At 38.4% G+C, this 70,099-nt stretch overlaps 7 protein-coding genes and 1 non-coding gene across 11 annotated transcripts; 4 read left to right on the top strand and 4 right to left on the bottom strand.

The window, feature by feature from the left end:
* Positions 1-4,958: 4,958 nt before the first annotated feature.
* On the bottom strand, positions 4,959-6,012 carry LOC106351819 (EPIDERMAL PATTERNING FACTOR-like protein 9). Its single transcript, XM_013791554.3, has 3 exons — positions 5,621-6,012; positions 5,426-5,484; positions 4,959-5,308 (listed from the first exon to the last, which is right to left on the bottom strand). The coding sequence occupies exons 1-3, from the start codon at positions 5,709-5,711 to the stop codon at positions 5,153-5,155; spliced, it is 306 nt and encodes a 101-aa protein (XP_013647008.1). The 5' UTR covers positions 5,712-6,012; the 3' UTR covers positions 4,959-5,152.
* A 10,946-nt stretch (positions 6,013-16,958) lies between these two features.
* LOC125576886 lies at positions 16,959-22,123 on the bottom strand. Its single transcript, XM_048737400.1, has 3 exons — positions 21,957-22,123; positions 21,031-21,911; positions 16,959-20,959 (listed from the first exon to the last, which is right to left on the bottom strand). Exons 1-3 carry the CDS (start codon positions 22,121-22,123, stop codon positions 20,838-20,840), a joined length of 1,170 nt encoding a protein of 389 aa, XP_048593357.1. The 3' UTR covers positions 16,959-20,837.
* A 1,455-nt stretch (positions 22,124-23,578) lies between these two features.
* On the bottom strand, positions 23,579-25,383 carry LOC106347804 (cytochrome b561 and DOMON domain-containing protein At4g12980). The gene is made up of 3 exons (XM_013787404.3): positions 24,521-25,383; positions 24,196-24,450; positions 23,579-24,084 (listed from the first exon to the last, which is right to left on the bottom strand). Exons 1-3 carry the CDS (start codon positions 25,163-25,165, stop codon positions 23,812-23,814), a joined length of 1,173 nt encoding a protein of 390 aa, XP_013642858.1. The 5' UTR covers positions 25,166-25,383; the 3' UTR covers positions 23,579-23,811.
* A 5,138-nt stretch (positions 25,384-30,521) lies between these two features.
* Positions 30,522-30,628, top strand: LOC125577546. Its single transcript, XR_007315956.1, has one exon. It is a non-coding gene; the product is annotated as a small nucleolar RNA R71 (small nucleolar RNA).
* Positions 30,629-42,957: 12,329 nt separating this feature from the next.
* On the top strand, positions 42,958-44,750 carry LOC106347803 (chloroplast envelope quinone oxidoreductase homolog). Its single transcript, XM_013787403.3, has 4 exons — positions 42,958-43,284; positions 43,500-43,641; positions 43,729-43,820; positions 43,897-44,750. Exons 1-4 carry the CDS (start codon positions 43,219-43,221, stop codon positions 44,584-44,586), a joined length of 990 nt encoding a protein of 329 aa, XP_013642857.2. The 5' UTR covers positions 42,958-43,218; the 3' UTR covers positions 44,587-44,750.
* A 10,258-nt stretch (positions 44,751-55,008) lies between these two features.
* On the top strand, positions 55,009-57,520 carry LOC106347802. Its single transcript, XM_048737684.1, has 9 exons — positions 55,009-55,190; positions 55,275-55,332; positions 55,398-55,550; positions 55,660-55,829; positions 55,906-56,086; positions 56,187-56,365; positions 56,444-56,569; positions 56,638-56,750; positions 57,074-57,520. The coding sequence occupies exons 1-9, from the start codon at positions 55,166-55,168 to the stop codon at positions 57,440-57,442; spliced, it is 1,374 nt and encodes a 457-aa protein (XP_048593641.1). The 5' UTR covers positions 55,009-55,165; the 3' UTR covers positions 57,443-57,520.
* A 6,530-nt stretch (positions 57,521-64,050) lies between these two features.
* LOC106423625 (ethylene-responsive transcription factor-like protein At4g13040) lies at positions 64,051-66,302 on the top strand. Of its 4 annotated transcripts, none has more exons than XM_022689808.2 (8): positions 64,067-64,252; positions 64,570-64,683; positions 64,895-64,970; positions 65,043-65,152; positions 65,235-65,382; positions 65,472-65,652; positions 65,745-65,866; positions 65,951-66,302. In XM_022689808.2, the coding sequence occupies exons 3-8, from the start codon at positions 64,928-64,930 to the stop codon at positions 65,983-65,985; spliced, it is 639 nt and encodes a 212-aa protein (XP_022545529.2). In that variant the 5' UTR covers positions 64,067-64,252; positions 64,570-64,683; positions 64,895-64,927; the 3' UTR covers positions 65,986-66,302. The 4 variants fall into 4 exon arrangements, with proteins under 4 accessions (XP_013719852.2, XP_013719853.2, XP_022545529.2 ...); XM_022689807.2 differs by having other exon boundaries at positions 64,068-64,252; positions 64,898-64,970; XM_013864398.3 differs by lacking the exon at positions 64,570-64,683 and having other exon boundaries at positions 64,051-64,252.
* On the bottom strand, positions 66,263-68,415 carry LOC106423624 (uncharacterized CRM domain-containing protein At3g25440, chloroplastic-like). Its single transcript, XM_048737681.1, has 5 exons — positions 68,035-68,415; positions 67,837-67,939; positions 67,335-67,695; positions 66,860-67,264; positions 66,263-66,781 (listed from the first exon to the last, which is right to left on the bottom strand). The coding sequence occupies exons 2-5, from the start codon at positions 67,896-67,898 to the stop codon at positions 66,635-66,637; spliced, it is 975 nt and encodes a 324-aa protein (XP_048593638.1). The 5' UTR covers positions 67,899-67,939; positions 68,035-68,415; the 3' UTR covers positions 66,263-66,634.
* Between the last annotated feature and the right edge of the window lie 1,684 nt (positions 68,416-70,099).

The raw sequence follows: 70,099 nt of genomic DNA, 5'->3' as shown, positions 1-70,099 counted from the left end.
TCCCACGAGGGTGTCATACTACGCCTTCAGCTCATAATCCCTCTGAATAGTGGGAGGACTAATGGCTGATCTGTTGGTATAGAACTGATCTGAACGGTTGTAGTCCGCCAACGTCTTAGGTTGCACAGCTTCATCAGGCTCAGGGATTGCAGCCCCCTGAGTGTCTATCCTCTGACCTGCTGCATTACGCAGATGACCCTCCTGGTCATGTAGGTCCCCAATTTTATTCAGGAAAATTGGGATTATAATCGTACAGATGCCTAATGAGTTGCTTGCATGATAATGTAAAGTTCAACTACTTGATCAACAAACCATCAGCATTCGTAATGTTTGGACTCATCTATTAACTAGATCTATTGATGTCAACTATCGTATTTTGATCAATAAAAAGAGTCGATCGATAATCGTATAGGGATATCGATTGATGCACCTTTTGTCCTACCGATCGATTATTCAAGTGTGATATTGATCGACGCGCTCTAGTCAAGCTTTATGTGCGGGTTGAATAATAGCTTACTAAGCTCATTAGATCAGCTCTCGCCTTGCTCGTAGCAAGAAACATAGTTCTATTAGAAAGTTTCCAGGATGAGATTAAAGCTCTCGCTTTTATCAATCGAATCCAAGGACATGTTCTAGGTAGCTAATCTAGATACATGTATTAAATCACAATCCTAAAGATGATTATCACAACTCAGCAATCTATAGTTGGGGCTAATCCCTCCTAACTTATTTAAACCCTAAAATCTAACAAATGAACTAATCAGACATAGCTAAGCAATTCATGACAGCAATTAGGTATAAAAACTGCATTAGAATAATAAAATAGATATCAATGGAGTTCCAATCACAAATATAACTTTGGATCTTCTCTCCAGTCTATCGAAATCTTAGAAAACCTTTGATGTAAAACTAGTAAAATAATAAAGCACACTTTGTCTCTAACATGGTGGAAAAGCTTATATAGTTAGGTTAATACTCGTCAGGGGTAATCTTATAAATTGGTGAAAACTTGGGCTTTAAGTCGCCTGTGACCAAACGGGCTTTCTGCGTGCTTCGCTATCAATCGACATCATGATAATAAATCGATCGATTACTTCTCTTCAATATCGACCGATTGTCGAGCTCGATGGTCATCTCGGATGCTTGCTCCAAATATCTCCAAATATCTCCAAAATGCTCTAAAATCATGACTTATCTCTAAATCACTCCTGATCTTATAAATATAGTAAATAGACTCTATAATATAATAATTATTAGTAAAAACACCTATAAACCATGGGTAAAAGTAGGTCAAATCCATGGTCTATCAATACCCAAACTTGAATCAAATGCAAAACTAACCTAAACCCTTTGTGACCAAACGAAAAAACAGAACTCATTTTTTCGAATATGGCCCCGATAAGTCGTGTGGACGACTTCCAGGTAAGTCGTCTCGTGTTGTTGATCTTAAAAATAATTTACAAATTGTTTACAAAATATTTTGACAAGTGAAAATTAAAATCATGTAATTATAAACAGTTCTATGTGATGTAAATTAAGATATAATAAAATCGAATAGTTTTCACATAATTGAGTGAAAGTAGTTAATCATGATATTCTTTGGTTTATGGTTTTGGCAACATATGTTGTAGTATTGTATGTATTTTTAGGGTTAGATTTTGGAATGCTTAAATGTTTTTTTGAAAAATTAATATTTTACCCATATGTGTTTATGAAATGTTTAGTTAGTTAATTTAGTTTAGAGGTTATGTTTAGGGTCTAGACGACTAACATGTAAGTCGTCTAGCAAGTCTTCTATTTTTGTTTCCCGCTAAAAATATTGGAGTCTTCGGGACGAGTTAGAAATAAGTTGTCCAGGAAGCCTTCTATTAAAAGACTTACTCGAAAGTCTTCTGATCCAGACTTACTCAATTAGCTAGGAACTTTTCAGATCTTTGGAAGACTTACTCAGACGAGTTAGAAATATGTTTTAAAACTTACTCAATTAGCTAGGAACTTTACTAAGCATGAATGTTGGTAACCTCATAAATATCACCAATTAAGTTATAAATTTCATTCAGTATCGCTAATATTGACTAATATACATGAATTAACAAAACAAAATATTAAAATGTCTTTATAGTTTTAGAGAAAATGAAAGTTTATTAAACATTGACGCAGACGACTTCCACGGAGGTCGTCTGGTAGACTTCTAGGAAGTCGTCCATTTAGGTTAGTTTTGCAATTGATTTTTAACCTAGACGACTTACATGGAAGTCGTCCATCTTTGTTTGTTAAAAAAAAATTCGAGAAAAACAGGTTAGTTTTGCATTTGACTGGATTGTGTCAGAAATTTGATTTTTCTTGGACGACTTATGTGTAAGTCGTCCAGTAGAAAATTAAAAAGTCAATATTTTGTTATACCTAGACGACTTCCATGTAAGTCGTCTCAGGTTAGTTTTGAAATTGAAAAATAAAACAAAAAATTTAATTTTTTTCTAGACGACTTACACAGAATTTGTCCGTCCGACGACTTACATAGAAGTCGTCGAAGATAATAAAGGTTTGACCGGAATCTCAGAATAAAATCATGGACGACTTTCGTGTAAGTCGTATGATGGATGACTTCCGTGTAAGTCGTCTAGACAAAAATATTTTTTTTGGTTTATTTTTCAATTGCAAAACTAACCTGAGACAACTTACATGGAAGTCGTCTAGGTATAACAAAATATTGATTTTTTAATTTTTTTTTAGACGACTTATGTAAGACGTCCAGGAAAAGTCAAATTTCTGACACAATCTAGTCAAATGCAAAACTAACTCGTTTACCTTAGACGACTTACGTAGAAGTCGTCTCAATTTTTTTTTTAACAAACAAAGATAGATGACTTCCATGTAAGTCGTCTAGAAAAACACATTTAAAAGTCAATTGCAAAATTAACCTCTGCATTGATCAGAAGACTTCCATGTAAGTCGTCTACAGCTAGACGACTTACCCAGAACTCGTCTGGACGAACAGATCTGAAAAACAAAATTCATAGTTTCAAGAAGTGAGATAACTTGTTTAGCACACAAAAGTCTTCTCCAAGCACTCATAATCTCAAACAAAAGTGACCCACCAAGAATCGTAAGTTTCAATGGCTCTACGAACCATAAAATTTTTAGAATCAAAATCTTAGTTTTTTTTTGATGAATATGGAGAGAAAGTGAAAGAGATATTGTTTTTAGTTCATAAGAATTGAGAAAGGAGTGTAAATCGATTTAAGGTGCATTAAGAGCTTCAAATTAGTTGTCCATGGTGGTTGGTGTATTGATGGCAGTGGCAATCTTGTAAATACTTGAAGATGATGAGGTTGAGAGTGTAAAAATGCAATTTTCGAAAAAAAAACTAATGGTATTTTCGTGAATAATATGAACTTGTGCGGTAATAGAGCAAAAAAAAATCCAAAAAAACATGTGTTAGTTTTAGGTTTGACTTTGAGTTTTGAGTGAATTTTGCAAATAGCCCAAAAGATTTTCAATTTTTTTACAGTTTTATTAAAAATAATATTTTTTAATCATAATATTATTAGCTTCTTTTTATATGTCTACAAATTTTAGAAATGCTGTTTAGTTGTAATTTTTTGATAATTATACAACTTTATATCAATTTTTATTAATTTTGTAAAAGTTGTTTTAATCTATTTTATCCAAAATAGTAAAAAATCTAACTAAGATTATAATATTTAAAAAAAAAATATATATATATATATATATATTCTTAAATATAATTTAATAAATCGTCTAGGAAGTCGTCTGAATCATGTATCCAAAATATTTGCAAAAGTGTTTTGGAAAATAAATCTACAAGTGTATCCAACACTGGGGACAGTGTAATTTACTTTTTGTCATCGATCAAAAAAATAAATTTACGTAAGTCGTCTAGGAAGTCGTCTGAATCAAAAATATTTAACCTAATTAGATTTTTTGTCTCCCTATATAAATAAAAATTTACACATTCTCTCTCTTCCTCTCAAATGGCTGCAACAAAAATGTAATGTTCATCATTCTAAAACTCTTCAACTTTTCTCCAATTTCTTTGACTTGAAAACACCAAATTTTATATGAATTTTTCAGTTTTGTCTCATGTATTTCTTAATAATCTATCTCTTTTGCAGGTTTTTAATCAGATAGTACTCATCTTCTACTAATTTAAAGATAGATCTATTAATTTTAGATATGTATTTTTGTGTGTTCTATAAAGGTAAATTTATCTAATCTTTCACTCATTTTTTCTGTTTTAAACCATTTGAACGTTTTTGGATACTTTTACATAGTTGTCAAAAAAAAAAAAGAATTCAATTACATAGTTTTTCCATAATGCAACTTTATACAACATAAATAGTTCAAAGTTGTTGAACTACTTTTACAAAAAAAAAAGTTGATGAACTACATAAATAGTTGTTCCGTTTTGAACAGCTCTCATCGGAAGAGAGAAGGAGAATTATAATATGAAGGAGAGAGAGAGAAAAGGAGGAGAATCGAGTGGAGTGGACTGGACTGGACTGGAGAGAGAGAGAAAGAGCTAGAATTACAAACGTACCAACTCTAGTTCCTTCATGTGATCCTTTCTTGACGTATGTCTCAAAATTGGACCACATGACCATGTGATTTCTCCCTATGGTTTTTTAAACACTTATATAAAACAACCCACCATATTTTATCATCATCGTCAGAATCATCATCAACACGAACCCCAACATAAACTTCAAACGATCCTATTATCCCATGCACACAGTAGCAACAACACTGGCGAAAATTAAGTAAAATGTCTTACTAATATTTAAGCAAGAAATATTAATAAGTTATACTTGATTTGTTCCGTTTATGATGTTTTTGGTTAATGCACACATATTCAGAACCTAGATAACCTATAATTTTATCTTACATTAAAAATATTAACTAAAAAAGTTTGACTAAAAAAGTAGTACACTGCATAATACACTATTAAAATTAATTTGCATAGAAACTTCAAAACAAATTAACCAATACAGGAAAAAAAAACTGTACGCCATCTTCTAATATGAGAACGATGAAGTATAATTTTGACCAAAACATCTCATTCAAAAAACAAAATGCAATTAAGCCGATACAAAAGATGCAATAGAAGTGCAAAAAGAAGAGATTATCATTATTATCTATGACAAACGCATCTGTAATGATAAGCACTGTTGATAGGATCATTGCCTTCAACGGGGACTTGTTCAGCTCTGCATTTGTATCTGCATCCTCTGCATTCGTTGTAAGTGCAAGTTGGTGCCGTCGACCCAATCATATGCCTCCTTGAGTACTGTATGAAAATATTGTAACATACGTTTTACAATATTAATACAACTAAATCATATATTATCGATTGCTTCCTTGTAGTAATTACTAATAGACAACAATTCTCTCATTATGAATATACCGGGAGATGGACTTGTCGGGGAAGTGAAAGCGTATCGTCGATAGAACGAGCTTTTGAAGCTGATTCAAAAGTACACAAACAAGAGAATTTCAAAAAGAAAAAAAAAACTATTGTTAGTCGTCTTGATGTGGATTCAATAGATTATAACTAAGAAGATTTATAGAATATGCAGGAGATGAGTTGAAACTATAAGACCTTCGACTATAAAATTTCCAAGAAGCAAACCGAAGAGAAGAAAGAAGAAGGATATGCATCGTAGCTTCATGTTCCTCATTTCATGCTTCATCTTGTTCCCTCTTCTTCTTGCTTTATCGTATGGACCAAATGTTTTGGAGAGAGATAAGTTTAGCTATTTGGCTGTAAGTTTTGTCTTCTACTTATCATATAATGGTGAGTTTGCGAACACGTAGAGATAAGAATCGGAAAATACAGAGAATGAAGTATTAACTTTTACCCCACAAAATTTTTAATAAAATAAAAAACATATTTAATAAAATAAAAAACATATTTAACAACTACACTGTTTTTGGATGAAATATAAAATGAATCATCATTAGAAAGAATATGGCCATTTACAAATTAATGAGTAAGCAATGAACTCAGATATTTCAGCATTAGCCTTAAATAATATGCTTAGTGTTTTGTTTTTTAGCACATCATAATTGGCTTCTTATGTATGTTTTCTATGCTCTTGTCTCCTTACCTTATCTCTTTTTCAATACATATATTTATTAGAAATTAGCTCGCCAACAGCTCATCAGGCGTATACCTTAGAAGTAAAATCAGTCCAATATCATGTAGACATTAAATTTTCTAATCCGGTAAACAGAATTTACTCAATTTGGATCTACGTGGATTACTTAGAGGATTCAAATAAAGTTATGATGAATTTAAGATATGAACAACCTTTTCCTATATTCTTCATCACAAGTTATCTTGTTCTATTGAACCAACTTGCTCTATTGAACCGAATTGTTCTATTGATCTTTCAAATTGGCAGAGCTGTTCAATTGCACATCTAGACCATAAATTGTGCTACAAAGCCCAACAGAGAAACTATATTGGCTAAAAACCACTTGAAAAATATTATTGGGTGTCTCATGAAACCAGTAAGCCTAAGACCAGAAGTAGTTTCTCTCGATTTGGGTAGATTGTATGGCGGGTTCTAGAGTGGAGTAATTCAGGAGTTTCGGACTTTAGACCAGAAATAGTTACCAGGTACTTTATCCAAAAAAAAAGTATGGCAACAAGGTAAGTTTTCTAATCATTCATGATTTTTTTTCCACTCTGACCTAGGTGCAAAGTGGAAGCACCGTAGTCTATTGGTTAAGGTTTAAAAGTTTCTACACCCAGGTCTAAGGTTCGAATCCTAGGCTATACAATGTTTTGCAGATTGGAGGTCGAAGTTTCAATTCTAGGAGAAAGCGATTTATTAAACAATTATGCAGACTATGGAAGAAAGGCTTACAAGAGATCTTCAACATGGTTCAAGTAAATCCGGTCAGGCGTAGGTTTTCGTAGAACGGCTCAGGTGATGCAGTTAGACATAGATCTTGATAAGGCCAGGTAGTATTGTCTGTTGTCGAATCGTCTATATAATATTTCTCATATTTGTAATATCATAATAAATCATCGTTAAAAAAAAAAAACTAGCTCCAACATTATTTAGATGAATTCAGCGACGGCCCAACTTAAATTGAAAAATTTGTCTTCCTAAACTAGTGCTTACTTTATCTATGCTATGGACCGGGCTTGAATGAATTCATATATAATCTATTAACTAGACCTTGACCCGCGCGACCGCGCGAGTATTTAGTTTATTTTTTTATTTAATGATATATTTGTAAACGTAGTCATATTTATAAATGTAAATGTTATATTTGTATTTAATTTTATATTTTAGAATTTTAGAGTAAAATGTATCACCGATATTGGGTATTATATAAAAAAATATATAACATTTATATAATTAGATCCATATCTATGATATATAGCGAACAAAGTTTTTAAATAAAAGTACGAAAATAGACAATTGTGAATTAGCATACTATTTATAAATGATACATTAGCTATAATATTTGTAAGAAAATAAAATGATTGTTAAACTTCTATCAAATTTGGAATATATACAAATTAAGATTTAAATTTGTAAGAAAATAAAATGAAAATATAAATTTGATGTATCTGATAAGAAATTATAAATGGGTTTAAGTTTGTGTACATTTAAATCATGACTTTGGAGATGTTTGATTTTATTTTGTAAATAAATTATTTTGTCTAAGTGATAGTATATATTTTAAATTTTTACATGTGTTAAATAATATTTAATAACATATATAAGCATAATAATTTATTAAATTATGTGATATGTGAGGGAGAATGAGACAAAATGTAACTTATATTGTTACATAAATATTTTGTGTATATTATTGATATTCATTAATGTTTATAATATTAATATGAAATAGATAAGTTAAAAGATTTATATTGAATTGATTATGAATTTAATTTAGGAAATGTTTTATTAATTTTGAAAAAGACATGGAAAGCATAGAATTAGGAGTAACTATTACTTCATTAATTTTTAAAAAGACAAAGATTACATAAAAATAGCTTTATTTAATTATTTCAATGTCATTAGGTTGTAAATATTGTGCAAGTTTAAGGGTTAGTCTTAATTTGTACTTCTCTTTTAATGGATTAGATTTGGGGTCATATTTTTTTATCAACTTACAAATAATCTAAGTTGGATCATTACATTTAATTAGGTTTCCTATTATTTCTACTTATACATAACTTAATTATTATTAAATATATACACTAACCTAAAATTAAGGAACTAAGTAACTAATCTATTATTATTTTTAAATAATTAATTCATTTTAGCTTATCACTACTTTTAAGTAAATCATCAACTATAATTTATTTATTAATATTAAAAGAATTATATATGCCTACTAATTCATATATACAAATGTATTTTACTTCAAATGCAAGAAACAAATTCATTTAAACCCTCACCATATACATACTAATATAATTTTTGTAGATAAAGTACTAAACTAGATATATATATGATAAAATAAATAGTAATAGCCATTAATATTTAATCATGTACTGGAACATGTTATTATTGATATTTTTTAGTATAGTTTCACGGGTTACTCCAACACATATAAAATATTTATAAAATAGAAAACTAATTGAATAAAGCATGCATAAAACATAATTTAAGTTAGGCTTGAGCGTTCAGGTACCCGTTGCAATACATGTTGGGTATTTGGAAATTTGGTTCTAATTTATATCACATCATAGGTTTCATTATGGTAATTTGTAAGTACAAATCGGGTTCAAATATATATAACACATCGATTTTTCTTCTAAATTGTAGCACATCTAAAATCCATAAGTAACCATATATTTTTCCGATTCAGGTTATCTGGGTTCGGTTTGGATATATTTGAAGTTAAATCCAAAATTGAAAGCCAAAATATAAGAAATAAACTTATTTATATAGGATTCGATATTTAAGATACTTATTGAAGATTAAATACTTATTTTTAGATATAATTTCAAAATAAATATAGAATTGAATATTTGAAGTACATATTTCTGTTTCAAATATATGTATTTGCAATTATTTGGACCTTCAGATCATTTTTTTTTTTGGTTCTTGATTTTTCGGGTTGTCTGTTCGGGTTCGGCTAATAACACTTCGGGTTCGGATATGTGGTGTACCACACTACAAGATCTATTTTACTATTTTATAATTTCTTATATTTTGGACTGGGTACGCATCATGTTTTTTTTTTGAGTTTGGTACGGGCTTTGAGTTACAGGTTTTATGCCTAAACCTATTTCAAATGAAGAGAAAATGTGATTATATAAAAGAAATATCAAAAATTATTTTGCGCTGTAGCGCGGGTGAAAATCTAGTCTATACTATTAAAGAGAATTAGTTTTAAAAAATCTACCTATGAAAGGTTACTGCACCCTTTCACTTAACAAATTAATAGATCTGGATCCGCGCAACTGCGCGGGTGTTTGTTTCCATTTATGTTTATATAAATATTTTGTTTTCAATTCTAAATTGGTATATATTATAATATATATGAGGTGTGTCTATTAATTTTTAGAACATAATAATTTTACCGTATACTTTTTTATTGAATTGTTTGTTTCAAACTTTCACAAGTTATTACAAAAATTAAACTTTTAGCTTCATAAATTTATATTATCGAGTATACTAAGTTTGTTTCAAACTTCCACATTCTCGCAGAAGGCTGGAGAGTCCTTCAAAGATTCGTGGATTAGATTTAGGTTCTTCCAGCGAGACTGTCCACACCACGGATTTAACGAAGTGCAGCTGCTAAGCACTTTCTTCCGAGATCTCGCCTTACAGTATCAAATGGCCCTTGATACGGCGAGTGAAGGAAACTTCACTACTCGGAATCCGTTGGAAGCTGTGAGACTTATTGAAAACCTTGCTAACAGCAGCAGCACCAAAAACACTGACTCTAAACGGAAGAAGTCTGTAGCCTGTATCGGGAAGGAACAGATGGACGAAATAAAGAGCTAAGTTAGACGTGGTGCACGAGCTTCTTAGGAAGCAAGTCTGTTCAGCTGAAGGAGAAGTAGCAGATACAGAAAGAGAAGAAAATATGAACTACATCGGAGGTACCGGATTCCAGAAATTTGGAAACCATGGCGGAAACAGAAACTTCTTTGGAAATGACCAAAGAAGTAACCAAAGTTCACAATTTCAAAAACCCTTCAATAACAGCAAAAGCTACTCGAACTCTTATTACCAAAATCCACCACCCCAGACTCAGGAAAGCAAGATCGAAGAAATGCTTGATCGAGTACTATTGGGACAACAACAAATCACCGTGGATTTCAACGGTAAAATAGACTCCGGCTACAACAATCTGAACACCAAAATCGAGACCTTAGGGACTCAGGTGAGAAAACTTGAAACCCAAGTAATTCAGACGGGCGAGACTATAAAGAGGCAAGAAGCTTTCGCTAGAGAGGCAGGAGCCGACAAAGGGAAACACCACGTAAATGCCATCATCGATGATGATCTCTGGCAAGTGGTGAGAAATGAAAAGCTTGAGGAAGGAGACTTCAAAATCGAAAGCTCCATGAGTCTCGGCGGGTCCCAATGGTGTCGACCGATGTCGATGAACTCGCATCGATCGACAGACCATGAGGAAGATCGATGGATGGATTACTCAAGTCATCGATTGACGTCGTCTGCCAAATCGATTGAATGCAATGCGATTCGAATTCTAACTCATGAAGAATTTGCAGCTAAGCATCCTCACCCACCCTCCCCTTTCTATGATAAAATCGATCGATCGGTTGAGCCAACCATCGATCGACAGAGTGAGTCCGACGTCGATCGTCACAACACACCTCCCATCGATCGACAGGCACCTCTGACATACCGAGTGCGGTTACCCTCAATCGATAATGATTACATCAACGCACTCAGACCACCACCTAAACCATTAGCTAACCCACCCGAACCAAAACTCAACCCTTTAAATAGTTCACCAGAATCAGTTCAAGAAGAACAAGAAGCTGAAGGCAGAAGGTTAAGGAAAAGAAAGGAGAAAATTCCTAAAAACCTTAACCGGGAAGCTAAAAATAAGGAGATGGATGGTTTCACTAAAACAATCCTCAGAATCCCAATCGAAAAACCTTTTGATGAAGCTTACTTCACACACCGGCTGTGGATGTTCTTCAGAGAAACAAAAGTAACTGAGGAGGACATTAGGAGAATGTTTCATCAAGTCAGAGAGAAGATGAAACACAGGATCACATTGACGAAGAAGAGTGATCCTGGGAAGTTTGCAATACCATGCGTAGTCAAGGGTGTTGAATTTCCCCATTCAATGTGTGACACAGGAGCATCAGTTAGTATCCTCCCTAGGATCATGGCAGACCAGCTTGGTTTGACCATCGAACCCTCAACGGAATCCTTCACCTTCGTGGATCTTTCCGAGAAACGATCAGGAGGTATCATAAGAGATCTGGAGGTACAGATTGGTAATGTCCTTGTCCCTGTAGATTTTCATGTCCTAGACATCGAGCTTAACTGAAACTCTTCACTTCTGCTTGGAAGATCTTTCCTAGCTACAGTAGGAGCTGTATGTGACATGAACAAAAACAAATTGTGTCTAACGCTCATAGAACCAAACATCCACTACGACCCCATCCGACCTAAGAGAAAGGTCATTAATTCTGTGGATTATGGGAAAGAACTTGGCTTCATTGGCGCATGCCATTGTGGAGCAGAGTATGAATCGGAGTACGAAACAGAGTACTCAGAATCGATCGATACCCCAACCTTTCCATCGATCGATTCCAATGAGTCAACGGTAACCGATGACCGCAACAACACGTCACTCGACGTAATGCACCTAGTTGACCATTTCGCTTCACCTAGTCACTGTTACCAACATTTTGCCTTCCAACCTCCAAGCAAGAGAGGACGTGATGATTATTCCATAGGCAGTTGGGCAGACAGTGGTTTCCATGAAAGTTTTGCAGTTGACACTGTAATTACTTCACCTAATGAGGAACATACAGAGGAATACGATGAGGATTATTGCGAAGAACGTGTAATAGAAATGTCTTTGCAGGATGAAAGACTTGAAACACATAAGTTCACCAACACGTTTCCAACATCGTTCGACGCTGTACACTCCACATCGGTCAATACCCACCCTCGTCCAGCAAAACAACCGCTCACATCGATCGACGCCCACATAGGAACATCGATCGATATTCGCGCTGCAGCGAAAATTTAGGAGCAGGAGAATATTCCCTCTCCAACTAGGCTTAAATATACCTATATAAATCGTTTTGCACCCCCGAAACCACCTACACACATCAGAGCGAACACACAAGCAAAAAAGATGAACACTCTTCCTTCTACATCAACAGAAAAATCCATGAAGAGCAATCATCTCAAGAACACAAGTTCTGCAGAAATTACTCTGCCATCGATCGATGCAACTGTATCTACATCGATCGATACTACTCTAAACCCTAATATCTCTATTTCTAAATTGAATGATTATGCAAACATTGATTACGGTTTTCTAACACCTGATGAATTTGGTATTTTCAGGGACCCAGATGGCAACGCACGTGCAATGGATGGAAGGATTTAACAAGTGTCCAGAGAGGACATAGCAGACATCCTTCAAGTAGCCAATGGACCTGATAACCTATTCTCACAGCAACGTGGCACTCCAGACATCATTCAAACAGATCCTAAGTGCCACGCAGGAGTCGCCACAACAGAGATCAATCCAGATCTATCACGCCAACCAAAAGGGCAAGCATCGATCGACGGTACAACGGAGACATCGATCAACAGGGTAACACCAACGTCGATCGATAGGGATAACTCGACGTCGAGCGACAGACGGTATGAATGTGGGAAACGCGCTTTTGACATGTACGGAGCCAGAAAGTTCACTTGGGAACAAAGGGACGAGTATGGAGTCTACAGAGATGAGTGTGGACACGCACGAGGCGTAGCTGGTGAGATGATACCTGTCACAAAGGACAACATCAGGAAATTACTGGAAAGAGCATCTCTTTTTGAAGAGAGCCACATCTGTCTTCCAGAACATGCCACTTCTTTCACACTCACAACACTGGCACCAGAACTCTACACCAAGGATGAAATCGATGAGATGGTGTTTGGTATTTGTGGTGCTCAAGAGAAACTGGGAGAGGAGCTCAAATCATTGGTAGAAGATACACATCAGCCTTTGGATAGAGGCTACAATGAGCTTTTCAGATGTATGGCAGAGATGAGGACATAAATTGAGAGTTTACGTCAGCAACTTGAGAAGGAAGCTACGACCTCAACATCGATCGACGCAACACATGAAACATCGATCGACGTCAGTCTTCCTACAGCTCAGATCCCTGCAGAACCGCAATGTTCAACACAACACAGGGATGAATGGGAAGTCTCATACATCGACACGAGGATAAAAGACGTTTACTGCCCTCTCAACAACAACGTGGACTGGCTAAGCACTAAAATCGAGCTACTACAGCAAGATCTGGACACTGCAAGAAGGACCAACATCCAACCACATCGATCGACATGTGCACCTTCACATCGCTCGACGCCAAAGTCTCAGCCATGAATGAGAGGCTGAGGACTTACGAGGACATGCATGACCGCTTTATATCACCAGTCATGATAGATTTAAACAAATTATCTAGTCAATTACTTCATGCCCAAAAGGATATTGAGAACATTACTAATCAAAGTTTTTTGCAGGCAAAATCAGTATCGATCGACAGGCTACGAGGGCCTTGGATCGATGGCAAGAAACCTGTGGAGTTACTTCCTTACACAGCAGCAGAAGTTGACAAGATCACTTCCAAGATCTACACTGCTCTAGACACCATGGAGGAACGACTTGACAAACGCTGCGATGACATCTACTTTCCATTCGACAACAAAATCAGTGGACTAGACAACCACGCAGAATGGCTACAGAAAGAAGTCAAAGCCATTCAGAGGCAACTCGCATCTCAACATCAGATATCAGCATCGATCGACAGGACACTAGCGAAATCGATCGATGGCAACTCACCGAGATCGACCAACGAACACATAATCGCATCGATCGACGCCGAGTTTACACCAATCGGCGAGCAGCTGATACACAAGACAGTAGAGTCAATGCAAAAGGAACTGTCAGATCTTTCAGCATACGCCAATGACAACATAGGCTGGCACCAGGTCAGCATTGACAACGTTCAAGAAAGGCTACAGAACATCTCCAATGTACTTGAGAAGATGGATGACAAATGGACAAGAAATGATGAGGCCACAAGAAGTTTCATTGCATCTTGGTCCAGAATGTGCAGAGATGACATGGATGCTTGCTTTCCAACAAGCAGCTGTTTCTCCACACAATAGCCAATCACCACCACAGTCAAGCTTAATGACTATAACCAAGCGCTGAGTGGGAGGCAACCCACTATTAGGTATTTTACTTAGGTTTTATTAGCTAGCATTTATTTACTTTCGTTTTATTTCTTTCAGATTTAGGAGACCCAAGTAGGAGGACCTGAATATCGACCAACGACGAGACGTCGACATCGCTCGACGTAGACAACCACACAACGATCGATGTAACACTTACACATCGATCGATATCTAATCCGGTCAGATGTATCTTCCTTACTTGTTACATTTTACATCGTAAACTATTCATCATAACTCCAGCTGAGTTACACTGGGGGGAGATTAACTGATATAATTTATTTTATTCTTATGTAAAAAGGAACTTTAATAAATTATGCTTAGCTATTGAAAATAGGGACTATAATCTTATATTGATTTAAACATGAATATCTAACCAATATTTAGCACCATTTTAGATTTACTAATTGCAGATAGCACTAAAGATGCTAAAGCGGATCAACCTATCAACTACACACTTGCCTTGAACCGTATGAAGTAACCAAAGCTGATTTCCAACACTAAACCTGACATAACCGCTTGTCTTGGGGCTTGGTATACATGGGATCGAATTCTTCAGACAGGTCTAGAAGGTAACGCCTGGTTTAGATTATTTATCACATTCTCTCTCTCTAAATTTCGACCCTAAATTAGTTAGTGATTATAAAATTAAAAAAAAATTATATATATATATATATATATAATAATAATAAAAAAAATAATATAAGATCTATTGTTTAATTAGGATGAGTCTGAACAGGACTTGGTGGCTAAAACCATTAAGGCTTGATTCATAAATACTCAAATAAAAGAGTTCGAAACGGGACTTGGAAGCGGCAATCTTCAAGGCTCGCTTTCGCAAAGAACTCTTGGATATAGGTCAAAAAGAAGTGAACAGAACTTGGTGGCAACCACCATTAAGTTTTGATTCATGGAAGCCTGTCCAATCTTGGTCACTGATCCTGCAATGGAAGCAGACTTTGACTCACGAGAGAAAATTAGAGAGAGAGAAACTAGGAACTAACTTTTACTTGCAGCTCCAGATACCTGTCTGAAATCTTTGCATCATGTGATCGATACTCCCAAGGTAAAGTATTCACTTTATATTTATGCTAAGAAATAAAATCAGTAGAGGGGATGTCAGACGTGAATTGATGAGTTGTGTTATGTTAGAAATGGTTGCTAAGCTAGGATATTGCATAGTGTGCTTTTGTGATCAGGACTTTTTAAATGTGGTTGCAAAATTGTTGAGGAAAGATTTCTCTGTCTTAAAATCTTAAATCCCCAAATATTTTCAAACCTCTTTTAGAGAGACTGCCTGTATGTTTTGCTTGAGGACAAGCAAAAGGGTAAGTCTGGGGGAGTTGATATACCTTGGATTTGACCCATTTTTATCCATGGTATATAGGTGTTTTACTATATATATATATATATATATATATATATATATATATATATATATATATATATATATATATCTATGTTTTCTACTCTTCTAGGTATGTTTTCAGGTTCAGGTGCATTTCGGAGTAAAGCTATGACTTTGGAGCATTTTGGAGCTTAAAGGACATTTCACCCGAGCTGACCACTTAGAGGTCGACGAGAGGAAGAACAATCGATCGATGCGCATCAGTGTTGACGATCGATATCAGAAAATGCCTCGACAGATGAAGATTAATATCGATCGATGTACACAAGTACCATCGATCGATGTCGAGACACCAGACGCGACATTTTGGATTCAGCAGACTTAATTACCAAGGCCAAGCCAAAGTGTTTTGACGGCAGAAGAACCGAGCTTTTTCTAGACCTAGTTTTGTTACAAGTTTCATTTGGGAGAGAAGATCACTTGTGATTGGAACTCCTTGTTTCTATTTCTTTTCATCTATACTATGAGTTTCTAGTCTTTTATTGTGATGAATTGCTTTGCTATGTCTGAGTAGTTCAACTGTTAGATCCAGGGTTCAGATAGGTTTGTGGGATAAGCCCCAAACTATAGATCTGTCTTGTTGTGATATTCATGATAGGTTTGTATTCATTGTTTGTTTTAGCCTTGCTAACTAGAACTTGATCATAGGATTGCATACTCAAGCACTCTTGTTATCCCATCCTGACATCTATCTATCATATTAGGATTGCTAGAGAGGGCTAACCGCCAATTTAGCATCTTAGTAGGGCATTTCATACTCGCGCATAGGCCTGGCTAGAACCCGTCGATCGATGTCCTCAACTGACAATCGATCAACGTTGGCAAAGGTGTATCGGTCGACGTCTTACTAGACCATCGATCGACACTCTCTCGTTGTCTGTATACTAACCGTTGAGACACGAGATCTAGTCTGCTAACCAGTGGTACATGCGACAGCTGATCACTGAGTTAAGAGAATGAGCTCTAATATATCACGCATGCAACAGTTAGGCATCTATAGGTATTATAATCTCCAACACCTGAATAGTGGCCCTGCATCTAATATCATTTCCAACTAAGTTACATTTATTATTACTCGCTTGTTACTATTGCTATTTCATTTAGACATTTACAACCTTTAGAATTAATAAACACTAGATTTAATTGTTCCCTAGCTCCTTGTGGATTCGATCCCTAAGTACTACATCTGAACTTCTTTTGATGAGAGTAACACTCCTTAGGGTAATTTGAGTGGTACCAGTCACCATCACGGTTAGCGTTCGAGGATTCCACTTCCTCCTCACGCTCATGATGTTGTTAACCATCCTGTTGAGTCCCTATAAGGTTGGCCTGATCAGTCGGTAACACACCTCCTGTGTTAGTCGCAACCGGATCGGTTGGTAAACCGGACAGATTAGCTCCGTCCGCGGCCGCTTGACTGGTCTAACCGGTCGTTCCCTTACTCTTTCGGACCTTTCCCAATTTTCTTTTTCCAAGGATTTCAGACATTGTTAGTACGAAACATACATAACATAAATGAGACAAAACAATCCCTAGACTAAAGCAATCAAACCTCATCGTGAGACCTAATCAGCTGGCTGTGTGTGTGGACTACATAACCCAACTATCCTAGAATTAAGCATGCTCTGATACCAACTTGTAAGACCCAATCCTGGCCTCTCGACCAAAATGGATACGAATGTTACTTATTAATTTTTTTACTTGTTTAGTTCATTTTAAGTCTTTTATTTACTAAGTCATATTCGAATATGAAGTTCATAAACAAGCTAACAGATAGCACAGCGGAATATAAATATGTTTAACTTGTATTACTTAGAAACATGAGATCCGATACACAACTTGTTCATAGTTTCATAGACAATCACTAGTTCATCCCTAGCATCATCTAACCACATGTTACACAGGCTCTCACTGACCGAGCCTTCACGGCTCCTTGGCTTGACCGTAACCATCCTTGTTTTCTGAAACCACAACCAGATAAGCATTAATCATAACCGAAGATCAAACGGATCGATTCTACAATGCTTGGCTTGGTTCCTAGAACTTATATAAACTTCAATCAATACAACCATAAAAAGTATGAACATGCCTACTGTATCCTAACTCATTCAACCAACCACCCCTTGACTTAGAATAAGATAGACAGTCCAGAATAGATAAACAGAACACACGAACAAATTCGGATCGCCCGAAGACCAATCCGTCTATCCGGATAGAATCTAGGTTCGACCGGCCAATGAAGTCCGGCTCGATGGCCCAACGGACTTTCTTACCTGATCCGGCCTTGGGCCTGGTTCCAAATTGCCAAGTAAGCCTCAAGCCCAATCCGGTAGGCTTAACAACCGGTCAGACTTGCGACTCTTACCCTGGCTTAGACAAACTGTGTACTTGTCTTGACTTAAAAAGTCATAGACTGATCCATAATGATCGGACACAACCTGTCTTAAAGAGACACCGTTTGGAACATGCACCCCTTCGGCCGTTGGTACCTCTTGGTCCTCGCACCTCTTGATGTTCGTAACACTTGGCAACTCGTACCAGTTGGTTACTTACACCCTTTGGCAACTCACAACTTTTGGTAACTCGTGACCTTTGGCAACTCGTGCCTTTTGGGATGTGCCCAACCGTTTAGCCTAACCGCTCAGTCCATGGAGGTATTTGAACCATCCGCATAGCCTACCCGTGTCTAGGCTCGCGGTTTGGTTATGATCGGCCAAGCCTAGGGACATGTCCCTTGGACTGAACCAACACAACTTTTCGTGTATAACCAGAAAGAAAAGAAAGGGAACGGATAGAAACAGATAAGGAGAAGTGGATGTGACTAATAAACCGACCAAAGCCGTGGTGCGATCACAAGGACCGTATGTTCGGTCTGATGGAGCCATGGCCCATCACATACCTTCTGAACCACGACTGGGTTCTCCATGTCTTTCTCCTTGTCTTGATCTCCCATACTTGATCGGAGGTTGCTTCACAAACGATCAGAGTCGCCGGAAACCTAACCACAACAATCGGCCTTTCTTTGGCCGGAAACGCTCTCTCTCTTTCTTTCTTTCTCTCTCTCTCTCTCTCTATGATTTCTCTGAGTATTTTTACTCTTGAATTGGATAATGAAATCGACAGGAGGGACCCCATATTTATAGAAAACAAAGGGGTAAGCCTTGCCCCACGAACAGGCATGACCTGTAGCGGATGGGCACCATCGGCCAAGGGTTGTGCCCTCTCGGCCACTTGCATCCCATCGCCTATTCTGATTGGGTTTGGGTCGGACAGAAGCCCAAAATATTCCCCAAGCCTTCTGGACTTAGCCCATGGCCTTGTCCAAAGACCCAACAGCCCATGGCCTCATGGCCAGACCTCACAGCCCGCCACCGGCATGGACCCGAACCATCGGCCTAAAACCCGAACAGTCTGTCGAGCTGAGATGAGGTGACTCCCAGCTGAGTGAGCTAGTAATCCAGCTAGTGGAGATGATTTAGTAGTGTCCGTGTGAGCTTAACCTAGCTTCGTTGAGCTGGTCGAGCTACCTGTTCACTTTGTCCAGCTATTGTCTTACTCGTTCTAGCTGACTTCTTTCTCTCGTAAGGTTAAGTCTCAGCATCCTGACGTCCTTAACCTTCTATCTTGGCCATGGAATGCTTGCCTTAATGTCCTAAGCCTGGCTGGTACGTTTCCCTCGAACCATGGCCATCCCGTCAATCCAATTCAGGATTGGGGGCGTGACACTCTTAGCCGGTTGATTTCCTTCAGATGCGTTAAGGATGTGGCGGCCTTGTCTCTTTCTAGGGCAGCCTTCTCTTCCTCGAGGATGGCTTTCTCTCGCTTCAGTTCCTTTACCTTCGCCCGAGAAGTTTTGTACTTCCCCTTCAGTTCTCCCAATTTCTCCAAGAACCTGGCCTTTTGAGCCGTTTTCTGCGCGAGCAATCGATCTTGCTCCTCAACGGCCTTTTCAGCGACTGTCTTGAACTCCTTCGATTTACGAAGAAGGGAAGCGTCTTTCAACCGCACCATCCTCTCGGCCTTTCCCAGCTGATCGAGTGTCTCCTTAAGTTTCGTATCATACTACTCTATGATGAAGTTCATACTGCCATCGCTTTGTTTCAAAAAATATATATATATGAGTTGAACAAAGTAAGGGAAGGACGATCTGAAACGACGGGGAAAGGAAAGGGCCCCTTACCAAAACTTTAGTCCGTGCAGCGTCGACATAAGCTTCATTAAAGAACAGATTGTCGACCAACGGCATGTCTGTCGCTCCACCATGGATCTGGCAGATTAACTCGGCGCATTCGCTCGGTGCAAAAGCAAGAGGAGTGTCCTCGTCGTATTTAAATTCTACATGATCGGGAAACTTGACCACAGACTTCCTCGGAGCCGAACCGCTGCTCCCGATCGTTGGCGCAGCAACCTGACAAACTTGATCAGAAGTAGGTCGACGAACTCCCGCCTCACCTCTCTCCTCCGATGCATAAAGGTAATCTCACTTGGTTGAAGCCGGCGCATCGCAGTCGACAGATTGCTTCTTTCTCTTCTTCCTCTCTAGAGGAACAACCGGCAAACCGCTCCATCCGCCTTCAGTCCGTGCAGTAGTGTCGTGGCCAGAACCATCGTGGACCACCATCTCCCAGCCTTCTACAACTTCATCGAGTTCGGTCTGCTCTTCGACAGGCTTCTTCTTCTTCTTTTTCTTCGTCTTTTTCTTAGGATGCTCATCTGATTTCAACTCTGCCGAAACCCCTTCGATTGATGAAACAGAAGGACCAGAAGCAGCCCGTTTCTTTCCTTTCTTCCTAACCTTCTCCGGTTCAAAGACCTCTGGAGCAAGGCTCTCACCCGCGAGCTCAGTATCCACTGGATCGGGGACCGCTGCCGACCGAGGACTCGCAGCCAAAATTTCTTCTCGAGTCGCCTAGCTAGAAACTACCATTGGTTCATTACTCGACGAACCCCCAACCTCTTTCCAAGAATCGCACTCAGATCCAGTAATCCTTCATTTTCCTAGCTGCGTTGATCTGTTTCTGCTCTGCTCTAGTAAACAAAGAAAGTTGTCGCTTGTTGCCAACAACAGTGGGCAATAGGTCAAACCTCCAGTCCCCTGCGAGGAGTTGAACGTTCGAGTTATCATGACGAAATGAAAGAACAACAGAAATGTGCGTGTAAGCTTACTTTTGGAAATCCTGTCGAAAAGACGTCGAATCTTCTCGACAGTGATGTTCTCCCACCGATCTTCAGAAAGCGATGCGACAGCGCGAGCACTCGCTATGAACTCTTCGGGATAAGCGGCCGTATCCGGATGGTCAACTGCACAACACAAAAGATAAGTGATAAGAAACGAGAAATCAAAGTCATCACTTACTAACAATTGCATTCTACCAAGATTGGGGTTCCATAAAACTCGAAAGCTGTCGCCGGGCGGGTCTTCAAAGGAAAACCCATCCGACTTAACGAAGAAATAATAACGCTGCCTCTTGTTGGGATGTCCGGCCATCACGTTGTAGTTCGGCCTCATTTGAATCGAGAAAATTCCCTCTCCCATCGATTTAAGATACGTCAGCTCCTCGAAAGCTCTGACGCTCATCGACACATCGATCTTTGCTGCCTTCACCATCATCGCGACCACAAGAAGAAATGAGCCATTTAGGAATTGGGAAATCGCTGCATCGCGACACCTCGCATAGGACGTCACGAGTCGAAGAATCGGGAACCAGTGTCTCGTCTCATCTTCAAAGTACGACTCATAAGCAAACCGGAACCATATCGGCCTAGGAGCCTTCGTGGGGATAAGGAAAGTCACCCTGACTCCGCTACACCTTCTGAGTAGAATCTTCACACTGCTCGGAGTCGACCAAGTTTGTTCGACGTTTCCCCAAGACTGTCCCTTTGCGGTCGGAGAACGCATCAACTCCGACGCTAATGCTGGAAGTTCCTCGAAGATCCCACCAGGATGGTTGCAGGTTGGAACAAAGTCAGGAGGAGTATCTTCCCCGTCACTCGCTCCGCCAAGACCGTCTCTCGCGCAATCCTGAGCATCGGATGCGGCGTGCACTCTTTCTTCGCGAAGTTGCCTCACTGACTCGGCAACCAAAGCTCACTGCGGCGTGTCCATTTTCTCAGTATCCATTATAGCCTCGCGATGAATCGACTCAAGTGTGGCGAGAGGATCTCCGACTGTGTCCCTCACAGGACTCGAAGTAGGACTCAAACTAGTCGCCACCGCTTTCCCTTTTTGTTCACGAGATAACCTACCGTCCGACGACATGAAGATTTATCGAGAACAACTCATACGCTTCCTAAAAAGATCTACGATCAAAAGCTAGAGAGAGAAGTGGAAGAGAGGAGAGAAAAAGTACCTGAGCCGGCAGAAGAATGAGAACAATGAAAGGCGAGAAGGGTATTTATAAGGAAAGGGTGTCGCGTCTCCCAAGACGTCATCATTAGGGCTAAACGGGCCTAGATGGGCCCATTAAAGCGCGTGAACATCCACGCTGTCTTGCGAAGCTTCGACTTCTCGAGGCAGACGGGAACCAGTTTAGGCCAAAACCAGTGGTTATATCTGAAACCGAAGAAGTTGACGGTTAGCCCAAACCGACGAAATCCAACGACTCGACGCCTAGACACAGCATGCAGCGATTAGTCGCAAGAAGATGTGTGACGCATCCAATCGAAGAAATGAGCGAGATCACGAATCTAAAACATCTATCCTTCAGACCTTACTTCCAAATTCACTGAGTCGGCTATGCTACTCACCAATGAAGTGGGGTGACTTACTGTTGGGTATGGGCCTGACCCTCCCAAAAGGCCCACAAGATAGTTGTCCCGAGCCATGACCTTGTGGAAAAAAATTGGCTCGCCTGCGACCGATCAACTCGGTTCAAGACTACTTCAAGTCGATCAAACAAGCGACTGAAAGCAGTCGGCTCGACGATTCGAACCAGCGGCCCGACAGCTCGGCCAAATCGATATAAGGCCCATCAAGCGAAGACGAATTAGGTCGTGACCGATCGCCTATATAAAAGTAGCAAGAAGCAACGAGAAAGGGATCCGCAAATCACCATACACTTACTTTCGGCTAGAACTATGATTTCATTTCTCTTTCTCGCCGACTTGTACCTTGCGGCGAACTAGCTTTCGCCGGCTTGCTTTCTACCGCTTATTTCTTTATTTATAAGTCGACCGAACGATTCTCTGATCTAATAAACGCTTTTGTCTCGACTCACCGACGAGTTTTCGTCTCTTCTTTTTATTTTCGGTTCAAACAGCGTTTTAACTCTCACACACTACAAGCCAAATACGACATATATAAAGATTCTGTTTAGTACATTATTTTTATTTGTTCGAGGGTGACTTGTGTCAACGAGTCAATCCAGGAAAGACCCCACCTTTACGAAAGAAAGTGGAAACGTTGAAAACTTTTAGGAAAAAAAAAAAAAAACGTTGAAAACTTAAAAAGAGATCTCCACTAGAATTTGAATTTCATTCTGCACAAAAGAAAAGAATAAAAAAGAAAGACGTTGTAACTAAAAGTGATTCGGTAGTAGGTGGACGCTATAAAGTTAAAACACTTGCTTAGAAAAATACCGAAAATAAGAACCTTATGACAGGTGTTGTGCCCCACAAGTAAAGCCGGAAGGCAAGCACGTAGACTTTAGAGTTTTTGAATTTGTCTTAATTAATTTTGAACTTATTATTAGTAGGGATTTTACTAAACATGAAAGATAAAAAATAATCCTACAAAATAATACTTCTGCGCCAGTCACATAAACAAGGAAACAAAAGACAAAGCTACAAAGAAGAAACACTAATACATGAGGTTTTTTCTCCTACTATACATAAACACCAGAAGTCAACATCATCAAACACAAGCCACGTCTAGAGATGAATCAAAAGTGGGAGATAAAGCAACGCATTTGTAACTTAAGAGATAAAAATAGCGATCATTTGAATTACTCAGGGCTTGGGAGGGTTGTTCGAATTAGCAGATTTTCTCTTGAGGACAATGACCCAAGTAACAGCTTCCAAGAGCAAAGTAATGCCTCCCAAAGTAGCAATCACAGCGATATAAGCAGTCTTGTAAGTATGCTCTGGGTTCAAGATGCTAAGACCTTTGAAAACATTGATGATTCCAAGGATAAGGATAGAGTATCCAACTCCATGGTGGTAAATATTCCAAAAGAATCTCAACTTGTGGTCCTTGCGCGGCCGCAACAGCATCGCAAACATCTTTAAACAAGACAAACATAGTTGAACAAGAGAACAAACACATCTTTTTCTATTGGCCCAGGCGCAGTGTTTCCACACAAATGAATCTAATGAGGATTAGCATTGGTTTACCTGAAGCGTTGCTATAGCGAAGAGAGCAATGCCGATGTTGCGATGACTGTTGAACTGAATTCCCTTAGACTCGGAGCCGAGCTTGAGTCCGGTGGCCCATCCGGCAACACCGATGACATAAGCAGAGAACTGACATGACACGTGGAGGTAAAACCAAGCAGGATCTGCCGATTCAAATATTCTCATGTATCTTGCTATCATTGCTCCAATCGGAAACAAAATTCCCCAACTCACCGCATTCAATATCCCATGGATCTATCAGATTCATATTCAAATTGTTAATTCTTCAAAGAACAAATGGTTTCAAAAGTAGAATCAAACTCACGTTTCTCTTATGAATCCTTGAGTTTCCAGCACCGCCGCCGCCGGAGGCAGATACCCCTGTAGTGGCACCGCTCAGATCGAGCGATCCAACAGCGTTAAGATTCGGAGTGTTGAAATCGTGTGGCTGTATCCTCCCGTTTGGTGACACTCCAGGTCCAACCTGCCAAACCTGGTTAACCTTCCCATTCGCCGCTAAATCCGCCGGAACCTTTACCTTCGCGAAGATTCTTAAAGTTCCGGCCGCCTCCTCCTCCGCCTTTACGTCCCATACCTCGAACGATAGCTTTCCCGGGACAAGCGAGCTGTATGAGATGATGTTAAGCGTCGTCACGGAGGCAACACCTGTTTTTGAGTCTTTTGAGGCGACGAGTGCTTGAGATCCAGCCATGCCGGTGGCTTTAGGGTTAATCGCCCACGCGATCCAACCGCCCGGCTTTGACGGCGGAGCAGAGAAAACAACGGCGAGAGTTGTGTTGGCAGCGTCATAGGAGTAATGGAGGAAGGCTTTGAGGTTGGGGAGGGCGAGACAGTGAGGGTATGATTTGTCGCCGGAAAATGTCTGTGACGAACATGACTGCGAGACAGCCGGTGAGATTAGCAAAGCCGAGAATATGAAGGAAAGAGAGACTCGGAGATAAGACGCCATGATGATGCGTTGTGTTGTAGTAACCGTCAAGTATTGGTAAGGAATAAATAGAGAGATTAATGAGTGATAATTATAGCCTGCATCTAAATCTACCGATACACACGTGGTTTCAGCTAATAAAAGATATTTGTTTGTTTATATATCTTCACTGAATTTTGATTTTGTAAAACGCTTTTTTGTGTTGTCTGATTCTAGAAGGCATGGAACCGAACACTCTCAGATTAAGTAGTTGACAGTTATGTTTCACCTAAGACGATGGATCTTAGAGCATCCACAACCATTAGAAACTTATTAAGTATCTAAAAGACAAATTATTAATATTTTTATTGCTAGGGGTGGGTGTTCGGGTACCCGTTCGGGTTCGGATCGGGTATTTCGGATTTTCGGGTATTTCGGTATAGAGGTGTAGAACCCGTTCGGGTATTTCTATATTTCGGGTCGGGTTCGGGTATTTTTATTTCGGATTCGGTTATTTCGGATCGGGTTCGGATATTTAGATTTTGAAAAAAAAAATTAATATTTTTATTTCTCAAGTTTCTAGTATTTAAAAATATAACTTTCAGTTAACTAATTTTTTATTTTTAATAGATTGAATGGTTAATAGATTTGGACATAACATTTTAAAACTAAAAAGACATTAATTTAGTTATTTTTTAAAAAAAGTTGGATGTAACTTTTTGTTAATTTTTGAAATAAAAAACTTGACATACATTTTAAGTGAGTAGCAAATCATTTTTTCCGTAATTGTATGTACATCTTATGAACTTAAAGTATGTGTAGTATCAATATAAATATTTTATATAAAATGAGAGATGTAAACTAGAAATATAAGGTTAATTATATATATGTTCGGTTATCTTCGGATATCCATTCGGGTTCGGGTATTACCCGTTCGGGTTCGGGTATCCAATCTCTCCTTATTCAATACCCGTTCGGGTATTTTGCTACTTCGGTTCGGATTTCGGTTCGGGTTTTTCGGATCGGGTTCGGGTGCCACTTCGGATATCGGGTAAAGTGCCCACCCCTATTTATTGCAACTAAATAAAGTAACTAATTTTTATTTATCTTTTTAAATTTGAACTAGTATAAAAGTGACACATGGTCTATGAGTTTTTTATAGGTTCTTATAACCTAAGAGTTTATGATCTTTTTTTTCTGACATTTTTCCTACTTTTTGTATTTTTGAATTAATTTTAATTTTAAAACTTTGTGTTAGAACCTTCCAACAATCCTTTGTTGGAGGTGCTCTTAGCCTATTATTTCGCCACTAAATATGACGATTTTTAGATGATGTCGAAATGTTTGTTTTTGATGATTTTTAGATATTTGTATACCTTCCAAGTTTCCATAAAAAAAATCCAATTTATACAATACTTAGAATAAATAATGAAAAAAAAAGAATTTTTTTAGGAAAATAAAGTGAAGCTATCTTTCATGATAAAAACTTTATAGTTATTATGGTTGATTGATTGTAAACATGTAGCTCAAGACGTTCTAGACACCCAAATTTAATTTATAGCCCTATATGTTAACCAATAAAATTTTCATTTAAAAAAATTACAAGAACCAAAAAGTCTTTATTAAAAATAAAGCAATTGTTGAAATTTTTATTTTAATTGCAGAACATTAATTTTTTGCAATTTTGTTCAATTGGTGATATACTCACTTACTAAAAAAGTGCTCATATACTCTTCATTTATTTCAATTTATTTTATTTTGTAAATTTGAAATTGGTGTAAAACATTAATGACAGTTTCAATTAATTATGAATTATATCATTCCTATTTTATTTTATTTTTTACAAGGCTAAAACGAAACTAAGTTGATTCATGATCCAAGAGCCACCTCGGGGGAATTGAGTCAACATAAACCATAGCAGAAAGCTGATTCCTAGCACCTCGTGTCAGTTTATCCGCCATTTTGTTTTGTGCCCTCGGAATATGTTGAATAGTAAGGGGATGAAAAAATTCCTTGAATCGCAGAAACTGCTCCATGTGTGTAGTGAACGTCGGCCATTCTGTTGGTGTAGACACCATCTTCACCAGTTGAGAGCAGTCAGTTGCAAACACCACTTCTGAGATTTGTATGGTCTTCATATCGCCCATATCAAAGTTTCACCACCATGTAAAAGTGATATACTCTTGCGAATAGACATTGCATCCATCATAGTATCAGTTGATCCACCTTTTTCATAAACCCATCATTGCCCTGTGCCTTCATTCCCAAGTGAACTTTCTGGCTCCGTACATGTCAAAAGCGCGGTTTCCAAATTCATAACGTCTGTCGATCGACGTCGGGTCATCCTTATCGATCGACGTTGGTGTTACCTTGTCGATTGATGTCTCAGTTGTCCCGTCGATCGATGCTTGACCTTTTGGTTGGCGTGATAGATCTGGATTGATTTCTGTTGCGGCGACTCCTACGTGGTTGTTAGGATCGGTTTGAATGACTGCTGGAGTGCCACGTTGCTGTGAGAATAGGTTGTCAGGTCCATTTGCCACTTGAAGGATATCTGCTATTTCCTCTCTGGACACTTGTAAGATCCTTCCATCTATTGCACGTGCGTTGCCATCTGGGTCCCTGAAAATACCAAATTCATCAGGTGTTAGAAAACCGTAATCAATGTTTGCATTATCATTCAATTTAGAAATAGAAAGATTAGGGTTAAGAGTAGTATCGATCGATGTAGATACAGATGCATCGATCGATGACAGAATAATTTCTGCAGAACTTGTGTTCTTGAGATGATTGCTCTTCATGGATTTTCCTGTTGATGTAGATGGAAGAGTATTCATCTTTTCTGCTTGTGTGTCTGCTCTGGTGTGTGGAGGTGGTTTTAGGGGTGCAAAACGTTTTATATAGGTATCTATAAACCTAGTTGGAGAGGAAATATTCTCCTGCTCCTGAATTTTCGTTGCGGCGCGAATATCGATCGATGATCCTGTATGGGTGTCGATCGATGTGAGCGGTTGTTTTGCTGGACGAGGGTGGGTATCGACCCATGTGGAGTGCACTTCGTCGACGATGTTGGAAACGTGTTGGCGAACTTATGTGTTTCAAGTCTTTCATCATGCAAAGACATTTATATTGCAAGTTCCTTCCAATAATCCTCATCGTATTCCTCTGTATGTTCCTCGTTAGGTGAAGTAATTACAGTGTCAACTGCAAAACTTTCATGGAAACCACTGTCTGCCCAACTGCCTATGGAATAATCATCACGTCCTCTCTTGCTTGGAGGTTGGAAGGCAAAGTGTGGGTAACAATGATTAGGTGAAGCGAAATGGTCAACCGGCTAATCAACATCGAGCGACGTGTTGTTACGGTCATCGGTCACCGTTGACTCATTGGAATCGATCGATGGAAAAGTGGGGGTGTCGATCGATTCCGAGTACTCTGTTTCGTACTCTGCTCCACAATGGCATGCGCCAATGAAGCCAAGTTCTTTCCCGTAATCCACAGAATTAATAACCTTTCTCTTAGGTTGGATTGGGTTGTAGTGGATGTTGGGGTCTATCAGCGTCAGACACAATTTCTCTTTGTTCATGTCACATATAGCTCCTACTGTAGCTAGGAAAGATCTTCCAAGCAGAAGTGAAGAGTTCCAGTTAAGCTCGATGTCTAGGACATGAAAATATACCGGGACAAGGGCATTACCAATCTGTACCTCCAGATCTCTTATGATACCTCCTGATCGTTTTTCTGAAGGATCCACGAAGGTGAAGGATTCTGTTGAAGGTTCGATGGTCAAACCAAGCTGGTCTGCCATGATCCTAGGGAGGATACTGACTGATGCTCCTGTGTCACACATTGAATGAGGAAATTCAACACCCTTGACTACGCATGGTATTACAAACTTCCCAGGATCACTCTTCTTCGTCAATGTGATCCTGTGTTTCATCTTCTCTCAGACTTGATGAAACATTCTTCTAATGTCCTCCTCATTTACCTTTATTTCTCTGAAGAACATACACAACCGGTGTGTGAAGTAAGCTTCATCAAAAGCTTTTTCGATTGGGATTCTGAGGACTCTTTTAGTGAAACCATCCATCTCCTTCTCGTTAGCTTCTCTCTTAAGGTTCTTAGGAATTTTCTCCTTTCTTTTCCTTAACCTTCTCCCTTCAGTTTCCTGATCTTCTTGAACTGGTTCTGGTGAACTATTTAAAGAGTTGGGTTTTGGTTCGAGTGGGTTAGCTAATGGTTTAGGTGCTGGTCTGAGTGCGTTGATATAGTCATTATCGATTGAGGGTAACCGCACTCGGTATGTTAGAGGTGCCCATCGATCGATGGGGGGGGTGTGTTGTGACGATCGACGTCGGACTCACTATGTCGATCGATGGTAGGCTCAACCGATCGATCAATTTTATCATAGAAAGGGGAGGGTGGGTGAGGATGCTTAGCTGCGAATTCCTCATGAGTTAGAATTCGAACCGCATTGCATTCAGTCGATTCAGCGGACGACGTCGATCGATGATTGGAGTAATCCGTCCATCGATCTTCGTCATGGTCTGTCGATCGATGCGAGTTCATCGACAACGGTCGACACCATTGGGATCCGTCGAGACTCATGGAGCTTTCGATTTCGAAGTCTCCTTCCTCAAGCTTTTCATGTCTCACAACTTGCCAGAAATCATCATCTATGATGGCATTTACGTGGTGTTTTCCTTTATCGGCTCATGCCTCTCTAGCGAAAGCTTCTTGCCTCTTTATAGTCTCGCCAGTCTAAATTACTTGCGTTTCAAGTTTTCTCACCTGAGTCCCTAAGGTCTCGATTTTGGTGTTCAGATTGTTGTAGGCGGAGTCTATTTTACCGTTGAAATCCACGGTGATTTGTTGTTGTCCCAACAGTACTCGATTAAGCATTTCTTCGATCTTGCTTTCCTGAGTCTGGGGTGGTGGATTCTGGTAGTAGGAGTTCGAGTAGCTTTTGCTGTTGTTGAAGGGTTTTTGAAATTGTGAACTCTGGTTACTTCTTTGACCATTTCCAAAGAAGTTTATGTTTCCGCCCTGGTTTCCAAATTTCTGAAATCCGGTACCTCCGATGTAGTTCACATTTTCTTCTCCTTCCGTATCTGCTACTTCTCCTTCAGCTGAACAAACTTGCTTCCTACGAAGCTCGTGCACCACATCTAACTTAGCTCTTACTTCGTCCATCTGTTCCTTCCCGATAGAGGCTACAGACTTCTTTCGGTTAGAGTCAGTGTTTTTGGTGCTACTGCTGTTAGCAAGGTTTTCGATAAGTCTCACAGCTTCCAACGGATTCCGAGTAGTGAACTTTCCTTCACTCGCCGTATCAAGAGCCATTTGATACTGTAAGGCGAGACCTCGGAAGAAAGTGCTTAACAGCTGCACTTCGTTAAATCCGTGGTGTGGACAGTCTCGCTGGAAGAACCTAAATCTAATCCACGCATCTTTGAAGGACTCTCCAGCCTCCTGCGAGAATGTGGAAATTTTGTTCCAAAGTTTTTCAGCGCGCGCCTCATCAAAGAAGTTTCGTAAGAAAGCATTCTTGATATCGGCCCAGGATGTTAAGGATCCTGTGGGTTGCTGCCTAAGCCAGTGCATCGCTTCTCCATTCAGCGTGTATCTGAAGAGTTTGCACAGCAGGTAGTCTTCGGGGACTCCTTCCATCCGAATAGCAGCGATTAAATCCTCGAACCGTTCCAGATGGTCCATAGGATGCTCGTGCGGTAACCCAGAGTAGGGTATCTGCGACACGAGAGTGTAGTATTGAGGCTTCAGCTCGAAATTCTGCTTCTGGATCTCCGGAAGTCGAATAGCTGATCTGTTGGAATAGTACTCATCTGGGCGATTGTAGTCGGCCAATGATTTCGATCGAGCATCCTCGTCTACAGGTTGAGCATCTCCTGTAGCATCAGCATCAGGGATTACAGTCCCCTGAGCGTCTATTTTCTGATCTGTTGCATTACGCAGATGATCGTCCTGGTCATACATGTTTCCGTTCTCGTCCTGTGTTAGAATAATAATGTTTACCATTTTTGACGACACGGTATCGATCGACGTATGCGGTGTAGTATCGATCGTTGTTGAACGATTTGGATCGATCGACGATGAAGGTCTGGTGTCGGTCGACGGTTGGTTGTGCGTATCGATCGACGACGAAGTTGTTGCATCGAGCGATGTGGAACGTTGACCTCTACGGATGGTGCGTTCCAAATGAGCAGGATCATCTGAGAACAGCAAGTCTTTCTTCTTGTTGCTTCTGGTACCGCTGAAAAGACAAGAAAAAGATTATGTTAGAAAGGGGGTAGAGAAAAGAATAAGAATCAATAAAACTAAATCTAATGGTGATCAAAGCTCCTCGGCAACGGCGCCAAATTTGATACCACTCAAATTATCCTAAGGAGTGTTACTCTCATCAAAAGAGGTTCAGATGTAGTAATTAGTGATCGAATCCACAAGGAGCTAAGGAACAATTAAATCTAGTATTTATTAATTCTAAGAGTTGTGAATGTTTAAATGAAATAGCAATAGTAACAAGCAAAACAAATAGTAAATGTAGCTTGGTTGGAAATGATATTAGATGCATGGCCACTATTCAGGTGTTGGAGATTATAATATCTATAGATGCCTAATTGTTGCATGCATGATATGTTAGAGCTCAACCGCTTAACTCAGTGATCAGCTGTCGCATGTTTCACTGGTTAACAGGCTAGATCTCGTGTCTCAACGGTTAGTATGTCGACAACGAAAGAGTGTCGATCGATGGTCCTATTGGGACGTCGACCGATACACCTTTGCCTACGTCGATCAATAGTTAGTTGAGGACATCGATCGACGGGTTCTAGCCAGGCCTATGCGCGAGTATGATATGCCCTATTAAGATACTAAATTGGCGGTTAGCCCTCTCTAGCAGTCCTAATATGATAGATAGATGTCAGCATGGGATAACAAGGGTGCTTGAGTATGCAATCCTATGATCAAGTTCTAGTTAGCATGGCTAAAACAAGCAATGAATACAAATCTATCATGAATATCACAACAAGGCAGATCTATAGTTTGGGGCTAATCCCACAAACCTATCTAAACCCTGGATCAAATAAGTGAACTACTCAGACATAGCAAATCCATTCATAACAATGAAGAAATAGAAATTCATAGTATAGATGAAAAGAAATGAAAACAAGGAGTTCCAATCACAAGTGATCTTCTCTCCCAAACTCTCTCTTCTCTCTCAAAGTAAAACTGTAACAAAAAGCTCTCTTTCTGCCGTCAAAACACTTAGGCAGTATATAATCTACTAGGTTAAAAACTCGTCTGGGCATTTTCGTAATTTGGCTTGGCCTTGGGTTTTAAGTCCGCTGGATCCAAAATGTCGCGTGTCCAATGTCTCGACATCGATCGATAGTACTTGTGTACATCGATCGATATTAATCTTCATCTGTCGAGGCATCTCTTGGTGTCGATCGACAGCACTGGATGCACATCGATCGATTGTTCTTCCTCTCGTCGACCTCTACATGGTCAGCTCGGGTGAAATATCCTTTAAGCTCCAAAATGCTCCAAAGTCATAGCTTTACTCCGAAATGCACCTGAACCTGAAAACATATCTAGAAGAGTAGAAAATATAGATATATATATAGGAAAACACTTATATACCATGGATGAAAACAGGTCAAATCCAAAGTATATCAGTATCCTTTGTTCATGTTCTGTTTTTTTTTATCAAAAGGCTATTCTATTGCTCAAACTTGACTTTGCCTGGGTAACCAGACCGGAATAGAACAACCAATGAAATAAAGTACTCTATGGAAAGACATCGCAGTCTTAGCTAGGAAATCTGAAATCTGATTTTGTGCTCGTGGAATATAAGTAATCTTGAAATCGAGGAAGCATATCTTCAGGGTCTATATCCTCTCTAGTTTTGTTGCAAAGCTCGGCCAAGCATGCGGCTCGTTGATCATTGCAATCAAATCCTTGCAGTCCGTTCCAAAGCTTTGACAAGTCGAATGCTGGAGCATACTCTTCATCGCCCATCTCAGTGCTTCAATATCTGAATGTAATGCAGACTCTCTTCGAATGTGATTTCGTGTCCGCATTAGTTGAACGTTCCCCAAGCAATCTAGCCAGACTCATCCATATCCACTAAAACTGTGCAGTAGATGTCCATGATCCATCTATCATGCAGATATTCCTCAAGCTTAAGACTTGAGGTTCTTCATTATTAAGGTCTTGTGGGGCTGTTGTTATCTCATTTGCATTAAACCAGGCTTGACACTCACTCTCTGCATAACGAACTAGCTCCAAAGGATCTCTATCTATTCCCCTAAATAGTTTATCATTTATGACCTTCCAAAAGTACCAAATTATCCAGGGATATGGGTCCCTGTCTAATCATGGATCAACAATGTTATTCTTTCTCCAGAAGAGAAAATGCATATTCGCATAGATGCTCGGAAGAGGGAATACATCTTGACTCGTTGGTGTCGCTGAGAGAGACCAAGCTTGTAAAGCTGGTGGACATTCAAAAATTGCATGAGTTACAGATTCTTCTGGCTCTCCACATCGTGGCCAATAGTTATCACATCTCATGTTACACCATACCATATTCCTCGTCACTGCCACATAACCAGCTAACAGTTGCCATATAAGATGACAAATCTTTTGTGGAGCTTTTATCTTCCAAGCAAAAGCTTGAAGATTTGCTATACTAGGTTCCAGAACCTCCTTCTCTTCATCAGCCTCTAGTAAGTTGCGAGCTACCCAATATCCTGATCTGATTGTATACTGTCCATTTTTAGTAAAATTCCAGCACAAAGTATCCCGGCGATGAGTGGTGCTTATGGCCTGACACCTTATGTAAGGTATATCAGCAGGGTCAACATAGTTCTCCAGTAGCCCAACATCCCATTCTTTCAAATCCTGGTTGATGAGATTTCGGATGCACTGCTGGGGCCATGGGCCGTGCGGGTCTAGCTTGTGTTATCGGAATCCAAGGATCCTCCCACACCTTAACCTCATATCCTTAATGTACTTTATGTTTGATCCCCAACAATAGTAATTTTTGTGCTGCTGAGATACTAGAGTAAAGGCGAACACATTTTGTAGTATCTTCCCTTTAATACTCTAGCCACCAGTGAATCAGGGTATTGCACTAACCTCCATAATTGTTTTGTCAGTAGAGAAAGGTTAAACTCACGGATCATACGGAATCCAATCCCGCCTCTCTCCCATGGTCTGCAGACATTTTCCCATTTTGCCCAATGAGTCCTTCTTTTTAGGGGGTTTGAACTCCACCAAAATTGTGCGATATCACTAGCAAGGTTTTCGCATATCTCCAGTGGGAGCAGGAAATTAGACATAACATATGTCGGAAGTGCTAACAAGATAGATTTAATCAGAACCCCTTTCCACCTTTTGATAGCCATCTGCTCGTCCATCCATTCACTCTATGCATTAATTTATCTTTCAGAAATGCAAAAAGTTTGCACTTGGATCCGCTAATATCTTCTGGAATTCCTAGATATATTCCCATTCCTCCTTGACTTTGGATCCCTAGAGCATCTTTAACTTGCTGTCTAACATTTGCGTTAATCCTCTTACCAAAGAGCAAGGAGGATTTCTCAAAATTAATGCATTGTCCTCATGCTTGTCCATATTTCCTAACTACTTTCATCATTTCTTCACACTCACGGGGCTTCGCCTTACAAAAGAAAAGGCTATCATCAGCAAAGAGAAGGTGGGATACAGAAGGACACGTGCGTGTAACGCACATCCCCGTTATCTTTCCTTGGTTCTCTGCATGATTAAGAAGGCTAACGAGCGCTTATGTGCATAGAATAAAGATGAACAGAGACAAAGGATCTCCTTGACGTAGACCTCTCCCTGAGACTATATTACCTCTCGGTTGTCCATTCATAAGTACCTTGTATTTCACCGAAGTAACACACCTCATAATTCAGGTAATCCATATCTCAGAGAACCCCATCTTCCGCATAACTGCCTCAATGAACGACCACTCCATTCTGTCGTATGCTTTACTCATGTTCGTCTTAATGGACATCCTTTTGTTTCTTCCGCTTGGCTTAGTTCTTTGGGCATGGAACATCTCTTGAGCAATCATAATATTGTCCGAAATTTGTCTTCCAGCAACAAAAGCCGACTGTGTTTATAAAATTCTATCTGGTAGAACTTTTTTCAGTCTCTGGCATAAGACCTTGGAGATAATCTTGTAACTGACGTTACATAAGTTGATGGGTCTGAACTGGGACATCTTATTGGGATTATTCGTCTTTGGGATGAGGCAGATATTTGTGTCATTCAAACCAGTCGCCATCAATCCATCAAAACTAAATTGATTCACCGTATGAGTTAAATCATCCTTCAATATATCTCAGAATTTCTGATAAAAGAGAGCTGTCATTCCATCTGGTCCATGAGCCTTTTCTGGATGCATCGCAAAAAGTGCTAATTTGACTTCCCACTCAGTGACTGGAGCAATGAGACCAGTATTTATTGGCTCATAAATCGTTATGGATACCTCTGATAACGCATCCGCTATGTCTTATGGGTTGGAGGATTCAAAGATCTGCCTGAAGTAACTAGTAGCAATGGCTACCAATCCTTCATCATCCTGAACAACATTTCCATTTGCTTCTCTAAGCTGTATAATTTTATTCCTAGTTCTTCTCTGCTTTGTCAAGGCATGAAAGTATTTTGTGTTTCTATCGCCTTCTCTTAGCCAAAAAAAAACTCGACTCTTTTTCTTCCAAAACATCTCTTCTGCTTTAAGAGCATCAGAGAGTTCCTTCAAAGCTCCTGCTATTTCCTCAGTCGTCGCATTATCATTTGATTACAGGCCTTCAACCTTCTCTTTAAGTTCCTCTACTAATTTCTCTGAGTTCAAATTATATTCCCTCTTCCATTGATTCAAGGCTTTACGAAAACTCGCAATATATTCCATAATACTTGCATCGGGCGAAAGATCTAGGGATTTCCATCCATTCATAATTACTTGCCTCAGTTCTTCATTGTCCTCGCCTTGCATACAAAATAGACAAAAAAAAATTAGAATAGTGTTTTCCTTTTTACATTTTTTTATTTTTTTTTATTGAATGTAAAGTATATGTAAATATGTAAAAGTTTGAGATTTGCACGCAATACAGTTTTCTTGGATTGCACAGCATGTCATTTTTATATTTATGTAAAATCTACATAAAATTAAAAAGTAAACGTTTAGCACATCAAAATTTACATATTTACGTATCTATACAAGCACTTTTTAATGTAAAGTTTACATAAATATAAAATGAAAATTGTGCAACTGAAGAAAACTTTACTAACCGAAAATGTATAATTTACAAAAATAATGATTTAAGTTGCTTATTTTAAAAAATAAAAAAAGAGATACCCATCAAAGAAAATAATAAAACTCTTTAACATTTTAACCAAAAAAAAAAAAATAGAACTCTTGTGCTTGTTGTATAGCTCTTTCGTCAAAAGGAATATATTATCAAACATGGATCCAGAATTTCTTGGGCAACAAGAATCAGAAGAAAAAGAGTCATATTTGTCGCATGAAGACGATGAGTTATGTAACAGCCCGATCCCCCGGCGTCCGACCGGGGTTATCGAAGGGGCGTTATGGACACGTGTCTATTCATTTAGACAACCCTACGTGTCCCGTTACTGGTCCCGAGAGACGAGCGCATAACCTTCTTTAAAATACCGTCACACCCACATCCATATACTTCTACTTACAGTCCTGCGCACAGGGAAAAAATGGAAATGGAGGGGTGAGCAACAAGTTACTCAGTGAAGTGGTTCTAGACCAGCCTGCCCGCATGACACTCTATACTACTCTATGCGGGAACTAGGACTGACTAGCCACTACAATCAGTTAATGCATTTTTATCATTTCCTATCATCATCTGTATTTTCCACATTCACTTCCATTCATTTCTAACAACCTAGTGATCAATCAATACAATGATCTCACTCATTGCCACACACGTCAAACCCTAGACTTAACCGACTCCTCTTACCAGTCCGACTCTATCCTATGACACCTTTAACTCCCCGTTACCCGACCATGAGCTAAAGACCCTACAATGCACATCCTTTTCATCTTTTCATCCTTTTCATCTTTTCATCCTTTTCATCAGTGGGTAGCCCCAACTAGGCTTCTACCCCATATTCTTGTGGATTGGCCACATCTCCTATGGGTGCTTCCATATTCTTGTGGATTGGCCACATCTCCTATGGATACCTAGCGTGGACTACTACCCCACATACTTTCCTTAGACTCTCTATATGCTTTTCCACCCATGCTTAACCTTAACATCATTCTCTCATACTTTTACTTATCCTTTCACTTCCTTATCATTTTCACTTATCCCTTCCCATTTTTCATTTACTTTCCCTTTTCATTTAGACTTGTACTTGGACTCATTCACTAGACGCCACCCGTTATCGATGTCGCACACAATACACATCGCACTCAAGTTCTACTTCAATAACATTAACAATCATTACTCATCTATCAGCTTAGCATTCATTTCTCTCTAGCATCCTAGCTTTAATCACAAACCACACATGGGACTACACATCCAAACATACAAGCATCACTCATCAACCAATCAACATCACCACAACATAGATCAGTTCATCAAGTCCCGTTAACAGTATGAGGGTTCTTATGCATCATGATTCATTCATCTATCATCCTAGCAATTATCATGTTCCATCAACCTAACTCTCAAACAGGGTCTAAACAACCTAACTCCAACATAAAGGAGTATACAGAATCATGAGAGGAGGTTGGGTTCGAGACACTCCACCTTAGCCTAGATCTGGATCCGGATATGGGTACAAGAGACAAGGGAGAGGAGATCTGAACAGATCTGGAACAAGTAAACAAGAGAGAGACGAGATCTGGTCACCACCACAACACCACACAGCCACCACCATCACCACACTCGGACGATCACCACCACCACCGGCGGCTCGGCTTGCTCTCGGGGGCTCGCAGCAAGGAGAGAGGAAGAGGTCCAACGGAATGAGAAAAGAGAGGGAGAGAGAGAGGCGCGAGAGAAGAAGAGAGAAAAGGAAAAAGAGAAGCTTGACGGCTAGGGTTTCCTAGTCTCTCTAAATCTCTGCAGAGCTTCGCTCAAGTTTCAGAAATGAGAGAAAAGTGAGAGGAGGCAGCTTCATTTATAGGAAAAAGAGGAAACCCTAGGTCATTTACCCTAATGGGCTGCAGTCTTAACGGGCTCTCCTTAAGAAATTTTTGGGCCAGGAACCGGGCCGTTACAATTCTCCCCTGTTAATCGGAATTCGTCCCCGAATTCCAAGCCCTAGACTTCCGAACTTAACATCTGATAACAAAAGGAACTCACACAATCACACATCATACAAGGGAGGCACACAAGGCGAGAACAACTTTGCTCGGGGATCTTTTAAAAACCAATGAATGAATTAAGCTCAAAAAGAAATTTTGCAAGTACAATGGATCTGATCAAAATCATAATAACGTATAGATATAGTGGGTGGTTTTGAAATCATTTTCAGGAGTGTTAGAAGAAACAAAACTTTTACAAACTCTTTTCTTTTAATGAAAACAAGTTTTTTTTTTTTTTTAAAACGTCAGAAATGCTGATCCCTTAGGACAGAACTAAGGGATCTTAACCCGCTCTGATACCAATTGTAACAGCCCGATCCTCCGGCGTCCGACCGGGGTTATCGAAGGGGCGTTATGGACACGTGTCTACTCATTTAGACAACCCTACGTGTTCCGTTACTGGTCCCGAGAGACGAGCGCATAACCTTCTTTAAAATACCGTCACACCCACATCCATATACTTCTACTTACAGTCCTGCGCACAGGGAAAAAATGGAAATGGAGGGATGAGCAACAAGTTACTCAGTGAAGTGGTTCTAGACCAGCCTGCCCGCATGACACTCTATACTACTCTATGCGGGAACTAGGACTGACTAGCCACTACAATCAGTTAATGCATTTTTATCATTTCCTATCGTCATCTGTAATTTCCACATTCACTTCCATTCATTTCTAACAACCTAGTGATCAATCAATACAATGATCTCACTCATTGCCACACACGTCAAACCCTAGACTTAACCGACTCCTCTTACCAGTCCGACTCGATCCTATGACACCTTTAACTCCCCGTTACCCGACCATGAGCTAAAGACCCTACAATGCACATCCTTTTCATCTTTTCATCCTTTTCATCTTTTCATCCTTTTCATCAGTGGGTAGCCCCAACTAGACTTCTACCCCATATTCTTGTGGATTGGCCACATCTTCTATGGGTGCTTCCATATTCTTGTGGATTGGCCACATCTCCTATGGATACCTAGCGTGGACTACTACCCCACATACTTTCCTTAGACTCTCTATATGCTTTTCCACCCATGCTTAACCTTAACATCATTCTCTCATACTTTTACTTATCCTTTCACTTCCTTATCATTTTCACTTATCCCTTCCCATTTTTCATTTACTTTCCCTTTTCATTTAGACTTGTACTTGGACTCATTCACTAGACGCCACCCGTTATCGGTGTCGCACACAATACACATCGCACTCAAGTTCTACTTCAATAACATTAACAATCATTACTCATCTATCAGCTTAGCATTCATTTCTCTCTAGCATCCTAGCTTTAATCACAAACCACACATGGGACTACACATCCAAACATACAAGCATCACTCATCAACCAATCAACATCACCACAACATAGATCAGTTCATCAAGTCCCGTTAACAGTATGAGGGTTCTTATGCATCATGATTCATTCATCTATCATCCTAGCAATTATCATGTTCTATCAACCTAACTCTCAAACAGGGTCTAAACAACCTAACTCCAACATAAAGGAGTATACAGAATCATGAGAGGAGGTTGGGTTCGAGACACTCCACCTTAGCCTAGATCTGGATCCGGATATGGGTACAAGAGACAAGGGAGAGGAGATCTGAACAGATCTGGAACAAGTAAACAAGAGAGAGACGAGATCTGGTCACCACCACAACACCACACAGCCACCACCATCACCACACTCGGACGATCACCACCACCACCGGCGGCTCGGCTTGCTCTCGGGGGCTCGCAGCAAGGAGAGAGGAAGAGGTCCAACGGAATGAGAAAAGAGAGGGAGAGAGAGAGAGAGGCGCGAGAGAAGAAGAGAGAAAAGGAAAAAGAGAAGCTTGACGGCTAGGGTTTCCTAGTCTCTCTAAATCTCTGCAGAGCTTCGCTCAAGTTTCAGAAATGAGAGAAAAGTAAGAGGAGGCAGCTTCATTTATAGGAAAAAGAGGAAATCCTAGGTCATTTACCCTAATGGGCTGCAGTCTTAACGGGCTCTCCTTAAGAAATTTTTGGGCCAGGAACCGGGCCGTTACAAGTTAGATGCCCATATTATTTTATTGGTGGTCTTCATTTTCTGCCAGATGATGTGTTTGAAGAAGCGACAACGTGAACTTCAGTTACAAATTGAACGTCCCAGTTATTAAACTCATGATTCAAAGTTATTAAATAATGCTTTAACAAGGAACACGAATCCACTACCAGTTCCAGAAGGTGCATATAGTTTGTAATAGTTTGGTTTCGGATATTTTGTTCAAAGCGGGTTTCTAACTGGATCTGATTGTCCGATTTATCGGATTGGTTAAATATAAAATATATTTTAAATCATACATATGTTTCTAAATAATTAACTATTTTATTGTATAATATCAGGAAAGTTTTATCTAGTTGATTAAGGTTTTGCAAATCGCCGAAACTTTTTAGCTCCATATCGAGGTGTTTGATACCATCTACAAGAGTTTCCTGGTCAAAATTCTACTCCTCAGAATGATAAAGAGTTGTTTAATCATCGTCATGCTTCCTTGAGATATGTTATCGAGAAATTTTTTGGTATATTGAAATCTTGATTTCTAATTTTTAAAATTGGTACCACCTTTTTCTTACAAGACACAAACGGAAATCGTACTTGCGTGTAGAACCAATAACCCCCAACAAGTCTTTAGCTTATTGTAGTGTTGTCTCTAGGTGAATATAGAAACATGTAAGTTGTTGTGTAGGAGAAAACTCTTGTATACGCTTGATACTAGTAAATCTTTGAGCGTACCGTCCTCTTCCCAGATGTACCAGTAAAGAGAACTGGGTAATCAAATCTTGTGTATCTTTTACTAACTCAAACAACAACAACAAGTGTGCCAAAGTTAATTAGTCAAGTGAGATAAACCAGTTAATTGGTTAAAGAACTCTCAAGAAGGGATATTAGAGTTTGCTAGTGTGATAGCTTACTCGGTGGGAATACCCCAACAAAGCCGAGAAATTAATTTATAGAATTTATTTTAACGTTTTGTGTCATATTTTGAGCCGGTCCAACTTAGGACCGGACAAATTAATTAATTTATGATATTTATTAATTTATCGAGTATTAATTTATAGATTTTCTACTGTAAGTTGTTTACAGCATTTCCGAAAAGACTTTCTATTTTAGAGTATGCAAAACTCTATATTTGAAGTTTCACAAAAAGGTGTTATTCTGAAAAAGCAAAACTTCAAATTTAACTTCAAAATTATTTGTAATTTACACTATGGTCCTTATATTTTCATAATTAATATAAATCCATAAAAAATTTATAAGCAACTAGCACATATATAAAATATTATAGTAATATTAATTAATAAAATCTTACACTAAATAAAAAAAATTATAAATAGAAATATATAATAAAATATTAAATTACAAGCAAAATACTACATCATTCTAACTATTTCGGTAATGCTCCATCTTTGGTTACACAAAATTTGTTTGGACAATATTTTTGAGGTTCTGGAGAAAATTTTCTAGACTATTAGTGTTGTAATAATATTTAATTTTGTGTAAAAATTATTTTCTTATGTATCTTTAAAAAAAAAACTATTAAGTTTCTTTTGTAATATTCTTGTTGTGTAATTCTAGTTTTAAAATATTATGAATCTAGTTTTAAAATTTTTATTTAATTTTATGTGTTAAATTTTTATTTAAAAAAATAAATGTGAAATATTTATGATATACAAAAGTCTTAAGGATTAAAATGATAAATGAAAAAATACTTAAGAATAAAGGAAATTGCCACAAATACATACCACATTCATAGTATTATTTTTCATGTTTACACTAACCACTTTTATACCCTAAGAGTTAACTAATCCAGACTTAGGGTTTAGAATTGAGGGGTAGGGTAGGATTTTTGGAATGTGAAATTTAGAATTCTAATAAATATATAAATAAATACTTAATATATATATATATATAAAATTTTAAAAATAGTTTCAAATATAAATTTTCGATTTTCAAAAAAAAATTGAAAAAAAATCCAGAAAACAAGTTCAAAAAAATTTTATAAAAAAGTTCGAATTTGAAAAAGTATAATTAAAAAACATAAAAAATATTTTTTATTATATATAGAAGAACAAGAGTATAAAAGTCTTTTGCCACTTAATAAAGAATATATTTTTGAAAATTTTTTTTTTATTGATGGTAAAAAGGAATAATGATACAAAAATTGTGATGTGTAATTAATTATAAAGACTAAAATGCAAATAAAAACTCTAAATTTGAAATTATCCAATTTCTTTTGAAGATGCTTCTGCAGACCCGCTAGACCAAATGGGTACAGACAATACATGAACTGAACCCGCGGTGGATCAATGCACACGTTTCGAAAACAAATGTTAAGCCACTACGGAAAGGCTAACTTGAAGCGGGCCGGCCCACATAAAGGCTTGAATTGACCAATCCAAAACAATTTACACGATCCATCTCCTTGTGAGTCGTGCGATTAGACACACACGTTAGTTAAAAGTGTATAAGCGGAACTGCGGAAGTAACGTGGCAGATTTACAATCAGTTGTTGTGAATTCCGCTTTTACCCTTCACTGCAGCCTCTGTCCACACACACTAACGAAACCCTTCTGCACGCGGGCGGTTGTAAGGTTCCAGATCCTCCTCCCTTCAACTTTATCTCTACAAGAAGAAAACTATACTGTTCGATTTAGAGATCCCCTTCGTTTAACAATGGCCCAAAAACTCATGCACGCTCTTCAATACGAGTCTTACGGCGGTGGCGCCGCCGCTTTGAAGGTTAAACCTCTTGTTCGAAATCATCTCAATTTTATAAGTGCTTTTTTACCTTTACACAGATGAATGTATAATTAGTTCGTGTATAAGAGCTAATGACTAAAAGACTGATTTTCCGAGAAACCATTTGTTTATATCAACCCGATTCATGTTCCCCTGTTTTGTTGATGATTATTAGTATGAGTATCACAGTATGTGCTTATCTGATATGTTCTCAGCATGTTCAAGTTCCGGTTCCATCGCCTAAGGCGAACGAGGTTTTGCTGAAATTAGAAGCTACTAGTCTAAACCCTGTTGATTGGAAAATTCAAAAAGGAATGATTCGGCCTTTTCTGCCTCGCAAGTTCCCCTGCATTCCTGGTATTTTATTTGCTTTCAAAAAGAATATGCTTCGTGTCTCTTGCCCTGCATGGCTTTTTAAAGGGTTGGATAATTTGTCTTGAACAGCTACGGATGTTGCTGGTGAGGTCTTAGAGGTTGGATCAGGAGTCAAGAACTTCAAGGCTGGTGACAAAGTTGTGTCAGTTCTCAGCCATCTTGTAGGTTCTTACATACAAGACATTTGCGTTAGAGTTTGTAGAGTTACTCTTATAATACTATTTTGGTTGTTTTCAGACCGGAGGGGGACTTGCTGAGTATGCTGTTGCAAGCGAGAAACTGACAGTCAAAAGGCCTCAAGAGGTAGGACCAGCTGAAGCAGCCGCTTTACCTGTGGCCGGCCTAACCGCTCTCCAGGCTCTAACTAATCCGGCAGGATTGAAGCTGGATGGTACAGGCAAGCAGGCGAACATCCTGGTCACGGCAGCATCTGGTGGTGTCGGCCACTATGCAGTCCAGCTAGCAAAGCTAGGGAACGCTCATGTAACCGCCACATGTGGGGCTCGGAACATAGACTTCGTCAAATCATTAGGAGCGGACGAGGTTCTTGACTACAAGACTCCAGAGGGAGCTGCTCTCAAGAGTCCCTCTGGTAAGAAATATGACTCTGTGATTCACTGCGCAAATGGGATACCGTTTTCGACATTCGAACCGAATTTGTCTGAAAATGGAAAGGTTATAGACATCACGCCGGGGCCTAGCGCAATGTGGACTTTCGCCGTTAAGAAAATAACCATGTCTAAGAAGCAATTGGTTCCGCTTTTGTTGATCCCGAAAGCTGAGAATTTGGAATTTATGGTCAACTTAGTGAAAGAAGGGAAAGTCAAGACTGTGATTGACTCGAAGCATCCTCTGAGCAAAGCAGAGGATGCTTGGGCTAAAAGTATCGACGGTCATGCTACTGGGAAGATCATTATCGAGCCATGAATAGCATTTTGCTTGTGCCGCGCTGTCTATGTTTCTATGAGCTTATAGTTTGATTCTCGTTTTTTCGTTGCTTTCTTTTGTTTTGTATAATATAATACAATACCCAACTATGTCACTAGTAACAAAAACAAAACATAAAGATGAATGTAGTGTGAGTTTGCTTATTGTACTGATTATAGTCAAGTCACCAAATGTGCCTTGAGTCTTCAAATCTAGAGAATAACCCCTCTGAATCTGCCTTTAATTTACAGCGAAACTTCTCTGAAATTTCCCAAACAACTCTCTATGATCTTTGATACCACTCAGCAACACTCATAGATCTTTGTTTATACTGTCCACGTTCTGTAACAGCAAAGCCTCTCTATGAATCAGAAATGTCACTTCCTTGCCAATAGAGCAATCATAAGCCACGTCAGTTCTAGTTCTAGTATTCAGTATTTATCATTACCCCCAGTTCAAAAAGAGAGACAAGCTCTGCAAATTCTGGCTTTACTATGAATGCATAGCTCCGATCATCCAGATCTGGTAAGTCCTCTCAAACCTTTTGTGGTATTAGATTCTCTCCATGTCTGAAAATGATGACAGCAAGAAGAACCCGAGGTGCCTTGACCATTGAAACGAAATCCACGTTTCTACTCCGTTTTGTTAAGTAGTGATTGTCAAACAAATTTCTAGACGGTTTATACCACGGCTCCTCATATTGCCAGACAGGCTCACATCGCCTCACACGGCTCCTCACATTGACAGACAGGCTCACTTCGCCTCACACGGCTCCTCACATCGCCTCACAAGCTCACACCACCTCACAGGGCTCTTCACATCGCCACACAGCTCTTCTCATCGCCCCCTCAAAGCTCTCATCATGTTCTCTTTTGAATCTCGATCAAAACGTCTTTCGTTTCGCCTCAATCAAAACGTCTTTCGTTTCGCCTCAATCGGAGTTTACGTTGAGCTTTTATGAAGAAAACAAGCCTAGCATTGTTTTCTCGTAAGAGTTTAAGTCAAAAGTCAGGATAATATAGGTTGAGTTAACACCATCATATCCTTGACTAAGTGAATTGATTTGGTTGGATTCATAAGACCAATGGCATAAAAACGTACATCGGACAAATCGACAATTTCTCCGAGAATAATCGTAAAAACACATAAGTCGTAAAACGGTCCGAAACAGCCTAAAACCCGATGAAAGCCCACTTAAAGTTTAGAATAAGAACAAGCCCAAATGCAGTGACGGTTTATTTGACGTGGATGAGGAAGAATGAAAGAAGAGAGGATAAATGTGAAGTTTTCAAGATAAACATAAATTTTAAGAAGATAAAAAAAGATCTTTGCAAAAGGATAAACTAGACTCTCGAAGAGATAAGGAAAGATGACCAATTCTAGAAACATATATAAACACATCTGACAGAGACCAAAGACAGGCCCAAATGTAATAACGGTTTACTCGACTTGGATGTGGAAGAATGAAAGAAGATGATAAATGTGAAGTTTCCGAGATAAACATGAACTTTGAGAAAATAAGGAAAGATCTTCGTAAAAGGATAAACTGGACTCTCGAGGAGATAAAAAAAGATGGCCAACTCTAGAGACATATATAAACACATCTGAGGCAGAGAAGAAGGATAGGCCCGAATGCAATGACGGTTTACTCGACTTGGATGAGGAAGAATGGAAGAAGAGGATAAACGTGAAGTTTCCGAGATAAACATGAACTTTGAAAAGATAAAGAAAGACCTTCGCAAAAGGATAAACTTGACTCTCGAAGAGATAAGGAAAGATGGCCAACACTAGAGACATATATAAACACATTTGAGGCAGAGAAGAAGGACGATTTTTAGGCTTTTAGAGCACTTTGCATTTAGAAACTTTAGGCATTATTCTTGACATGCATGGTTTCTATGCCTTTCACTCGATTACTAAACGAATTCGCACATACAGTTCAATTTGTTCCACTCTTTTTAACTGAACTACGTTTGGCTTGATCCTCGAAAGGGGTACATAGGCAGCCTTTCATAAGGTTCAGTCCGAAATCAATCAAAACCTTTTTTGTATCTCTTATCCTCTTTTGTTATCGAGCTGCGACTCAACAAGGTTTAAGGCTACATGTGGATAGAACTAGAATAATTCGCTGACAGCTCTTGCGGCCGAAGCTTTTACAATCTGTTGTAACATTGTTACGCTCTTACGTGAAAACAACATAAAGATCTACCTTTTCTTAATTCGTTTTATTCCTTTTCTATATTTTCTGTGTTTATTTGATCACTTGTCGTTGGCCCTTGCAGAGAATCTGGATCCTCAGGGAAAATTGAGAATCTCAAATTTTCTCCACTAAGAAATTTGACAGTGCGAATTTCGGTTCCCACATCTCCCGCCTTCTTAAGTTCTGCGTCTCCAAAAATTGAATCTTCTCCAAGCTGTTTATCCAAACCCATCCGCATCTAATAAACTGAGCTTTTGAGGTCCATGAGCTGTCTATCATGCAAATATTACCCAAGCTTAAGATTTATGGTTCTTCTATAGGATGTTTTTGTTGAGATTGAGGTATCGTCTCATTTGCTTTAAACAAAGCTTCACATTCGCTTTATGCGAATCAGAAGGCTAATTCCAAAGGATCTCTATCGATCCCCTTAAAGATTTATCATTTTGAATTTTTCATATATACTAATTTATCCAGGAATAAGGATTTCTATCTAATTCTAGTTCTTCAATCATGTTGTTCTCTAGAAAAAGATAGTCCACAGTGGCATCAATACCCAATATCAAAAAGATGTTAGAAGTAGATGGAGTTGCTGATAAAGTTTATGCCTGTAAAATCTAGAGGGCATTCGAATATGGTATGAGTAACAGTTTTTTTTTTCCAGGTTTTTCATATTATGGACAATAATCATCGGGCATTCGAATATGGTATGAGTAACAGTTTTTTTCAGATTTTTCATATTATGGACAATAATCATCGCATCGCATATTACGACATAGTTTCAGAATGAGTCAATAGTTACAAATCTAAAGGCCACAAATCCAGACAAAAAATGGCTGAAACTAATATGTGTAATAAGGTTAATTTGAACCCCGACTTCCAGGTAAAATAGCTACTGTCAATTTACCACTAGGCTACAAGTAAGTCTGTAAAAATTTGGCTGATTTAATCTATCCTATTATTTGCGAAGTAAATTTTTTGAATCGAGCTCTCACGTTAAAAGTTAGAGTGGTTAATAACTTTTATACCCTTAATGAATAAAATGTATAACTAAATTAAAAAATAAAAATGAAATTTTAATTTATTTGATTAGATAATTGATTAAAATTAATAATAGTAAGAATTATCCAAAATCTGAAAATATAATTTAAAAAGAGAGATAATATATGTATATATTGTATTGTTATTTGAAAAAGTCTTTTAGTAAAAGTTAAAAACATGAATTATATTACTAAATATTAATCAAATAAAATGTATAACTAAATTAAAAAAAATAAAATTTTAATTTATTTGATTAGATAATTGATTAAAATTAATAAAAGTTAGAATTATCCAAAATCTAAAAATATAATTTAGAAAAGAGATAATTTCTGTATATATTATATTGTTATATGAAAAAATCTTTTAGTAAAAAGTTAAAAACATGAATTATATAACTAAATATTAATCAAATAAAATTCTTAACTATATAATTAAAAATATAATATTGAATTATCCAAAATGTAAAAATATAATTTTAAACAAAAGAGATAATTTCTATATATATATATATATATACTGTATTGTTATCTGAAAAAGTATTTTAATAAAAAGTTAAAAACACAAATTACATAATTAAATATTAATCAAATAATTTTTTTGATTATATAATTAAAAATATAATATTAAGCTATTTTAAGATTTATTTTAGTATAATGAATATAGTGTACAAAGAACTTTTCAAAAATTATGAAAATATTTAAGCCCGCATCGTGGGCAAAACACCTAGTAGTTATTTAAACGAAGGCCGAAATCTCATATTTCATCTGTTTGGGCTCTGATAGTTTTTTGTGGAAAGATAGGTCACTGACCCACAAAAAAGTAGAGAGTATTCTATGTGTAGTTAGTAAAAATGTGTACTCTATAAGTAAAAATGTTTTCTGTTAATAATATTCTGAAAATTAAGAATAATCAACAAACCAAAAACTGTTATGAAATAAGGGGAAAGTCTGTATCTTTATTAGATAATAAAGGGCCTTTTGTATAGGAAATTACATAAGTATGAAACCCTAATACAATATGGGCTAGGAAATACAAAGACATAAGAATATGGACCTTTGAATATGGGCTTCCACCAGACCTTGGTTTATAATACTCCCCCTTGGAAGACCATCTCCGAAGTGGTTTGTAATACGCTTTGGATGTTGCCTCATTAAAATATTTGTAGGAAAACCCAATGGGATAAAACTATGGTGAAGGAAAAAAAGTACAACACGTATTACTCTCCTTGTTGAGTACATCTCTGGAAGTCAGTAACGCCTTAGTAATTAGATCCACCAAATCCTCGCTTGAGTGAACTTGGACGGACAAACAACCTGTATCACCAAAATAATTTATCCTTCTTTGGGTAGGTTAGTATCAAATGGACCCAAGTCTTTAGTTCCTTGTAGGTAACAAAAATATGTATAATCCCGTTCTAGTGCCTTTGGGTCGATCATGCGCTATATCTAGCTAATAGATTACGGCGAATTATTTATCTAGCCTTGTATGGCTCGCCAAATCCGTCAAAACTTTATGGCACTTAGACATGGCATTTCAGGACCAAAGATCTCCTCATTTTCTTCATTATGGCCGAAATTATATTTTCTAAACTGAGGAACCTTATAATTATGGGACTTGTCAATTCGTAAGCTTAGTCCATATCAAACTTCTTGAGCACGTTATCTATGTATGTCATTTGATGCATAAGGATTTTCTTTTCGAGGTGCTCAATGTATAATCCAATATATAATCTTGTTTTCCCAAAACCTTTCATGTTGAATTCGAATTCTTTCTTGATGTATTCTATCTTTGGTAAATTTCTCCAGAGGTTCCTAGGATATTCAAGTCGTTCACATAAAGATATTCAATATTGTTCTCGAGAACTTGATGTGTTCGGTAGTTCGATACCCTCTGGAACTTTCACATAAATTCCGTTATCCAGTGGACCGTATAGATATGTATTTTATTTGCCAGACTTATAAGGAATCAGAATGTCGTTGCATCCACCACATAGGAGTATGTCTCCTTTATAATTGATTTCATGTCTTTGTGAGAACCTCATGCAATTTTTCCATTCTTATTATGTTTTCTCACCAAAGACTTACTTATGTCCAACTGGTTTGACTACTTCTCTTCTCTTAAGAGATTTCATATACCACGTCTTATAGCATTATCAATTTGCTTAATCAATTTCTCTGAGTAATTTCTATGAGTGCACTCTATGATAGACGTTGGTTTCATGATCCTCACTTTTGTCAAGCACTTTTGTATTCAAATATTATATCATCATCGACGTCGATATTATTTTACTGGTTTCATTTATAATCCAGACATGACATAATGCATTTAGATCTTATTATTTTCAGGTACCTGATCTTTATTCATGGTCATGTCTAAGATTTCCTTTGGACAACCTTAATTTCGGATCTACAATTTCAACTTTATGCTCTTCTCATTTTCAAGTAATACATGTATGGAACCGTCTTATCTTAACTAAGTCCAATATCAATTTTATTAGAGCATAACCCGCTGGTATATTTCAGTTTGGGTCATCAAAAATGTCTGGCAATTGACTTGTTTAAGTTCTGAGAATGATTCATTCTTTGGACTCTTATTCTATATTCATATTTGAGGATCATTATTCATTCTCGAAATCGTTTACCAGCTTATTATTTCTCTCCCTGATGTTGGATATACGGATTTATCTAATCCATGGCTTAGCCTTAATCATATCTCTTGTGGCCTTATGTATTCTTATGGAGATTTATATCCAACGTATACATTTAATCCACTTTCAGATCCCATCTTACAAATTTGTGGTGGAGAAACTTATTTAAGTTCTCTATATGGGAACATTAATTCTTGACCCTTTATCAAATTCATGGGAGAGTCTCTATTTGTTCTTTGGCATTATGCGAATAAATTTTGCTGCAACTTATAAAGATTCATAAATCCACTGGTATCACCAATTACTCTTGCAAACTTGTTGCAGATTTTGACAAGGATATGTACAACCATTTGTCGTCACATATGATGTATGATCAGTCCATCCGTGGGTGATCAAGCACACAAAATTCCTTGCTTATTTTTGAAATATCACGGTGAATACTCATATTATCAATTCCCTTATTCAAAGGGGCAGCATATCTTAAACCATTCAATAGAATGTCGCATACTTAACCGGAATGGCATGACCGGTTTGCCAATCATTAATCTCCATATAATCTTTCTGTTGTGCAATTTCGTTTCTAGATTTGATTTTGGACGAGTTCTATTTGGGCTATTGTTGTCGTGGATGCTTAACTTATTTAGGGATTTTGGGATTCTCTGATTCTCCCCCTCGAGATAAGAACACTTAATGTTTATTTATCTCGTATTGAATCCCAAACTTAGGTAATTTAATATCAAATTTTGTTCTCTTAGACAATAATTTTGAAAACATCATGCATTAAATAAATCAAAGTGTGCAACAAATAGCTAAAAATAAATTAAGTCTGATTAGATTAATAGGGATTTAAATTCGGCCAAAATAGATTATTCAAAAGACTTTGGCCAAGGAATTTTGGCCAAGGGGATTCGGCCAAGATGATTTTACCAAAATGCTTTGGCCAAGAAATTCTATTAGTTTGACTAGATTTCATATTTGGCCAATAGAAATTTCAATTTGGCCAAGCTTTTGCCTTCGGTCAAGGTCTTTTAAAGGTTGGCCAAGAGAATTCAGACTTTGCATTTGATCAAGATTTAAGCTAGGCCAAGTTTCTACATTTAGCCAAGGCTTTAAAGATCATGCGATTGTTCATTAGTCCAAACATAAGTTTCGGCCAGACCAAATCCGAATGGTTCTAGGATTCTTATAGATTTCGGCCAAGGAGTAATTTTATGATCAGATTTTAAGTTTTAAACAAGTGATCATGTCTTAAAATTTGGCTAAGATTTCATTTGGCCAAGGCTTTGAAAAACGATCCTACAAATGTTCATATGAACATATACAGTCTTGGCCAAGCCAAATCCAAACAGTTTGAGGATTTGGTTATGTGCTTCGGATTTGCTAGATTTTTCAGCATATGATTCAAGGTTTAAAAACACATATAGGCCAGGCAATGTAATCGAATCAATTTTAGCATATGATGAAGTTTTGATCCTACGGCCAAGCTTTTAATAATGCGGATAGGATTTCATGCAATCTCTATGTTTTAAACAAGCAAGGCATAATTTTCAATCAAGTAATCAGCTAGCAAATCAGATTTGGATCATGTGAGCATGTGACTCTGCAAATTAAATCTAGGTTCCACGCTGCATGCAATCGGATTTTATCTTTAACAATCAATCCAAATTTTAATTTCTTAGCATGCGAGCTAGGCGATCAAACAAATCAGATTTTGGGTTTGAAGCATGCAAATCAGAGTTGGTTAAGACATACGATTCAGATTTTAAACATATCATGTGATCAAACAATCAAATCAGATTTCAATCAATAGCATGTGACTAAGGCAATTTATATTTCTAATAGGATTTAATCATGTGATTTCAATTTCCTAGATCTAATCGATTTTTAATCAATTAGCATATGAATAATTTCAATCTAATCATGAAATTTTATCCCTAGGTTTCATATGATCAAATTCTGGAATTCTAATTTAAATTTATTATGTTTTAAATTTTCAAGAAATTCTAATAAACATGCGATCAAATTTTAGGTTAAATTTCAAATCCTAATTCTAATAGGATTTAGACACAAGAACATGTAATTATTCTTAGTCTAATTATGCAACCTCAAACATGTATTTATGCATGAAAAATATCAAGTTATACAAGCATAAAATCGGCCAAGACAAAAACTCTAATTACTTTGTAATAATCTTGTAACAACCTTCCTATTTTTTTTAAGGGTTCTAGGTTTTAACATGCAATTTCAGTTTTGATGTTTATGTTTCGATTTCTAAAATTAAAACATGTAATTTCTATTAGAGATCAGATCAAATAATTAGGTTTTATCAATCCTATCATGTGATTAACAAAAACAGATTTTAAACCTAAACATGCGATTTAATTTTCTATGTCTAGCATGCGATTTTGATTTTAATGTTTAGCATATTATTTGCAAACCTAAAACATGCAATTTCTATTAACAAACAGGTCATACAATCAAGTTTTAATAATCCTAGCTTGTGATTAGGTTGTTTCTATCAGTTCATACGAAATATGCATGATGCAATCAATACAGTAATGCACAAACAAATCTCTCGGCCAAGTCAAAGATCAAGCCACATGGCTACTTGATGGAATCAATTCATTACCATCCTAGCATAAGATTCTAAGTGTAATTGCAATCAATCAATATGATCAAATTAGGTTATGTATGAATGATGCAACAAGCCGCACGGCCACAAGGTATGATCAAGTCTAGAACAATTAACCTAGCATGTAGTTTCAGTTTCAACCGGATTATACAGTTTCAGATTCAAGTATTCGATATCAAACAATCAATACTAGGTTATATGGAAACAATTATCCTAACAGGCGGTTTCAATTAGGGTTGGTTTCAATTAGGGTTTCAATCTTGAATCATTCAATCAATTAATCAATTTTAGTTATGAATCAATACTATCAACAGTTCTATGTGATCAAATTCAAATTTCGATTACAAAATTAGGGTTTTGGATTTCAATCGATCAAAGCTAGTAATTCGATTTTCAAATTCAATCTCAATCAACATTCAATTATTTTTAATTAATCAATCATATTTTGAATTAGGGTTTATGCAAAAATTGAATGTGTTTTAGGGTTTTAGATTTTCGAGTTTGATCTTAGATCAACGGGATTCGATTTGAGATTCAAAACCATTGAAAATTTTGATTTTAATTGATCAAGTGATCAATTTCGATTAGGGTTTGGGGTATCGAACTTTTGAGCTTCGATTTACTCTTTGGGGTTTTGATCTATTACCCTATGGTTTTTGATTCATAAAAGATTAGGGTTTTATGGTTTTAATTCTTTATCAAACAGTCCATATTCGATTATGGGTTCTTAGGTTTCAAATTACCTTTAACCTTAGATGTTTGTTGAACGGACCACCAAATGGATGAACCGCAAACTGGAACATGAATGGGACGCGAGCTGACTGCTATCGTATCGCGAACGGATTGAGGCTGAGGTCGCGAGCCAGGGGCGGACGTACGTGAGCGGCAACAGGATCACGTGCCCCCGACTGTTTTTTAATTTTCCTAAAATTATATGTGTTAGTTTGGTTAAATTGTTCCTAATTTAGTGAGTAAACATGAAAAGTGCCCCAGTTCAAATCGGTTTTTGTTATTTTTAGTGGTGTGCCTCCAATTAAAGTTCTTTCTGGATCCGCCACTGCCGCGAGCTGTCCGTGAGCTGGAGTTGTCGCAAACGGGATGCTTGCTGTCGAGAACGTGAGCTGTCCGGGATGCGAGCTTAGGCTGAGTTCGTCTGAGCTAGGATCGGACTGAAATCGACTGTAGGCTGAGCTGAGACGGATCAGGAACGCCTATGAACTCCTTTTGATCTGAATGGAAAAGAGAGTTTGATCGCACGGGCAGCAACTCCTCTCGGCTTGAACTCCTTGTTGATATTAGATTTTAATTCCCTCGGCTCATGAAACAACACGAGGAGCATTAGATAACATGAACGCCAACAAGATAACATGAATCAACTAAGGTATGATAAACTTATCTTGCACAGGAGTTGAGTTCGGCTAGAAAATCCTTGTTGGAATCGGATTTGGTTTCCAAATCAAATCGGCATGCACTGTATCTGTGCGTGAGGGCGTGTCGGTGATCAGATCGACAAGTGGTTTGCACTGACGGATTCCTCTCGGCGAGGGCTTCGGTTTGATATCTTGATCGTTTTCTAGGTCTTCACGGTTTGAGAGAATATCCTTTTTGAAGTTCCGAGGCAGATTTCTTTGCGTTTAGGGTTTGATGATTTTCGGCTGAGTCGAATAATATTTCGTGGGGGCTTAGGCTAGAGGTTATCGTGCTGATTACGTGTTATGAAATAAAGGAAAAAGTCTGTATCTTTATTAGACAATAAGAAACTATTTATATAGGGAATCACATAAGTATAAAACACCTTAATACAATATGGGCTAGAAAATACAAAGATTTAAGGATATGGACTTTCGAATATGGGCTTCCACCAGACCTTAGTTTATAATAAAAACATATATTAAAAAAAATCAATGGGATAGAACCGAATAAGTAAGAGAATAAAATGGTTATTGATTCTCATGATCTTTATCGAAACAATATTTCGTATCGTGAGCGGGCAAAATCTCTGCGAAGAAGAACAAACTAGAACCGAAAGTTTCAGTTTTCCTCTCTCTTTCTAATCATAGCCATGGGTGGTGATACTCTCAAAGATGGTAGAGTTCTCTTCTTTTATCTTTCTTTCTGGAACTGTTTCGCATGTTTTTAGTTTTAACGGAAATGATTTAAACTTGTTGTAGAGGAGTTGGCATCTTCTTTGTACCCTGATTTTTCACGATCGTCTTCTTGCTGCTTCAGGTAATATTATTATCTGACGATGGTCGTAATCAGAAAGTGATTCATTTCCTTTTTTTTTGTGGCAGTGATGATTTAGGGGTTTCTGAAGAGAATCTTGCTGCTTATTTGAGAAAGAGAGAGAAAACTTACCAAGAGATTCTCCAAAGCCATGATCTGTTACGGGAGAGACTTGGCAAGAACAATCGGAAACTGAAACTCGCAAGACGCCAAATCTTGAGGTTTTTTATTTGTTTTCAACTCGAGATCATGATTGATTCTTACTTATATTCGATCCATAAAGAGAGATATTATTCAACTATTTTAGTATTTTTTGACAAAAACAATCAGCTATACTCCTGGATCATTTGCGGATGTCAATTTGAGCGATTACCATATTCCAAAGACGACGTCGATCCTCATAGTTGGTCCGAAAGGAGCTGGGAAGAGTAGTCTTGTTAATAGAATTACAAGAGTGATCCAAGACGAGGAGTTTGCCCCAGCTAGAGCTCAAGAATCATGTACACATATAATTGATCATTCATTTTCTTGTTTTTTTAAAGATGATCAGTGTTTTGTTGCTCTCAATTTTTGCAGATGGTATGCCGTCTAATGGAGGCACGTTCTTTCTTCAGGAATATATGATCCCAAGAGGAGGTTCTGCTTCATTTTGCCTCTGTGACACGCGTGGCTTGAGCCAAATCTCGTCATCCGATAACACTACTATGATTGAGCAGTGGATTAAAAAAGGTGTTCATCACGGCGAGCCTGTGATCTGGTCTTTTCTTCTTCTCTCTTGTTTTATACTCTTCTTGGCTTTAATCAGTTTTTTTTTTTTTTTTTTTGTGTTAACATGATGAGTTTGTAACTTTGGTCAGGACATCCGATGACTCGGATTTGAAGGATAGATTGATCCGAGATGGTTGTACAGGTTGTGAGATAAGGAAAGTGAACTCCATTATATTTGTTGTTAATGCGGTTGAAATGATGGAGAGTGAATCGAGCTATGCCCATATGGTCTCGACTGCTTTTAACTCTCCTTTACTATCGTTTAAAGGTTGGTGAGTCCTCACAGAATGGTGTTTTTCTTTTGTTCTTTTTAAAAATTTCAAAGAAGTCATAATATGATTTCCAGATGACAAGCCAGCAGTAGTTATCACTCATGGAGATATACTTTCAAGGGAGGAACGGGCCCGAGTTCAGGTTCTCGTTGGAGAACTTCTTGGTATCCCACCTGACAAACAGATTTTCGACATTCCAGGTCACAAGTCTATATTTTTTCTTTTGTGACAGGCTATATATCTTATTGGTTACTAATACGAAGTACAGATAGCCGGGACGCAGCCACAGCACTAACAGTCTGCAACTTGCTACGGCATTGCCTTGAACACGCTGATAAAAATCTTCGGTTTTGTCCCAAGAGGAACTTCACCATATCGAAGGTTTCTACTTCATCTTTAGATCTTACATCTTTTGATACCAAAACATACCATGATTGGTTCATCAGTCTAGGGACTGATGACTGATTTGGTGTTGATGCGGTTCAATAATTTTACGTACCAAGAAAAGCAAAAAAAAAAAGATAAATCTTTGGGAAAATAATTAGCTTCTTTTAATTCAGATGGAATAAAATGAATTCATACTAACCATATGACTATATGAGGGAATGGTTTGGTTTTTTTTTTTTTTTTTTTTTGTAGTGGATCAGTTTAATTGATTTGGATTGAACAGATGCAAGACCATCTAATTGTTATTATTTTTTTAGGTGGAAGGAGGCGACAAAAACAGGACAAGGATGACTATGTTTTCAGTTGCGCTGACTCTATTCCTGGCCTTAGCGATAATCTGGTTTATCCACGAACACGGCGGACAAAACGTAGCGCATGAGGCTCGCCACGAACTTCATGTATTCCAAAGTCCACGGTTATACAACCTTACGCATGAGGTCCTACCCAAACTTAGCATCAGTGTTCAGAGTTCTGAGTCTGAGACCGAGGATGTTCCTAATGGTGAGCCTAGCATTGATTGGCGTACAGCTCGACGCTTGTGGTTCGATGAGGGGAAGGTGGCCAAGGCCGAGGGCGAACCAAGCTTTGATTGGCGAACCACTCGACGCTTATGGTACGTTGAGTGAAATGTATGCAAGCGCCATCAATATCTTATATGTAAAAAATATAGTAGACTGTAAACATAAAACACGATGTTTTGTAAACTGGACTGCATGAACTTCTAGGTAATCAATATCTGGACTGCATGAACTTCTAGATATGGTATACAATTCAGTTTGAATTAAATTTTATTTCAAAAAATGTATCAAACTATCCAAAATAAACACACTCAAACCCCGTGATGAGGACATCAAACCAGTAGCCAATCCATAGCACCATAAAACGGATGCAAATGGCCAGCTAAACCCAACAAGGACATGTGTCTTTCATAGACTATGCCGCAACCTACCAGAAGGAGATGACCAACAGACCTACATGTCCAGACACTCAAATCATCAGTCTTACGTCGAATTGGAATTGGGTCCATATCATCTCAGACCAAACCGGAATCAAGTTTACAACCCAGCTGATTCCTGGCTACCTTGCAAGTGAAGGCCATTCAGACCCAGTGCCATTGTTCAATTCACGTTGGCTCAGCCACGGAGAGTTAGGGCATGAAACAGCTTGGGAAAGATTCTCTGCTCATTTAGAGCACGCCTCGAAGTGGAATCAGCAAAATATCATTTCACATGGAGGAGATATTCAGCTCTTAAGTTGGGTAATTACCAACATACCCCATTTGAATCTACACTAACTAAATGGAGGTTTGCAGCCAAACCAGAAGGAATTAGGCAATGAACCGACTTGGTTTGTAATCTTGACCCATCAGAGAAACCAAGAAAACTGGATTCATCAAGGCCAGTTCAGATGTGAAAGTTATTCAGTTTCCAAATCGGATAGTTCTCGACATGTCTCATCTCGAACCTTACTATAACTAGGGTACCATAAGGACATCTCAAAATTTATTCTCAGCCATTGTATCAGGATGATTCAATCTGGGCCACTCTTACACCAAGACCTTCCATATTTGGACCTAAGTGGATTCACACGGGACCAATTGTTTAGATACTTTTAATGAAAAAAAAATCCGAGATACTTTCATTTATTCTACATACTCTACTGAACTAAGAGAATTCCAAATTTACCTTTTTACTTTCTCTCTAATTTCTAAATACTCTGTTCGCGGATACTCCTTCTGCGGACAAGATCGCCATGTTCGAGATGTCGAAAAAGTTATATTTCCCAAATATAAGAATAAATGATGAAACCAGTGATCTAGACAATTATGTGGCCCAGTACAACCAGTGTATGCTTACTACAACTATCCAGAAACAATTCTTGGAAGCTATCATTGCAATGGTATCAGCTCAACTCTGATCCGGTCCGTCCTGCAATGGTACATCAACTTGCCCAATGGATCGATACATTCCTTCGCAGCTCTAACCGACCAGTTTGTAAGAAAATTTGCATGCACAAGAAACCAAGCTGAATCCCTGCGTAACTATACAATATGTTTCAACCAGGAAAAGGTATTCTACCTTCAAGAGAGACATGTTGCTTGATGCTGATATGTACAAGGAGTTAATCAAGTATCAGTGCAGAACCATGGCAGACGTCACATCCCGAGCATGGGCAGAAGTAAAATGGGAGGAAGATTCAGCATACCAGTTCAAGCATTTCCAAAAGCATGAATCCTAAGTTCCTGAGAAATAAGAAAAACGAAAAAGACAATAAACCCTATCATAAGCCAGAGAAATAAGTAGATAGTACATCGTGGGAGATACCACAATCGACCTATAGACAAAACTGAAGGAATGGTAATACATACATGTCAGACATCTCTAATCTATCAATCTCAGATCGAAATTAATCAACATTCTGAGTTTGATAAGTCCCTCAAATTAAGTTACCCAAGAAGATGAAAATACCAAAAACATTATGAGATATACATTGATGGTGTGTATTTTATATAGACTAAGAGATAGAATTTAACACAAGACCGTAATGGAAATAACAAAATAGGAGTCGAACTTAGATTTAGTTAACGAAGGAGAGACGCCTCCATGGATCTTCATTGCTTCAGCATCTTCGATCAACCTTCTCCTCTCTGAAGCTGCTACTATCCTCCTCCATGACTTCGAAGGCCATAGCTCCTCCACCGTCGCGGTCCAGATCTCCTCCCAACCCTCCGCCGCTAAAACTTCCTCTGCTTGGTTCTCTCTCTCCGCTTGAACCGCTGGAGCCTCCCGACCCCCACAGGCCCTCCAGACGCATCTTTCATTCCTACTCTCTCCCCTTTATCTTGCTGTTTCTGTGTCTCTTTGTTGCATCTGGTTTGTCCACGAGTCTCTTATTTTTCTGAGTTTCTTAACCTCGTTCGCCGTCGATAGCTACAAGAGATGGTGTCGGTGCAGTCTCTTAATACTTTTGGCTCTTGTGTAGCCCTTGTCCATCTCTTATGACTTCACTAGTTCAATGAATATCTCAGGCTGATCAAATCAAAAGCAGATGATCTTGCTCTCCTTGGCAAACCAATGAGGATCTCACCGAAAGAATACTTGCAGGACTTGGTGATGAGTACAAGCCTGAAGTTGATGCTATCCATGGCCGTGATGTGGCCATCTCGTCAGAACTCCATGAACGCCTACTAAACCGGGAAGCTATTATCATATCCACTGAGACAGCTCCAGTCACTCCGATTGTTGCTCATGCTGCAGATACTCGTCAAAACCACAACAGCAAACAGAACTGGCGCAACAAAAACAATCAACAATGGCGTAACAACAACAATCAGACTCACCACTATCAGAACAACAACCAGCAGCGCTCCTCCAAGCCGTACTTAGGCCGCTGTCAAGCCTGCGGAACACAAGGCCACAGCGCCAGAAACTGTCCTGATTTTTCGTATAATAAGAGGAGCGGCTCAGATGCCTCAACAACAAAGGAGCAACAACACGTGGAACAATGCTCCACAGTTCCAACAGTGGCCCCCGAGTACTAACCCAGTTATGATGTCTGACTCCTCAACGTGGCTATTGGACTCCGGTGCCTCACACCACATGACATCCGACCTAGCAAACCTGTCCATGCATAACCCTTACAGTGGTGGTGATGGTGTTCTCCTGGGTGATGGCTCTGGACTCCACATTTCACACTCTGGTTCACTATCTCTTCCCTCTTATACTCGTCCATTCTTTTTAAAAAAAGTTTATGTGTTCCTGCTCTTGAAAAAAAATCTCATTTCAGTTTTTCAGTTATGCACTGCTAATGTGGTTGTGGTTACTTTTACTCAACATATTTTCAGGTGAGGGACTTGGAAACAGGGAGACTCCATCTCGAAGGGAAACCTAGAGATGGAACGTACCATTGGCCACAATCCCCAGCATCAAAACCCTTACTAGCTTTTGCATCTGCCGTGAAGACAACCTTGTCGGATTGACATTCCGTTTGGGACAACCAGCATTTTCAATTCTTCAAAAAGTTGTTTCTCAATTTCAATTACCCATTGCTTCAAATGTTTTAATGGCTCAGCCATGCTCTGCTTGCTCTAATAATAAAATGCATAAGTTACTTTTTCAAAACTCAACTCTTCGATCTTCACAACCCCTAGATGTAGTATTTTCAGATGTGTGGACTTCTCCCATAATTTCAATCGATGGTTTCAAATACTGCGTTATTTTTGTAGATCACTACGTTTGTATCCTTTAAAAATGAAGTCCCACATTTTTTATGTTTTCACCCGGTTCAAAGTCTTGGTTAAAAATCGATTTCAATCTAAGCTAAGGACCTTATACACCGACAATGGAAGTGAATATATTGGGCTATGAGACTTCTTAGCTCAACATGGCATCTCTCATATGATAAGTCCGCCTCATACGCCAGAACATAATGGCATCGCAGAACGTCGACATAGACATATCGTAGAAACATGCCTTGCCCTCCTGTCTCATGCGTCGATGCCACGGTCTTATTGGACCTATGCGTTTGCAATGGCTGTCTATCTAATAAATAGAATGCCATCACAAGTGTTAGATTTCAAAACTCCTTTTCAAAATCTTTATTGACATTCTCCAAACTATCAAAAGCTTAAGGTGTTTGGGTGCTTATGTTTCCCATGGATTAAACCTTACACATCTCATAAGCTGGATGCTAAATCCACACCATGTGTGTTCTTGGGTTACTCTATTACACAAAGCGCATACTTTTGTTTAGATCGCTCGACATCGAGAATTTATACTTCTCGACATGTTGTCCTTCATGAACATGTTTTTCCATTTTCTTTACCATCTCATATAGAGTCTAATGAAACTGAAGAAACTGAGATATCAACTTACCCCTCTGTCAAGCTTGTGCTTCTTATTACTACTTCTACAGGTCATGTTTCTCAACCACAAGCCCACACTTCTGATCACTCATCACCACTAGAAACAAATACAAATCAGCACCCGACACGGCCAACACAGCGCCGACTCCATATGTTACAGAAACACAACAACCGTCTGCTCAACCTCCTTCCCAGCCAGGTCCTCCTCGTCTGGTCAGACAAATCACTCGGCCCAAGAAACCTGTCCAGAAGTTAAATCTTCATACGGAAGTTGCTCAGACAACAAAAACACCTTCTACAACAGTGGCACAAGCTCTCAAGAGTCCTCATTGGAAAAAAGCAATGAGTGATGAAAACAATGCTCAAATTGGTAATCATACTTGGGATCTTGAGAACTTGAATGATGATACACGTTTTATGTTGTAGGTTGCAAGTGGATCTTTACACTCAAAAGAAATCCAGACGGGACGATTGCGAGATACAAGGCTCGGCTGGTCGCGAAGGGCTTTACACAAAAACCAGGGATCGACTATCATGAAACCTTCAGCCTGGTAGTCAAACCAGCTACCATTCAGACAGTTCTAAGCACTGCAGTCTCGGCTAACTGGCCCATTCGACAACTTGATGTCAACAACGCCTTTTTGCAAGGCATGTTGAAAGATGAAGTCTATATGTCACAACCACCGGGATTCATCAACAAAGACCACCCAAATGCAGTTTTCCGATTACGCAAAGCCATCTATGGACTCAAACAAGCTCCGAGAGCTTGGTATAATGAGCTCAAACAATTTCTTCTTCAAGCTGGTTTCATCAACTCTTTAACCGATGCGTCATTGTTCATCTACTGAAAACAAGGGGTTTTTCTTCACATGCTAGTTTATGTTGATGATCTAATAGTTACAGGAAATAGCCCAACACATTTGTCTAAATTTATGGATTCACTTTCAAAGCGATTTCCTCTTAAAGACCTTGATGATCTCTCGTTCTTTCTAGGTATAGAGGTTTTGCATACACCTAAAGGCATGCTTTTAACTCAAACTCGTTACATTGCAGATCTGCTACATAGGACAAAGATGGAGAATTGCAACCCGATCGCGACTCCAATGTGCTCCAATACAACACTTAATTACTATGTTTTCTGGCACTCCACTAGCTGATCCAACAGAGTATCGTGCCGTCGTTGGCAGTCTCCAGTACCTCTCTCTCACTCGACCTGACATATCCTTTCTGGTCAACAAAATGTCGCAGTTCATGCATAAACCGACCAACAAACACTGGCTTGTGGTCAAGCAAATACTACGCTACCTCGCTGGCACTATGACGAAAGGGATTACATTCCAGGCCAACAACAAGCCAACGTTACATGCTTTCACCGATGCCGATTGGGCTGGCAACAAAGATGATTACACATCCACCGGCGCCTATATTGTTTACCTAGGAAGTCATCCCATTGCTTGGTCCTCAAAGAAACAAAGTGGAGTCTCAAGATCCTCAACTGAAGCTGAATATAGATCACTGGCCTCCACAACAACTGAAGTTTGCTGGGTTACATCTCTCCTAAATGAGCTCGGTATCAAATCTCCTACAACGCCGGTAATATATTGTGATAATATTGGTGCAGCCTACTTGGCGGCAAATCCAGTTTTTCACTCAAAAATAAAGCATTTGGCACTTGATTATCACTTTGTGTGACAATACATTCAAGCAGGAACACTAAGAGTCTCACACGTCTCATCACAAGATCAACTTGCCGATGTCCTTACTAAACCCCTGCCTCGTACTACATTTGACTCAGTTATGCCCAAGATCGGACTCTCAACTGGCCGTCCATTTTGTGGGGTGTGTAGAAGATATAGGAAAGTCAATATTAGAATGCATATAATTAAGCTCTAACGTCTCTTTCTTTGCTGCTATATATTTCCTTTCCTTAATTTCCTCAGTATTCGATGTATATATGTATACCTAATGTGATCAATAGAAGACGAGCAATTCCATAACCTAATAACTACGTGTTATAACTTTTTAAATGTTTCTTATATATTCGGCTCGTAAAGGACTATGTTACAAGTTCATACCAAAGTCCAAACCTTTATTATTGATTAATTTGATTTTCTATATTTATAGCCAAGAAAAGGTCGAAGGGAAAGGGCATAGTTGGAACGCACAAAAGTGGGAAGAGAAGCGAAAAAATATATGAGAAGAAAGAATCACACGTTCCAGCCCTGGATTCAACTTTTTCCAACCTCATGGGCTTTTATTTTAGCATTTATCTTCTATTAGTCTTTTGTTATTTACTTCATTTATCTGTCCCTACATAATAATAAACATTTAATATTAAAAAGAGTTTTGTCAAATATATTTAATTTTCCTTCATCTTCCCTCAGCGTTTACCAACCAAATAAAAAGAAGGCCAAAGGTGGTAGATGCATGAGCCTCAAATACCACCACAACTCAAAACTCATTAAACTCTTCTCCTTCTTTTATTTTGTTTCTCCTCAACAAGTATCTCCAGAACTATATAAGATCTTCTTCTCACTTACCGCCTTCTTCTTTTCCCTTCAGTTTAATTAAGGTAATTCAATTGTCCTAGTCCCGAATTGTTCACTTCTTTTTTTTTGGCTCAAAGTTTCGGTTTTCCTGAAGAAAAACTTCTTGGGTTTTACCCTTTAACCAGTTTCTTTTCTTTCTTTTTTTTTACCCTCAAGCTTTGATTTTGATGCAATGGATTTGCTTCTTATGAGTTTTCTTACAATGGGTATGTTTTAGTTTTGTGGTTCACTGGTTCTGAAGAGACTAATCCTGAAAAATTGGGTCCTTGCGTTTTCTTCTGAGATTGGTGTCTTCTTGATGCTTTTTCTTTTCCGCTGCTTTGTGAATCCATGAAAAAAGGTGGCGGTGGTGGTAGGTTTGGTTTCTCATTGAGGGTTGACTTCATTTGGATAAAAAGTCTTGGGCCATTATAATTCAATCAAAACACAGATTCAATAGCCTAGCATCCTATAGGTGATCGTTGTCTTGACTTTTGGATCTAGTTGTTAATTTTTTTTGCATTTGCATTTGTGTTTAATTACTTGTTTTGTGTTCTTCTTTGGATCTATCTTTGTTTGAGCAGTTTCTTGAGCTGATCAGTGTTTAGTTTAGTTTCTATGCTAAGCATTCCTTCTATGGAATTATGTTTCTGTGAGCTTGATCAGTGTTTTGATGTGATTTATAGCAGAGAAGTGAAAAAAAAAATTCAAAAGTCAATATGGTGAGCTTAAGAAGGCGCAGGCTACTGGGACTTTGTTGTGGTAAAAATATGTTCTTTATTGTCCAACATTAACATTGTGCAATGTTTACCAACTTGTTTTTGATCGGTGTAGGACCAAATGGTTATGTGACACCGCTTCCTTTTCTAACTGCTGAGGAGATGATCTCTGGGATTCCAAATCCTAATGGCGTAGCAGCTTATGGTTCCGGGCCTAAGGAGGAGGTAATTGAGAAATGAAGAAGGGTCACGCTCCTTTCAGTGAAGTGCATATATTGAGAGACCTTACTTGTTTTGGTTTTGGCAGAAAACGCCTATTGAAGAAGGGACACGCTCCCAGAGGCAAAGAACTCCTTCAAAATATATTATGCATTTCATGTCTGATTCCTCAGCTATTTCACCGGATGATTCTGGTCCCATCTCTCTTAAAATGGAGCAAGACTTATGTGATTCAGGTCTGGTTTCTTCTCACAGTAATGTCTGAGATGAGTAATAAAGAATTGGCCAATTATTTCACCTTTTTTATTTTATCTCCCATTTACAGACCAGCCGTTGAAACGAAGAAAGCGGCATAGAAGAAAGCAAGTAAAGAACCAAGAACCATGTTTGATGAGAGGAGTCTATTACAAGAACATGAAATGGCAAGCAGCCATTAAAGTTGAGAAGCGACAGATCCACTTGGGAACTTTCTCTTCTCAAGAAGAGGCTGCTCGTTTATACGATAGGTAAAGTAAATTTACATTTTTTTAAAATCAGATTCTTGAGTGTTTAATTCAAACTATATATCACTTCCATTGACAACGGTTAACTCTATTAGGGCTGCTTTCATGTGTGGAAGGGAACCAAACTTTGAGCTCTCGGAAGAGGATAAACGAGACCTCAAACAACAAAGCTGGGAAGGGTTTTTGGCTTGCACACGCCGAAAAATTACCAACAAAAGTATGCTTTTGCTACTAAATCAACCATAATATACTGTATGTTTTCTCTCTGACCAACTTTAGCTCTGCTCTCTGAATATTACAGAACCTAAGAGAAGGATGGAGCCAGAGGAACTCTAATTAGGGTGGGTGTAGTTGATGATGAGATCAATGGTAGTTATGGACCTTATGGTACGCTGTTTACCTGAAGAAAAAAGAAGAACGAGATTCACAAAACGTGACTATTCTTGCAGACATCTCTACAATTTTTTGGCAGGGGTAAAGAGACTCAATACGAAGAAAATGTTAGATACATATGAGGCTTAAGAGATGTATGAAACAATTGATAGGATTTTTTTTTTCTATATTTATTCAGACATGATTTGTGTAGCTTATACCTCACGGGTAAGTTGCTTAATATATTACAAAAGATTTATTAAATTTGATTTTTATTATTACATCAACATTGCATAGATGTAGGGGGCTACAACACTGCCCGCTGCCAACAATTGATAACAATGGAGTCACCACACCCAATCCAAAGTTCGTCCCAGTGGCAACGCCAAGAGAAACTAATGTGCATGGTGGCTAGTGAAATGATAGATAATTACTCCAAAACATGCTATGAAGCTAGTGTAAGATGGTTCTAGTAAATCAACTACTTTATTCGAATCCGCTCTAGCACTTGGAAAAATTCAATGCAAGTAACAAAGACTGAGAAAAAGCAAAGATATTCAACTCTTTTCAGATTCGGGTTTTTGAGGCCAAACAAAATCTCCAAATGTGTAAGTTACACTGCTTTGCTCTTTGAATCTACCTCATCCTTCTTCTTGTACCGAGCAACGTACTTGTGATACTCCTCAAGCTCTTTCTCGAGCTTCTCAATGAACTCACTCGTATGTTCAAGCGATTGCTCATACCGATATTTCTCCAAAGCCTGATCACGTTCATCAGAAGAATAAAAGAAAACACACACACAAAACATAAAAAGTAAACTGGATTCATCATTACCTACCTTATCTTTAGAGAGTGTATCAACAGGAGACATCACTTGTGGTCTGACATAGTTTTTCCCGCGGTAGAGTACTATGGCGTTGTTAGGTTTAACATCGATCACGATTCCCTTGCTTAGCCTAGCAAGCTCCTCTGCATACTCATGGATCTGCCCGGGTTTGTTGCACGGCTTGCAGATAACTTTAACAGTCTCGTGCTTTTTCCAATGGAGGTGCATGTTCAGGACCACACCTCCAAACACTCCTCGTCTTCCCACAAGTACAAAGTTCTTTCTCTTTTCACCTGTACGTTTTAGGTAATGCTGCTCTTCCTCTGTCAAAGTCTCTGGATCATAGGCTTCTGCTGGCGTTTTTGGGACATCGTATTTCCTCAGTTTCTCAATCAACCATTCTTCTTTTCTCTTGGCCTGTTGTTGTACAAAGTCAAATAACACACACATGAAGAGAAGGGTACAAGTTTATATCGAATATAAGAACCTTTTCGAGCTTATATCGAATCCTAACTTCAGGATTTGGAGAATTCATCTTCTTTTTGGCCTTTAGACGGTAAAACCTTAACTCATTCACTTTAGCCTTTCTTGACGATTTAGCTCGTTTCCATTTCTTCTCTGTCCTCCTCATAGGCACACTTTTGGTGTTGTTGCTGAAAGAAAACCTCACCACATTATCTTCAGTTCTTAGCTCTATCGTCGAGTTACTCATGTGACGTCTGCAGCAGTACTCGAATACGTTTTGATTTGAAGAAGCTGATCCATGTGGAACTTCTGCAAAAGGTCTCTGCTTTGTATAGACGGTGTAATTAGGGAACTGGAGGTGATGCACAAAGAGTCCAGACCTCCTGCAAAAAATCCCAATAACATGTCTGTAAGAAGACACAAGAAAAGCAAAACACTTTGCAGTTTCTACGGCAAAAGTACATCAAGAATTTGATTCAGGCATAATAAATCAAGACTCTGGAATCATTTAAAACGGGAATTACCATCTGGGATTTCTGAAAAGTTGGTTAGCGATTCCTTTGGCACAACCTAAAGCAAACATCATTACATCCTGTGTGTCACAGAAGGTCCAGTCCCGCTTCTTATCTTCACAAGAAGATCGATAAAAACAACTCAGAAACAAGAAAGGGAGACTATTAAAAACAGAAGGAAAGAGAACGGCTAAACAGACGGAGACGAACCGAAGGCAAGAATTTTGAGGAGGGTTAAGCTCCAAAGGATTAAAATTTGGGATCAAGTGTATTTCCTATTCACATAACCGGTTGGTTTAACGTGCTCATTTATTTCGGTTTATTGTTTGTATATTAAGTTCTTTTACTCCTCGCAACTGGAAAACATCTTGTCCAATCAAATATTTGGATCCCTTGTATGGTACTACTATCACTTTCTTCCTCCTTTTTAAAAAAAGTTATATTAAAACAAATGAAATGCCTCGTACAAAAATAAACCGTTAAAGAAGACATTTCTTTCGAAGTCAGCAACTGGCAAAGATCAACCTTTTTTTCAGAGCTAACAAGGATGATAAGGAAAAATAAAACATAAACCAAAGCCGAAATGTTAGCATGGAAAAAGTCTTGACGATTGCAAACCAAAAAGAAAAACGCCATGATCTCCAAACCAAATAATTTCATAAAAACCTCTCTCTAAAGTTTCTCTTTCCAATATTCTTCTAAATATCCCAAGTTTTCCAGAACTTATCTCATCTTTGATAAACTTTGTTTTCTAATCTTCGATCGCAAGTCCCGATCGAAGATAGAAAACACAGCTTATCAAAGATGAGATAAGTTCTTGAAAACTTGGGAGTTTAGAAGAACATTGGAGAGAGAAACTTTAGAGAGAAGTTTTTATGAAATTATTTGATGTTATTTCACAATGGGGGTACACACATATTTATAGTACAAGATAAGGCACTGACATAAGCGTTTATCTCAGCGATTACATCATCTCTTACATCACGCTGTAGTAGCGATTACATCATCGCTTACATCATTATTCATGACACTTATTTTACATAATTAAACACACTTATCTTACATAATTATACATTGCAAATGACTTACTTAGTGGTCCATTTCGAACTCGATGATGTGTTTCTCACAACATCCATAGTGATCGTCTGGACATTCGAACACATCTCCTGGATATTCGTACATATTCTCTGGCTCTTCTTCTTGAGGCTGCTGTGAGTCGTCGTTGATTTCAATATTAAACATTCTTCCAACTTCATCAATGTTCATTGAGTCGTCTGGGAGCTGGGCGTCTTGAAAATACTCTGGCGGGCATTCTTGAGACTCAGAGTTACGTTTCTCTTTCTTCGGCACACGTTTAATCATTGGTGGTTTGTCACTCTTATCCAAGTAGAATTGCAGATCTTCGTCGAGACTCATTTGGTAGTCTATTGGGTAATAGAACCAATTTGGGACGAAGGGAATGGGAAATGATTGTGTGGCACTGTTGAGGCGGAACGCATGAGTTTGAAAGTCTTCAAATGGCTTGTTGTCATTGAGGTTGAAATCTGGTCTGACTCCTCGTTGGTAGTCATTGTGGTGAATGAGAGTAGACAGTGCGTGGACTTTGCCGGTTTTTTTGTTGACTTGAACAGGGCGGTGGAAGAAGTATATTGTGTGAGGGTTGAAGAAAGGGTTGAGACCTCCTTGACTTTTTAGCTTCTTAAATGATAAGCCTGTTGCTTTCGTTGATTTCCTTAACTTACCGTTCCAGAAAAATAATGGCGCGAACCAGGTTAGAAATGTCGAAAGACATTCCTTGTGACCTCGTTGAGAGTTGGTGAATTGCATGTTGATGTATTGGTATAACCATTGAATATCAAAGGTTATACCAATAGTGTAGATCGAGCAGAGGTACCAGAGAAATCAGAGAACTTCTTCTGGAATGTAAGCGTTTTCGATCCTGTAGAGATGAGCGAATGGGTAGTCCGGGTGAATTCCCATAGGTGAAATAAGATGATTATGGGTTCCGTATTTTGACAGGATGATGGATTGATAGAAGAAAATCTTGTTGCGGAAGTGCTCATGTAGGGTTTTTCTGTCGATAAGCGAAAAAACTTCAAAGAACATGGCAGAAGACTTGAGAAAAACTTATATCCAAAGAACCGATACATAAAAGTGGAAGAGCTTCAAAGTTTTTTTTTTTGTTGCTAAATTGTAAATATCATATAAATGAAAGAAAGATTTTGCAATCTTAAGTTTGAGCCATTTTGGCAAAAAAAAAATAAAAACAAGATGG

The sequence above is a fragment of the Brassica napus genome, chromosome A8 (assembly GCF_020379485.1).
Source record: "Brassica napus cultivar Da-Ae chromosome A8, Da-Ae, whole genome shotgun sequence".
NCBI classification, from domain to species: domain Eukaryota; kingdom Viridiplantae; phylum Streptophyta; class Magnoliopsida; order Brassicales; family Brassicaceae; genus Brassica; species Brassica napus.
The sequence above is the reverse complement of the archived record's forward strand: the minus strand, read 5'-3'. Positions and strand labels throughout refer to the sequence as shown.

What these genes read in the sequence shown, in the direction of transcription:
- LOC106351819 (XM_013791554.3), bottom strand. Translation starts at nt 5,711, where the DNA reads ATGAAGCATGAAATGAGGAACATGAAGCTACGATGCATATCCTTCTTC. An exon ending in TGGAAATTTTATAGTCGAAG is followed by an intron (nt 5,485 to 5,620) that starts GTCTTATAGTTT and finishes CTTTTGAATCAG; the next exon opens with CTTCAAAAGCTCGTTCTATC. An exon ending in CCCGACAAGTCCATCTCCCG is followed by an intron (nt 5,309 to 5,425) that starts GTATATTCATAA and finishes ATTTTCATACAG; the next exon opens with TACTCAAGGAGGCATATGAT.
- LOC125576886 (XM_048737400.1), bottom strand. Translation starts at nt 22,123, where the DNA reads ATGTCGTCGGACGGTAGGTTATCTCGTGAACAAAAAGGGAAAGCGGTG. An exon ending in GAGAAAATGGACACGCCGCA is followed by an intron (nt 21,912 to 21,956) that starts GTGAGCTTTGGT and finishes TCGCGAAGAAAG; the next exon opens with AGTGCACGCCGCATCCGATG. An exon ending in TTTCGACAGGATTTCCAAAA is followed by an intron (nt 20,960 to 21,030) that starts GTAAGCTTACAC and finishes AACTCCTCGCAG; the next exon opens with GGGACTGGAGGTTTGACCTA.
- LOC106347804 (XM_013787404.3), bottom strand. Translation starts at nt 25,165, where the DNA reads ATGGCGTCTTATCTCCGAGTCTCTCTTTCCTTCATATTCTCGGCTTTG. An exon ending in CAAGGATTCATAAGAGAAAC is followed by an intron (nt 24,451 to 24,520) that starts GTGAGTTTGATT and finishes TGAATCTGATAG; the next exon opens with ATCCATGGGATATTGAATGC. An exon ending in TCGCTATAGCAACGCTTCAG is followed by an intron (nt 24,085 to 24,195) that starts GTAAACCAATGC and finishes TCTTGTTTAAAG; the next exon opens with ATGTTTGCGATGCTGTTGCG.
- LOC106347803 (XM_013787403.3), top strand. Translation starts at nt 43,219, where the DNA reads ATGGCCCAAAAACTCATGCACGCTCTTCAATACGAGTCTTACGGCGGT. An exon ending in GTGGCGCCGCCGCTTTGAAG is followed by an intron (nt 43,285 to 43,499) that starts GTTAAACCTCTT and finishes ATATGTTCTCAG; the next exon opens with CATGTTCAAGTTCCGGTTCC. An exon ending in CAAGTTCCCCTGCATTCCTG is followed by an intron (nt 43,642 to 43,728) that starts GTATTTTATTTG and finishes TGTCTTGAACAG; the next exon opens with CTACGGATGTTGCTGGTGAG.
- LOC106347802 (XM_048737684.1), top strand. Translation starts at nt 55,166, where the DNA reads ATGGGTGGTGATACTCTCAAAGATG. An exon ending in TGGTGATACTCTCAAAGATG is followed by an intron (nt 55,191 to 55,274) that starts GTAGAGTTCTCT and finishes AACTTGTTGTAG; the next exon opens with AGGAGTTGGCATCTTCTTTG. An exon ending in TCCTTTACTATCGTTTAAAG is followed by an intron (nt 56,366 to 56,443) that starts GTTGGTGAGTCC and finishes TATGATTTCCAG; the next exon opens with ATGACAAGCCAGCAGTAGTT.
- LOC106423625 (XM_013864398.3), top strand. Translation starts at nt 64,928, where the DNA reads ATGGTGAGCTTAAGAAGGCGCAGGCTACTGGGACTTTGTTGTG. An exon ending in GCAAGACTTATGTGATTCAG is followed by an intron (nt 65,383 to 65,471) that starts GTCTGGTTTCTT and finishes TCCCATTTACAG; the next exon opens with ACCAGCCGTTGAAACGAAGA. An exon ending in GCTGCTCGTTTATACGATAG is followed by an intron (nt 65,653 to 65,744) that starts GTAAAGTAAATT and finishes TAACTCTATTAG; the next exon opens with GGCTGCTTTCATGTGTGGAA.
- LOC106423624 (XM_048737681.1), bottom strand. Translation starts at nt 67,898, where the DNA reads ATGATGTTTGCTTTAGGTTGTGCCAAAGGAATCGCTAACCAACTTTTC. An exon ending in CTTTTCAGAAATCCCAGATG is followed by an intron (nt 67,696 to 67,836) that starts GTAATTCCCGTT and finishes GATTTTTTGCAG; the next exon opens with GAGGTCTGGACTCTTTGTGC. An exon ending in ATACACTCTCTAAAGATAAG is followed by an intron (nt 66,782 to 66,859) that starts GTAGGTAATGAT and finishes GAACGTGATCAG; the next exon opens with GCTTTGGAGAAATATCGGTA.